The sequence below is a fragment of the Piliocolobus tephrosceles genome, chromosome 7 (assembly GCF_002776525.5).
Source record: "Piliocolobus tephrosceles isolate RC106 chromosome 7, ASM277652v3, whole genome shotgun sequence".
Lineage (NCBI taxonomy): Eukaryota > Metazoa > Chordata > Mammalia > Primates > Cercopithecidae > Piliocolobus > Piliocolobus tephrosceles.
The window spans coordinates 21708899-21779875 of NC_045440.1; the positions used below are offsets into that span (position 1 = coordinate 21708899).

At 47.2% G+C, this 70977-nt stretch overlaps 1 protein-coding gene across 4 annotated transcripts; it reads left to right on the top strand.

Moving 5' to 3' along the window:
• The first annotated feature begins 9038 nt into the window (after positions 1–9038).
• SLC25A37 (solute carrier family 25 member 37) lies at positions 9039–57838 on the top strand. Of its 4 annotated transcripts, none has more exons than XM_023216738.2 (4): positions 9039–9455; positions 48451–48679; positions 50664–50720; positions 53642–57838. In XM_023216738.2, the coding sequence occupies exons 1-4, from the start codon at positions 9243–9245 to the stop codon at positions 54160–54162; spliced, it is 1020 nt and encodes a 339-aa protein (XP_023072506.1). In that variant the 5' UTR covers positions 9039–9242; the 3' UTR covers positions 54163–57838. The 4 variants fall into 4 exon arrangements, with proteins under 4 accessions (XP_023072506.1, XP_023072508.1, XP_023072507.1 ...); XM_023216740.3 differs by having other exon boundaries at positions 9178–9455; positions 48451–49152; XM_023216739.2 differs by lacking the exon at positions 9039–9455 and adding an exon at positions 25970–26143.
• Positions 57839–70977: the final 13139 nt, after the last annotated feature.

Consider the following 70977-nt stretch of genomic DNA (forward strand, 5'->3'; position numbering starts at 1 on the left):
TATTCGAGGCAGGGAAATACAGCGACTTTGCTGCCTGGAGGATCGTGGTCAATGAACTCTCTTATTCATTGCGCATAGAGCTCAGCACAAAACTGTACAAATGTGACCATGTGCTAATGTGCTGTGTCAGGTGAAGCTAACCAGAGTGGAGAATTGATGACTATTGATTTTTACAGAGCAGGCATCTGAGATACGACAAATGATAGCAATAAAGGAGTTTTATCAGGCTCTGAGTTTATTTCAAAGGTGAGTAAATGTATTGAATGACACACCTGGGGTTTTATCTAAGCTCTGCTGCCAACCACTTTTGTGTCCTTGGACATGTTACTTTACCTTGGATCTCTTTTGTCCACCTGTAAGAAAGGACTTATAGACTATATCATACTCTAGTTCTCTTCCAGGTCCCCAGCTTTGTAACTCCATGTTGTCCTAAGAAAGGTAGCCCCCTGGCTGGGCACGGTGGCTCACACCTGTAATCCCAGTACTTTGGGAGGCTGAGGTGGGTGGATCATTTGAGGTCAGGAGTTTGAGACCAGCTTGGCCAACTTGGTGAAAACCAGCCTCTACTAAAAATACAAAAATTAGCCGGACGTGGTGGCACATGCCTGTAATCCCAGCTACTCGGGAGGCTGGGGCGAGAGAATCACTCGAACCTGGGAGGTGAAGGTTGCAGTAAGCCGGAATCACACCATTGCACTCCAGCCTGAGCAGCAGAGCAAGACTCCATCTCAAAAAAATAAAAAGAAAAAAGAAAAAAGAAAAGAAAGGTAGCTCCCTAATTTAGTGTTTGTGAGATATGCTTTGGAAGAAAAAAAAAGTCACCTTTTTCTCTCTACTCCACAAACTGCTCAGAAGCTCCAGTTCTGAGGTGCAGCGTGTTCTTAACTCCCTGGGAATCATGGACGTCTGCAATATTTTCATGCTGTTATTTATATAGGAAGATGAAGCTCTATTTCCAAAGAAACTCTGACTCATTTATTTTTTTTTTATTTTTATTTTTTTTTTGAGGCGGAGTCTTGCTCTGTTGCCTGGACTGGAGTGCAGTGGCCGGATCTCAGCTCACTGCAAGCTCCGCCTCCCGGGTTTACGCCATTCTCCTGCCTCAGCCTCCCGAGTAGCTGAGACTACAGGTGCCTGCCACCTCGCCCAGCTAGTTTTTTTTTTTTGTATTTTTAGTAGAGACGGGGTTTCACCGTGTTAGCCAGGATGGTCTCGATCTCCTGACCTCGTGATCCGCCCGTCTCGGCCTCCCAAAGTGCTGGGATTACAGGCTTGAGCCACCGTGCCCGGCCCTGACTCATTTAATAATATGTACTGTTTATTCATTGTGTGTATTCAAGGAACTTAGAGTGTAATGGGAGTGCCAAGGCATGGCTTCCAGAGTTGCAACGTAAAGTGCAAGGTTCTAAGAGCTGTGGAAGAGGCAAGGAAGAGCTCCAGGGTTCCTCTTACATTTCAGGGGTCAGAGAAGACTTCATGGAAGATGAGGTGTCTGAGTTGAGAAACGAATGTTGGGCATCATTTCAACAGTGGAGATGTGGAGAGTCTTCCCTTTCAACAGGATATAAGAAGAGACAAGGGCCATAGGTTGAGGGACATGGTTTTGGGGACGACAAGCAAGGTCTGGCTCTAATTAGGTGACCCTATGTCGGGGTTTTCCCAGGATAGTCTCAGTTTATACCCTCTGTCCTGGTGGAATTGTTAACAGTGACCCTTTTCATTCTCAAAAAGTGTCCCAGTTTGGATGATAAATTACAGAGTCACCATAGCTATAGATGATGCTATCTCAGAGGCTGGATCCAGATGTGGCTAATAGGATCTAAGAATCAAAAAAAGAGAGAGATGAATCTATGCTTGGCTACAGGTTGCTAAAAAGGAGGTAAATGCAAGGGGAAAACATGGCATTAGAGTTGGTGGCCAGGCACACTGGTTCATGCCTGTAATCCAGCACTTTGGGAGGCTGGGGTGGGCGGATCACTTGAGGTCAGGAGTTTGAGACCAGCCTGGCCAATATGGTGAAACTCCATCTCTACTAAAAATACAAAAACTAGGCCAGACACAGTGGCTCATGCCTGTAATCCCAGCACTTTGGGAGGCTGAGGCGGGTGGATCACCTGAGGTCAGGAGTTTGAGACCAGCCTGGCCAACATAGTGAAACCCTGTCTCTACCAAAATACAAAAATTAGCCGGGCGTGGTGGCAGGTGCCTGTAATCCTAGCTCCTCGGGAGGCTGAGGCATGAGAATCGCTTGAACCCAGGAGGCAGAGGTTGCAGTGAACTGAGATCGCACCACCGCACTCAAGCCTGAGCGACACAGTGAGACTTTGTGTCAAACCCACCCCCCCAAAACAAACAAACAAACAAACAAAAAAAACAAAATTAGCCGAGAGTGGTGGCGGGTGCCTGTAAATCCCAGCTACTCGGGAGGCTGAGGCAGGAGAATTGCTGGAACCTGGGAGGCAGAGGTTACAGTGAGCTGAGATCATGCCACTGTGCTGAGTAACAGAGACTCCGTCTTAATAAGAAAGAAAGAAAAAAAAAGAGAAGTTGGTGATTGTTAAAAAAGATTGGAAAGACAGAGCTGGAGGGGTCTGCACACCAGTGAGTCCAATCCAGATAATCATTTCACAGATGAAGGAAGGAGAAAAAGGGATGTTAGGACAGGAACGCAGGCCTCTTGGTGCTCTTGCCTCACTGGACTGAGTTGAATAGTGTCTGTCCCCCTGCCCCAATTCATGTCCACCCAGAACCTGTGAATGTGACCTTACTAGATGTAATCAAGTTAAGACAAGGTAATACTGGATTAGGATAGGCCCTGAATCCAATATGACAGTTATCTTTATAAGAAAAGAGGAGTTGGACAGGCACAGAGACACACAGGGAGGGTGCCACATGGCAACAGAGGCAGGGGTCGGAGTGATGCGTTTACAAGCCAGACCAGAAGCTGGCAACTGGCAGGGGAGGGTCCTCCAGGATAGCCTTCAGAGAGAGCATAGCCCTGCTGACAACTCCATCTTAGACTGCTGGCCTCCAGAAATGCGAGACAATACATTTCTTTTTTTTTTTCTTTTCTTTTTTTTTTTTTTTTTTGAGACAGAGTATTGCTCTGTCGCCCAGGCTGAAGTGAAATGGCCTGATCTTGGCTCAGTGCAACCTCCGCCTCCTGGGTTCAAGCGATTCTCCTGCCTCAGCCTCCCATGTAGTTGGGATTACAGGCATGTGCCACCACGCCCGGCTAATTTCTGTATTTTCAGTACAGACTGGGCTTCCCCATGTTAGTTTCAGGCTGGTCCCGAACTCCTGACCTCGTGATCCGCCTGCCTCGGCTTCCCAAAGTGCTGGGATTACAGGAGTTAGCCACCGCGCCCGACCACATTTCTGTTGTTTTAAGCCACCCAGTTTGTGGCATTTTGTTAGAGCCCTCCTAGGACACAAATATTGTACGCTTTCTGAGCTTTAGGTGCGCCAGAATATTCAGGTACAGCTGCCGGAAGGCACATGAACACGTGCGACTGGAATGAGGAGGAGTTGGGGTTGGTAACTGGGGTGTGGGAATAGGAGAGATGACCAACGGGAGGACAGAACAGCAGCTGCCAGGACGGGAGTTGCAGGGAGGGAGGAAGGAGAGGGAGAGAAGGCAGAGGGCCCCAAGAAAGCGAGCGGAAGTGAGGAAGGGATTCCAGAGGAGGCGGAGGCTGAGAGGTTCACGCTGGGAGGAGCAACCGATGTGGCTGGCACGCGAAAATTCCTGTGGAAAACTGCAACGGTTAGAAACTGCCACGCAATGGTGGCAGGCGCCTGTAATCCCAGCTGCTCGGGAGGCTGAGGCAGGATAATCACCTGAACCCGCCAGGCGGAGGTTGCTGTGAGCCGAGATTGCGCCACTGCACTCGAGCCAGGCAACAGAGTGAGATTCCGTCTGAAAAAAAAAAAAAAGGAACAGAAAAGAAACGTCACGCAAAGCGTTAAGTAAAGGGTTAAGGACTGAGTGCATTTTTAGCAGAGCAGGGAGATTCCTCTCCCCTCTCCGGAGGACTTCAGGATGGAGGAGAGACATAGGGTACTAGCTTCAGGTAAGGATCAGGGAAGAGAGGTTCTATTAGGTGATGGGGCACCAAGTATATTTGTGGAAATAGGCCAGGGGATGGAAAAATGCAGATGTCAGCTCTTGTGATGGCCCACCCACGTCACGTGGCATGACGATTAGTAGAGTGAAGCAGCAGAGTCGGAGGACGCCAGGGCACAGGCAGGCTCCTGGGAAGCAGATCAACGCTTCTCTCTCAAGTTACTGATTACACCCCAGCTCTGACTCTTGCCAGTCACCACTGGTTGTACAAGGATGCCTGGTAAAGTGAGGCAGCCCTGTGTTCTCCCATCTGATGGCTCCTTCCCATCTCTTCTTTATTTGACTTGGGGTTTGAGAGGGAGGCTAGCTTTTGCCTCCATTTATTTGTCCATCTCATGGGGAGACTCATTTCTGTATGAATCTCAGATAGATTTAGAAACACAGCACTGTCCTAGGGAAAGCAAGGAATCTGAGGCTACCGGACAGGACCTGTATGAGGGAGGGACGGACTGTGTGCCCAGAGTCCTCTGAGGCCCTCCCAACATATGCACTCTACTTAAAATTACCCAGGATGTGGATGAGAGTGTATTATAATAAACAGGCCAGGTGCAGTAGCTCACACCTGTAATCCAAGGACTTTGGGAAGCTGAGGCAAGAGGATTGCTTGAGTCTAGAAGGGTGAGATCAGCCAGGACAATATATAGTGAGACCTCGTGTCTACAGAAAAATTAAAAAATTAGCTAGGTGTGATGACAAATGCCTGTAGTTCCAGCTACTTGGGAGGCTGAGGCAGGAGGATCGCTTAAACCCAGGAGTTCAAGGCTGCATGAGCGGTGATCGTACCACTGCACTCCAGCCAGGGTCACAGAGCGAGACTCTGTCTCCAAAACAAACAAACAAACACAAACCAGAAAAACCCACAAACCACCAAAGATCAACAAAGCCTGAAAGCACACCACACCTACCAGGTGCCCTAGTTGACATAATGCTAGCTGCAGTTGCTCCATGGCCAGGAGTCTGCTCTCTGCACAAAGCAGAGGAGTGCTGGGACCCAGGGAGAGACCCAGCACTGGCTAAATTACAACTAGAGTAGTAATGTTCCTGTGTGTTGCATGGAGCAGATGGATGTCAGGGCTAGAGTAATTCTTATGAAAAAAACCAGGATTTGGGAGAAAGCCTGAACCTCTTCCTTCTGCACCCCTCATTTTCTGTCCTCTTTTTTCCCAACTCTCCACAATTATATCTAAACCTCACCATGAGCTTCCATGGTGAAGTATATATAATTCAGCTATATCCTCTTCCAAATACTGAGTCTATTTTCTCTATATTTGGTTCACCATGTGGTAGGAATGACCAAAATCTACAGAGGAGGAAGCTTGCCAGAAACAGGCCAGAGCCACTCAGCTAGTGAACACTGGAAGCAGGGCTTGCACAGGTCTACACCTCCAAGTCAGGTGCTTCTTACCCTGCACATTCTACAGCTTCCTCTTTCTAAATGGAGCTTGGCTTCCAGTTAGACCAGGGCTGCATGAGGACATCTTCAGAACTACAACGTTCAGGAACTTTACGAAAGACTCTGATAGAAGTGATGAGTCATTCTGAGCTTCCTGGCCTGCCCCATGGGAGAGGACCAAATGAGCTGCCACTCCTCTGCTCCTGGTCACCATGTTCTTGCCTTTCAAAGACAGAGCTGCTCCCTTCCTGATGGCAAAGTGGCCCAAGCACTGGGTTATTCTGTCTGGGATGCTACCCTCTCCCAGCATGCCTTCCCTAGAGGTCTGGGAGCTGGACCGGCTGCTGCCTTCTGACATCCGGGATGGCTCCTTCATCACTATGCCCTTTCGCTGCTATACACAATACTGTGAGGAGGGGTTTAGGCACAGATCCACACTGCCAAACTGGCTTCCCAAGGGACTGGCTACCTCTGCCGTGGCCTCAGAGGCAAGGAATCAGAAGGCCACCTACAAAGTCATGGCGCAGGGATCAGGAGGCTGCCACTATCACTGCTGCACCCCCTACTTCCATAAATACCTCTCAGCATCCATGAATCTGGTGACCAAACACTGCCATGCTGTTGCAGTAGGGAACCCACTGCCCACCCCAACTGTTCCTGCCTCAAGTGTCTCTGACCTTGCTAGGCAGTAGAAAACATCAAAGAGCAGGAAGGGAGCTTTATCTCACGTTCACTTTCCAGATCTTTCTAATTCATCTATTGGCAGAATGTAATTCATGGCTAGACCCTTGGCTGAAAGAAAGTCTGAGAAATGTGGCTTTACATGTTCTGGCCACTGCAGTCCAAGGAGGAGTCTAAGATGCTAAGTGCCAAACCACCATATATGGGGAGAAAAAAATATTGAATTCTTTTAAATAACCAATATTCCAAAGATTTTCAACTATTTCTAACATTTATTTAATGAAATTAAACAAAAATCACGTCTGTGAAGATTATGGGCATGTTCACATTTGCTAAGAATTCTCTTAACCATCAAAAGGCAACTTCTTTCCACTGGTTTTGTTATTGCAAAGTTCGGAGGGTTTCTCATCCATTAGGAGGCGTGTGTGTGTGTGTGTATATATATATAAAATATATCTTATACATATGTATTATATATAATATAGGTGTACATATAATATACATACATATATAATATAGGTGTATATATGTAGATAGATGTATACATAAGTGTATATATCACATATACATAGGTATATATTAAATATGTATAAATGTATAGATATGTGTATATATCTTACATATAAAATATAAAACATATATTTTATGTATAAAATGTACACATTTATACATAAAATGTACATATATACACACATGGATACGAATGCTGAGAGGCTAAGTAAAAAATACGTTTTATATATACATATATCTATATATTTTATATATACACATCAACATATTTGATATATGTACATATCTATATATTATATATCCTATTTGTCTTACATATGTAAATATCTATATATAGATGTGTATATGTATGTGTATATATGGTATATATATCCTAAAAATGATTTTTTATTTTTAAATTACAAAAATAATATAAGTATCATTTAAAGTCTGAAAAATAAAGTCAAAGCAGTTGCCTATAATCCTCCATCACTAGCACAGTAACCATGCGACTCTTTTCCTGCACACATTTACGTTACATTGTGAATGTAATGGTTATAGAATTTTGTTTTGTTTTTTCACTTAACATTACATTATAATCATCATCCATGTTGTGTAACGTAAATTCCACTTTTAAAGGCTGCATAATATTTCACTAATATTATGCATGCATCATAATTTCCTTAGTCATTCCCTTCTGGTTGAACATTTAGGTTGTTTCCAATGATTTACTGCTATAAGGAATGCTTTGAAGAAGAGCTTCATGTGTATTTGGGTTTTTGTCACATTCCCAGAAGTGGGGCAATGGGTTCTCAGAGACTTAATGCTTAAAGGGCATCCACTTAAAAATAAGGATCGGCCAGGCGCGGTGGCTCAAGCCTGTAATCCCAGCACTTTGGGAGGCCGAGACGGGCGGATCACGAGGTCAGGACATCGAGACCATCCTGGCTAACACGGTGAAACCCTGTCTCTACTAAAAAAAATACAAAAACTAGCCGGGCGAGGTGGCGGGCGCCTGTAGTCCCAGCTACTCCGAAGGCTGAGGCAGGAGAATGGCGTAAACCCGGGAGGCGGAGCTTGCAGTGAGCTGAGATCCGGCCACTGCACTCCAGTCCGGCGACAGAGGGAGATTCCGCCTTAAAAAAAAAAAAAAAAAAAAAAAAAAAAAATAAGGATCAACAGCTTCTGATCAGTATTTCTTAAAAATGACCTTTGACAAAAGTAGAGTTTTCTCTAGCCATTACAGAGATGGCTAAGTAAAAACACAGAGCCTGTTTTTAGTTATCACATCCTTAGCACTCATCTTGCCAGCTACTATCTGCAGCTACCAAAACTGGGGAAACAGTGCCCTTGGCCCTGACGCCTCTATTGACCTCTACCTATGCTCACATTACTGTATCTCAAATCCCTAAGAGCTGCTTGGGATGCTGATCACGGTGAGGGCAGAGAGCAGGCTCAGCATCTTCAGGGTCTTCCCCACCCTTTCATATCTCAGGGTCCAGCCTTCCTGGCGAGAACCCTTGTCTAGATAAGGCAGGGCCCTGGGGCCTAGAAGTTGATCAGCCCAAGTCATCTTAAGCCCTGGTAGATGCAGTTTAGACGGACACTTCCGGAGGCAGACAGGTCTCTCCCCTACTTTCTGATTTCTCCCTTTTCCCCTAAACTGGAGCAAAACAATATTAAAACAGCCTGGGTTACACTTTACTGAAGAGGCCAGCTTAGGACGACTTGAAGAACTAGGTGACTACAGTCTTAAGACAGGCAGGGGCAAGGCTGTAAGATTTCACTCTCAGCCAGTTTGCACTCCTACTGTGAGATCAGGCCTCTACAGACTTTACGGGCATATCAGATCCAAAGAAAATTTCCTGGAGGTGCCAACTCAGAGGGCCTCCCTCCTGGTCACTCCTTATAGTCTTGCCTGGTCCTGGGCAGGGTGGGTTAGGCCTCTCGGTGAGAACAAGAGGAACAAATTTAGTTCTGCATTATGTATTTAGGTTGAGCGACACAATTTCGAAGGAGCGGCGGTCTCTCCAACAAAGCAATCTAGAAAGGGACCCTGAGTTTTAACTTCAGGCCTGAGGAATGCCAAAGCTCGCTCAGCGATTCTGTTTGCAAACCCACCCGCCCCGGGGGCGGATATTCCCCGAGACACTGTCACCCATGCCTCTATCTCTGGGCATACTTCACTGCGGCCCCTCCCCAGTGACCTCCCCTGCCCCTCACGGACCAGCCCCATCCTCAAGATAGTACAACTTTCCGGGACACCCCACGTCTCCTCTCGCCCTCGTCCGGTTGCTTGGAAATTTGCACGGGACGGTGACGTCACACTGGGAGGCGGGTCCCCACTGTCCCGCACACCAATGGCGCGGCGGCCGCCGGCCTCTTGGTTCCCGGCGATTGGTGTCTCGGGCCGCCGCGCTCCACCCCATCCCGCCATGGCGTCAGGCGCCGCGGCCCCGGGGAGGTGGCTCTCACTTTAAGAAGTGAAGTTTTGCGCCCCCTCCCCCTCCCTGCCCACCTCCTGCAGCCTCCTGCGCCTCGCGGAGCTGGCGGATGGAGCTGCGCAGCGGGAGCGTGGGCAGCCAGGCGGTGGCGCGGAGGATGGATGGGGACAGCCGAGATGGCGGCGGCGGCGGCAAGGACGCCACCGGGTCGGAGGACTACGAGAACCTGCCGACCAGCGCCTCCGTGTCCACCCACATGACAGCCGGAGCGATGGCCGGGATCCTGGAGCACTCGGTCATGTACCCGGTGGACTCGGTGAAGGTGAGGCGCGGGGGGACTTCAGAGACGCAACGAGCGGAGGAGGAGCGCGCGCGCGTTTGCATCCCGCGCGCCGACAGCCTGGGGGCAGAGTCCCGAAACCGCGCTCTCCCCAGGATCGCGCGGGCCAGGGTATCCCCGAGAGCAGCTGCGCGCAGCCTGGGCGCCGCGCCTTCCGCCGACTCAGTGAGGGTGCCCGGTCCTTGCCCCACACCGCCTGCTGCTCCCGCTGCGTGCCCGGCCCCGGCTGCTGGCGGGGGAGGCGGAGTGGCGAGCACCGCTGGCTTCGGCGGCGGCTGGGCTCCCGGGGAACGCGATCGCTGCAGCTCTGCACAGTCTTACCACGCTGGCCGTTCGGGCTGGCTGGGGCCGCCCACACGTGCGCAGTTTCCGAGGGAGCTCCCCGCAGGGGAAGCCCTCACCACGCTGGCGGTGAGAAACGTGTGGCCCTGGCCGGGCCGCGCGCCCTCAGGACTTGATGTGTGGCTGCTCCTCCCGGGTTATTTCGGGGACTTGGGGCCGGCAAGACCTCTCTCGACTCGTGGCAGCTCTTTACCGGTTCGGCTTCGGCCCGTGGGATCCTCTGAGGGTTCTTGCACTTCTTCCCCCTACTTTGGGTCGCCGAGCCGCCGGGAGGCAATGACGTTTGCCTTCTTTTGCTTGCCAGGAGGTGGATGGGCTTGTGCCTTACAACCCTTGCTGTGGATTGTGTCATAGGCACTCAGTTTCCTTTAAACCCTGTCTGTCACTTGCCCCGGTAGTTTTAACTGCATTTCTGTGAACAGGCAGCGTTAGTAGGTGGGTTTTGCCTGGTAGACTGAGAGTTGCCCTCTGTCAGCCTGCCTAGAACACCCTAGGACCAGGATAGAGTGGTGCAGGAACTAATGCCAGTATTGACTGTTACACATTGCACTTTTATAGGCATAACTCATCTAATTCATGCAACAGCCCTGGGGGTTAACAGATGAAGAAACTGAGGTGCAGAGAGGCGAACCGATTACCTTGCCCAGGCTCCTACACCACCTCCAGTCCTCTGGCTGCAGCTGCAGTGTGCTTTGGGGGATTCGGAGGCCTCTCTAGGTGGCAATTATTTTGCAAGGCAGGTCCCACAGAGGCATCCCCAGCAGCTGTGTCTTGTTGTTGATGCTGGTTCTGCATGAGCAGGTATGAAGGCCAGAAAGTATAACTCAGAGGGTTTTCCAGGCTCCGGGAGCCGGCAGTCAGTGTCTGGACAGGCACAAGTCCAGTGAGGAAAGACATGGGCTTCCAAGGTGCTGCTGGACTTAAACCTGAGCCATCACCCATCTGTCCCTCCAGTGTTCTAGTGGGGAGTTAGAGGAATGGTTCTCATCTCCAGGAAAGACGCCGGACTGATACCAGGAGGCATTTGTGTAGGAAAGAATTCCTCAAATCTAATAAAATTCTCCATGATTGGAACTGTTGTTTCAAGTGCCCTGGGCAGAGCCTGGGGAAAGTTAGGAACAGGGAGGTGTTATTTGAGCAGGCCTTAGTCCTGCTGGTGTCTTGAGATGAATGTTCTGTTCGGGAACCCCACTGTGAATTCACTTCAGAGCATCATTTTAGCTTATTTTTAGGATTAGAAATAATTAGTTGTGCCTTCTGAGCACCCTTTGACACTCTCAAGAGGCGTTTCTCACATGTTTAAGTGGTGTAATCTGTGTTTAGTTTCTCCCTGCCCCATAGATGTTGATATATTTTGGATTAGATGTCACCTGTGTACTTAGTATTACTTTCCATAGCAGTTTTCACCTGTAGACAGGTTAACATGGTGTGAGTGGTAGAAGGAGCCGGTCTGGTTTTCCTAGATAAGTCTGTAAAACAAGGCGTGGGTTAGCTAATCAGTAAAGTCTTTTAGGTTCTGGGATTCTAACTGACCCCAAAACATGACCCTTAGGGGCCCTTCCATGCAGGGTTGGTTTTGAGGCTGCCACTGAGTGCCAGGATCTGCCAACATCAGCACAGCTGTCTGCCCAGCTTGAGGAGTCAGGGATGTATGCTCCCTCATAGAAAGGCTTGGGGAGATCACCCTGTGTTGCTCTTAAGTATTTTGGATGATGGCAGAGACCGGGAGTAACTGAGTCAGGAGACCCGGGTTGGGCTTCAAGCCATGCTCCTCAGTTGCTTCACGCCTCGGGCACTGTTCTGTACTTTAGTTTTGTCGCCATAAAGTGGGGACAGTGGACCTCTTCAGTCCCTCTCCACATTTTTAACCCATGCCCCTTTTCTCTGAACACACAACATCCATCGCCCTCTTTTATGTTACTTGAAATATCAAAAGAATTATTACAGCTGAAAACAAATCTATGTAAATAGGACCTTGAAAGAGAGAAAGCTTTCTCCAATTTTGAAAGGCACCATTTTTAACTTCGATCTTGTAATGACAAATAAGAATGTTGAATCAGCTGGTTTTTTTTCTATCCTAGGTAGTATGGACTGTGGAACTCTGTGCTGGTCACTTCCAACCCTGAACCTGATGCTACTTATTTTGCAGTTCTAAGTGCAAAGTCGGCCTGGTGGATACTTCCCATTATAATATTAAATTTGCTTGTTCATGAAGTCACACCTCACCTCCCCAGTGTCACTTTAATAACTGGTGTATTTTACCTGGTGGGCCATGACCCATTAGTGGGCTCTGCATTAAAAAAAAAAAAAAAGAAGTTATTAGTGAGAGTATAAAATACGAGTATGCCTGGCATGCAGTAGGAGAAATGTTGAAATTCTGTTTGGGTTGTGTGTGTGTGTGTGTCCCTGAGTGCATTTTACAGAAGTGTAAAATGTACTTCTGGCTAGGAGTTCTGGTCAAAAAAATACGAAAACCACTGAACCTGAGGAAATATCTCTGGAGCCCCAGCAGGCGACACTGAGATTATGAAGTGGGTATTTGGAAGACCTTTGGCAGTTTTCCTGCTGCTTCCTGTGTCTTCCTCTTTCACTTGGTCCTCCCATGGTGGGATGTGAGTGCTCATTCATCCACAAAGGGCCAGTCTACTGGGACCTTTGGCTGCCCCTGCGATGATAGTGAGCAGCGAAGTGATACCCAGGGAGGGAGTATAGGGTCTCTGCAGGGCTCTCGCCAAATGGTGACAATGACTTACTTCTCTCCGGCGGGGCCTGGTGGCAGGTTTTCCATGAGCCTCTTTCTGGTGTTCCAGAGTGGCAAGGGGCACTTGGGGTGGATACAGGAACCCCTGGTCTGGTCAGGAGAGCTCAAGACTTGAGGAGCATGCCAGGTGGGTGGAGGAGGAAATTCCAACCAGATTAGGCACACCACTCGGAGACCATGCCGAGTCCCGCCTGGGGAAAGCAGGGGCAGAAGGAAACAGGAAAGATTTGAAGCCGGGTACTTCCGCTGACCCTTTCACAGCCCTTCTTTTGCTTTGCTTGTCGGGGGAAACCCTGCCTGTGACTCTTCTAGGATGAGCCCTCCTTCCCAGGTGGGTGCACCACTGAGCGTTCACTCTAGGAGCCTCCTGGCTGACCTTATGGCGTGCACAGCCAGCCTGCCCAGCTCAGCACAGCATTACCTCAACTTCTGACTTCTCTTCTGAGTCTTCTCCTGGCTGCAGGAGGACTGGTAGGAAGGGTGGTGGGGGACAGTGCAGCAGCTGCCAGAGTCCCCTCCCACCCACTTTAGCGCTTTCCAAACAAAGTACACTTAGGTCCCTGCCATTCAGCTTCTGAAGGGCGTGAAATCCCAAATTGCTCTAGTTCCTGGGACAAAATTATAATGATTTTTTCTCTCTCCCTTCTTGTCTCCTCTCCTTCACATCCCCCTGCTCCCTTCTTTTCTGTCCTTTGATGAGAGGTGATTTTCTTAAAAGGTGAATTTGGAGTGAGGAATCTAAAAAGGGGGATTTGTGAACTGCAGTCCTGTTCCTTGTTTCATGAACCCCCAGGCTGCGTGCTGATACCCACAGCCATGGCCTGCACCCCTCAGGCCTACCCCGAGGAGGGTGAAAACCTCATCCACTTTTCTCTGACCTCAACTGGGGAGGGGCAGGCTGGAGCGTGGTTTGAGGGCCAGGCTGGGGTGTGGTTTGGAGGCGGGTGCCCAGGAGTACTGTGAACAGCAAAGCGGGCCTCAGCTTTTTAGTAGGGAGAGGTATTTGGGGTTGAATGGGAGGATTTAATCAGCTGCTTTGCTTAAAGTATACAAGGGTGTGCACCTGGGGTGGGGGATGTGTGTGTCACCTGGAAGGGAGGAATGTGCTTCCCAAACATTTTTCCTGGCTTCCATTTGGGCACATTTCAGCTGCATGTGGCCATCTCATTAAAGATGACTTTTGTCCCATCTTAGAGCAGTGACTAGTCTTGGGGAATCAGTCCCACTTTCTCCGTTTTTCAGTCTTGGGCTCCTGACCCCCTCTGACTTCGGGCGTTTCCTTCCTCTGACTCATAGGATGAACTCACCTGCTGGTGTGAAAGCCTTCAGCACCTTTCTTGAACTCCAGAACTTTGTGGCTCTTTTCCTGTCTCCACTAATACTGAACCTTTTCTTGTCAAATAATTTGTGTTTTTGTTTTTAATCCGAAATACCAGCTGTCATGTTCCATCCATGCTGGCCACAGACATACCCCTGTGATCATGGTGTTGGCTGGCCCATGCCAGGAGGCATGGCTTTGCCACTCCCATGCCCACCTTGAATGTTTGTGTCTGACGTTTGTCATAGGAGGGGTATATCCAATCTCTTTCTCTTTTTTTCTTTCTCTCTCTCTCTCTCTTTTTTTGAGACAGGGTCTCGTTCTGTCACCCAGGTTGGAGTGCAATGATATGATCGCAGCTCACTGTAGCCTTGACCTCCCAGGGCTTGAGTGATCCTCCCAGCTCAGCCTCCTGAGTAGCTGGGACTACAGGCACATGCCACCATACCTGGCTAATTTTTTGTATTTTTTATAGAGCTGGGGGTCTCAATTTGTTGCCAAGACTGGTCTTGAACTCCTGGGCTCAAGCAATCCTCCCACCTTGGCCTCCCAAAGTGCTGGGATTACAGGCATGAACCACCATGCCCAACCTCTTTCTTTTTGTTGAACTGGAAATCTTCCCCCAAATTCCCTCAACCTTCCCTCAAGTTCCCACTGAGATGGATTTCCCACCCTTAGAGAACTATCTTGGCGTTCAAATTCCAGTCTTTGACTTACTGGTTGGGCAGGACACTTTGCTTCTTCGTGTCCTTACCTGTAAAATGGGGATCCTGATTTTCTTCCTGCTTTCTCTTTCCTGACCCAGCTTTCCATTGCTTCTTTCCCTCTTCCCTCATTTTTCCAGTGGGCCTTGTGGAAGTTCCTTGTTAACAAGGTCCCTTACATCTTCCCCTTTTACCGAATGTTTCTTCTACTTCCCCCTTCTGATGGAAATCCAGCTCTTCTTGCTAAGGGTTGGGAGCCTGGACCCTTGAGTCCAAATCCCTGGGACCAGGTCCCATTTCCCAGTTAGGTGTGACCTTGGGCAAGTTTCTTAACCTCTCTGTGCTATTTCCCTATCTGTAAAAAAGAGAAGAGATGGTACTGATCTCCCAGGGTGGTTGTGAGGGTTAAGCCCTCACTGCACTTCACATACCTGGTACACGCACAGAACAGTGGATACTCTCTGATGTCTGCTCTCATCTGTATCTTCATCATTATCAGCATGCTTGCTGTCACTTTCCCCCATTCCCTGAGGACTTTGGCATCTGATGCACAGACTTCACCTCCACAGATCCTGTCCTCACCCTGAGGATGGCCCCTCTTCATTCCCACCCGACTCAAGTCCAAATCACTCTATTCCTTACACCTCTGAGTCAGTGGCCTTCACCTCCATGGTGTCTTGACCTAACTCAGAACCATCCGCCTCTGAGATCTTAAATTCAGATGTCTGATAGCCTGGACCCCAAGATTGACTGCTGCAGCTGCTGGGGCCTTCAGTTTCTCTGCCTATGGTTTTTCCAACCCTGGCTTGCCCCACCTGGGTCCTGGACAGCCCATCTGTCCCTTGGGCAGCCAAGCCCTTCAGGAACATTCACGTTGCCTCCGATGCGCATGCCCCCTGGCCTCAGTTCCACGTGTCTGGGTAGCTGCTTGCATCCTTCACAGGGGTCCTGTTGCTCCTCAGCCCCCACCCTATTGTTGTCAGCCTCAGCCTGGCCTCTTGCTTCGATGTCATAGGGAAACCAGTACCTCGATCAAACCCATCTTCCTGTCACCGTCCTTCCAAACTCTCTTGCCTTCCACCCCCACTGTAAGGGAACAGGTGTCTTCATTCCTTTAAGGTACATCAATGTGGCAGAGAAGGGAGATGTATACAAACCACTCTGACACTTGGATTTGAATCCTGACTGCACACCTGGGCACATTACCTAACCTCTCTAAGCTCAGGTTCCTTCTCTGCAAAGTGGGGATATGAATACTGTATTAGTCTGTTTTCATGCTGCTGATAAAGATATACCCGAGACTGGGTAATTTATACAGAAAAAGAGGTTTAACGGACTCACAGTTCCATGTGGCTGAGGAGGCGTCACAATCATGGTGGAAGGCAAAAGGCACATCTTATGTGGTAACAGACGAGAGCCAATGAGAGAACCCAGTGAAAGGGGTTTTCCCCTTATAAAATCTTCAGATCTCGTGAGACTTACTCACTACTGTGAGAACAGCGTGGGGGTAACCACCCCCATGATTCAATTACCTCCCGCTGGGTCTCTCCCACAACACGTGGGGATTATGGGAGCTACAATTCAAGATGAGATTTAGGTGAGGACACAGCCAAACCATATCAAATACCAAGAGCTATTTTACAGGGTTGTTTTAAGAATTAAGAAGGAATGCCCTGGAGAGGGACACTGATTTCCTCAACTGAATTTAAAATTATTACATGTAGACGTTTTTAAAGGACATCCTTAAACTTCCACCATAAGAGGAATATAAAGAGGTCCCTCCTGCACCAGAAAGAGCTGCAGATCTTTTTCAGTGTTCTTGGAGGTATAGGGTGAGAACTTGATCAGTTTGTGTCAGCCACCTTGTTCTCTAAAGGGAAAGCCCCTCAAACCATTTTGTATTCTGTATTACACTTCAGAAAGTGTGGAAGCAAAGGCCATCTAATCTTTAAAAGCTCTTAATGTGATCCTGAAGACTTTAGTTCTACAAAATGTGAACTTCTTATGGACCACTAAATTGGGGGAGCAATCTCCTGATTTTTGTCTAGCAACCCTACCTGTGATGCAGGATAATTTTTTTGTCTTTTCAAAACTGTTGTTCTTCCTATATCTCTATAATAAAAGATATTAAAGAGGAAAAATAAAAATAATTAAATGATGCAACATATGTAAAGTTCTTGCCGCAGTACGTGGTGCGTACATTGTCAATAAATGGTGATGGTGATGTCATTTTTGTCCCCTCACTCTTGAGTGACTCAGTTCCGGGATCTTTAGCCTTCCTGCTCCATTGAGTTTTTCTCAAAAGTGTTTCTACAGCTCCAAGCCCATCCGAGACTTCTCACCTTGACCTCACATGCCCCCCCAAATTTCTTCCCATAAACAAACTGTTGCCCCTTTTTTTGCTCCTTAAAACAACAAATGTTGTGAAAGAACTATTGACACTGGTCTCTGCTTCCTCACCTGCCACCCCTGCTTCCTGGCTTTTGCACTGGCCAGCTGCAGCCTCACCGAGGCTCCTGGCTACCCATCATCTTCCTTGCCCACCCTGCTGCCTCTGTCCCTGCCAACGGCACCTCTGAGAGGGGGTTGGCCCTGTGATACTTAGTTATCCTCTTTGGGCATGGCTTTTCCTCAGGAATGTGCCCTTCCACCTCATTTCTCCCCAGCACACATGCCTCAGTTTCCTCCTGGGACCTGATGGCCCCCAGATCACTATCTTGGGCCCAGACTTTCTGGAGCTGAATCTCCAGCTGCCTCAGAGCCTCCTCAGACTCAGTGTGGCCAGAATGGTGGTCCTGGCTTCCCCTCGGGCCCTCCTTCTGCATCCTGGAGTGATCCTCAGCTTTTCTCCCACTGCTACCCTCTATGCAGGGAAGGCCTGCCCGTGGCTGTATCTGTAATACTTCTTGAATGTGTTTCCTTCTCTCCCTCCCCACAGCTACTTACTGCCTTGGTTCAGGGACCTGGATGTCTCCTCTTCTTTGAGATCCCAGGCTGCCCAAGTTAAAAGTGAGTTTAGGCCGAGCTCAGTGGCTCACGCCTGTGAATCCCAATACCTTGAGAGGCCGAGGTGGGAGGATCACTTGAGGCCAGGAGTTGGAGACCAGCCTGGGCAACGTAGCGAGACCCCATATGTACAAAAAATAAAAACATTAGCTTGGCATAGTGGCATGTGCCAGTGGTCTCAGCTTCTTGGGAGACTGAGGTGGGGGAATCGCTTGAGCCTGGGAGGTCGAGGCTGTAGTGAGCTATGATTGGACCACTGCACTCCAGCCTGGGCAACACAGCAAGACCCTGTTCTCAAAAAGAAAAAATAAAAAAAAGTGAGTTTACTCTCCCCTGCCTCACATTGCCCTTTTGCCCATCTCTGCTTTGTTTTTCTCCCCAGCAGTTGTTACTTCCTAACACACACCATCATTTATTTATATTGTTTACATATTTTACTTATATTTATAGTATTGTTTTATTGTTTATGGTCTCTCTTCCCTCATCAGAATGTAGGCTCCAAGTGGGCAGGGATGTATGGTCCTCTATTCACTACTGTATTCCCATTGCCAGGAACACAGGAGGTGCTCAGTATTGGATGGAGGAGCTTCTGCAGTTCATTCTGCACGTCAGTCATGGCTGGTCCTGCTCTTCAGTCTCCAAGCCCAGCAGCTTCTTGGTGGGCTGCAGTTTTCTCATTGGAAATAGAGAAGAGTAGCAGTACCGATTGTGCCTCCCTTGTAGGTCTTTTTAGTGTGTCTAGTTGGAAAATACAGGCAGGTTTGCAGGGACCACAGTTTTCAAAGTATAAAGCTCAGTGCAGGTGCCAGGTCATGGTGTTTATTGTCACACTGGGATCCTGCGGGAGAGGTAAGGTTAGCTGATTGGAGTGGAAGATCCAGCCCATTCTTCATGGTGCCGCAGAGCCTGCAAGCTGCAGAAAGATGGGGAGTAGCCACGTCTTTCTGCAGTTCACGCCTGTGTCTCTTCCCACCTGATAATCCCTTAGCACTTCTGTTTGCCTTGCATGTAAAGCCCGACCTTTGCATGGCGGGCACACAGACTGAAACTCTTTCCTCCTCCAGCCTTTCTCGGACTCATCCACAGAATGACACAGAAGTATTCCATGAATATTGGTTGAATGAAGGAAGGCACAGCTTTTTAAAAGAGATGCAAAAAAAAAAAAAAAATGAAAATCTTTAAAACTTGTTAATGGCTGGGTGTGGTGGCTCACTCCTGTAATCTCAGCACTTTGGGAGGCCGAGGCGGGCAGATCACCTGAGGTCAGGAGATTGAGACCAGCCTGGCCAACATGGTGAAACCCCATCTCTATTAAAAATACAAAAATTAGCTGGGCACAGTGGCAGGCGCCTGTAATCCCAGCTGCTTGGGAGGCTGAGGCAGGAGAATCACTTGAACCTGGGAGGCGGAGGTTGCAGTGAGCCGAGATCGCGTCACTGTACTCCACCCTGGGTGACAGAGTGAGACTTTGTCTCAAAGAAAAAAAAAAGAGAGAGAGAAAAAACTTGCTGTTAAACAAATTCCAGTTTTGATTTTTTGTTTTGCATTGGTTTTGAATCCATGCATATTATGACCACAAAGAAGACTTTCTTGGCTCCGTCGTTTGTGTTTTGTGTGTGTGTGTGTGTGTGTGTGTGTGTGTGTGTGTGTGTAACCCAGCAAGCAGCAGCTGTACCCCGATGAGGCAGTGTCTTCATTTGGCTACTCATGTCATTCCACGTTTCCTGAGTGCCCTCTTGGCTAGGCACTGTGCTAGACACTGGGCCACAGAAATAAGAATGCCTGGTCCCCCATTCTCAAAGTAAGCATGCTTCCTATAATTAGACCCTGAGCTAAGGCGACAGAAACAGCTCCCTTTCAAGAGAAGAGTTGCCTGTCTTGACGGACTTTCAAATGGGCTGGGAGAACAAGGTCTGGGGTATTTGGACTCTGGACTGCTCAGGCTGCTGTCTTGCAGGTCTAGAGCCTACAGGGTAGCATCGTTCTAGTTTATTTGCTGGGCGCTTCTGGAATTGGTTCCTTCTCCTGTGAGAGACAGTGGTCCTCAGTTGTGTTCCCTCCCCACCATCCTCGCCCTCCCTCCCTCCCACGGTGGTTAGTCATTCTGGAGGCTCAAGCTGGCTCACAGGAGGTACTCTTGAAAACATCCCCCACCCTCCTCGTAACCCCAGACAGTCAGGAAGGGCCGTTGTCGGGTACTAAGAGGTGTTATGGTTTCACATTCGTGCTTTCTCTCTGAAGAGAAAACAAAACATGTTGAAATAGGGAGAAATCCCAGCAGTAGCTTGCTTGAAGCAAAGGTTGCATAACAGGTCTAGGAAACGTCTGGCCATGTGGGTCAAGTTGAGGGACTCCAGCCTTGTGTCACTGAGGGAACCCCTCCGGGTCCACCGAGCCTCTGGATCCATCAGGTCCATCCGGAGAGCCACTTGGAAGGCTCTGGGACCCTGAGGTCTGGCCACGTGGTCTGTGATGGCTGTCACTGGTGAAAGAGAGCCCCTGGTTGTTTTTTTTTTTTTTTTTGAGACGGAGTCTTGCTCTGTGGTCCGGGCTGGAGTGCAGTGGCCGGATCTCAGCTCACTGCAAGCTCCGCCTCCCGGGTTTACGCCATTCTCCTGCCTCAGCCTCCGGAGTAGCTGGGACTACAGGCACCCGCCACCTCGCCCGGCTAGTTTTTTGTATTTTTAGTAGAGACGGGGTTTCACCGTGTTAGCCAGGATGGTCTCAATCTCCTGACCTCGTGATCCGCCCGTCTCAGCCTCCCAAAGGACCCTGGTTGTTATTTAGCCAACAGTGTTTATTCTCTGGCGTGACCAGAAAGGGTGCATTTGAGACACTGCTGTGGGTGGGGGACCCGGAGGAGCGTTTGCGTGTCAGACTTATGCTGGTGTTGAGGCCTAGAAAGGTCACCAAACTGGGGCGGGGTGTAGGCCCCATGAATTTAAGTCCTGATCCTGCCATTAACCAGCTTGGAAACCTTGGGCTAAGCATTTCTCTGGGCTGGTTTTCTCCTTGTGAACCTAGACTAGTGTCATCCATTTTACCTTTTGACAGGGCTGTTGGGAAGCTTAGGTGAGGTAGATTTGTGAATGGCTCTTGCAAACCTTAACGTGCAAAGCTAATGACAGATTGTATCAGAGGCAATGTGCTTGATAATTAGAGCTGTTTAGGTTAACAGCACAACCTCAGGGGCCAGACTGCCTGGAGTGGCACCTAGTCAAGTTCCTGATATCTCTCTCTGCCTTATTTTTCTCATCTATAAAATGGGGCTAATAACAGTACCCATTTCAGTGTTGCTTTGAGAATTAATTGAGATGATACACCTAGAATGTTAAGAATAGTGCCAGGCACAGGGCAAACACTCCATTAATATCAGCTCCTCTTGTTATTTCTAAAAGCATTACTTGAATGCCTGGATATGTTTGTATATTGCTGTTGCAATTGTTAATTATATTATTTTTGCATTGTTTTAGCTTTTATTTGGTCATTTGGTCCTCTTAGCTCTCCTTTGAAGGTGAGAAAAGGCAGGTGTTCTTTCTCATTTCATATTGGAGAAAACTGAACTTCAGAAAAATTACATGCCCTAGGACTCGGGCTTTTTTCTGCTCCAGAGCTAAGAGCGAGAGGAGAGAGGAAGGGAATCAGGCTGGAGCAAGCCAGTAGGGTATTGGATGCAGACTCAGCCGTTAATGGCAGCAGAGCCCTCGAGCTGGGTTCTGGAATATGAGAAAGGGCTGGGATTGATGATGGGACCCAGCTGCATTGTTGCGACGGAGGAACCAGAGTTGAGTCGAGAGACTAACTCCAGGAAATCATGGCACCCAGAAAGTGTGGCACAGAAAGCAGGGCTCTAATGTATAGTTAGGAGTTTTTTGGCCAAATACTCCAGCAAGCAAGGAAAAAGGATGATGATATATGGTTATTGCCACAGGATATTTTTAGCTGTGTCTGGCTTCTCTCTCCGGAACAAATTGCAGCTGCTGTGACACCTTCTCATTTCAGCAGTGAGTCGAAGTTGCGCTCACTATAGTGCTTTGAATTCGGACTAGTCTTGAGGATTCCTTGCCAGATCACAGTATATGTATATAAGTGACTTACTGGGAAGAGCACTACATCATAGTTCCGTGGTCCATAAGGGCTGCAGTTTTCTTATCTGAAGTAAGGAACCCTAACAGTGCCCATCCTGCCTCCCCTGGCCGATCTACCTATTCATGTAGTGAGAAAATAGAGGCAGGCTTGCAGGGAACACCCCTTTAAAAGTATAAAACTCTGTGCAGGTGCTAGGTCATGGTATTTATTATCACACTGGGATCCTGTGGGAGGGGTGAGGTTAGCTCATTGGAATGGAAAATCCAGGCTCTCATTCCAGCACTAGGACTCAGTGCAGCTGCCTGGCCTTGGGCACTTCACCTCTCTCCTTACAGTGTCTCCCATCTGTTGAGCCAAGACAGGGTGGCTGTCTGCTGCTGACCCTTTGGCTGGCTAATGAGGAAGAGCCAGTGCTGCTCAGAGCATGCTCATTTCGCGGTAATGTAGACAGGGAACAGTAGTGGCTGCGTGTAGCAGAAACCGGCAGGGTAGGACAGGATGAGCCCACCTTCAGGGAGGTGTACTCAGGGCTGTTAGGGTGAGGACGTCTGTGGTATTCTCATTTTATATCCTTCCTCTTATTTTCCAAGAAAGTCTGTCCCTTTGAGCAGCAGGCAGATGAGTCTGGGGACACTGTGGGGAGGGGTCCCCCAGGAGCAGGAAGGTGACTAATGATCCCGGAAGAATGACTATGTGTGTTTGCAGATACCTCGGTTCTTCCCCACTTTGGCCTTTCCCGCCACTGTTTTCCTCACTTGCTTAAGAGGAGAAGGAGGTAACACACAAGTGCCTTTGTCTCAGGGTCCCCGTGGTGCCCATGTTGAGGGTTTTGCGGACGCCTTGCATTGCCCAAGGCCTGGCTTTAGAAGCAGAACATGGAGAGAGAGGTTGCAGCCTGCAGGAAGCTGGCCAGCCAGACCTGCCGGGCAGCGGGACCCGCGGGCACTGCCTCTGACTCACAGCGTGTCCTTGATGCGCAGTGCTCCTCTCCATACTTTCTCTGCCCTCCTGTGGATCACGGGTGTCCTAGCGCTGTTGGGAGCCTGGATTAAAGTTGGCTGAGTGGCCAGCTGATAATCAGATCCAGGGAGTCAGACCAGAGAGAGGGGGACATCTTTTCAAAGGCAAGAAGATGCTGCCAGTGCGTGTATATACATATGAGGGTGAAAGGGGTAAACCCAGGGTGTGTCTTTAACTGAAGAATCAAGAAAGCTGCTTTCCTTAGTCACCCATCTCTGTGGTTCGTTTGCTGAACATTGGCTTGCGTTAGCCTGATTCACAGTAATGTGGTTCCCTAGGAAGATTCAAATGGCATTTGTGAAAATGTAGCTTCATCCACGGCCCTTCGTTGAATGACTGCATTACAGTCAGCACCACATAATGATGTTTCGGTCAACTATGGACTCCATATGTGATGACAGTGATCCCATAGATTATAATGGAGCTGAAAAATTCCTATTACCTAGGGGCATCACAACGCACTGCATTTCGCCCACGTTTGGGCTGATGCTGGTGTAAACCTACTATGCTGCCAGTCATGTAAAAGCATAGCACACACAATTAGTAGGTAATGCTTGCAAATAATAATGAGAGACTCTACTACTGGTTTATGTATTTACTATACTATACTTTTTGTCATTACTTTAGAGTGTACTCCTACTTTTTCTGTTTTTTGAGATGGAGTTTTGCTCTTGTCGCGTAGGCTGGAGTGCAGTGGCGCGATCTCGGCTCACTGCAGCCTCCACCTCCTGGGTTCAAGCGATTCTCCTGCCTCAGCCTCCCGAGTAGCTGAGATTACAGGCGCCCACCACCATGCCCGGCTAATTTTGTATTTTTGGTAGAGACAGGGTTTCACCATGTTGGCCAGGCTGGTCACCAACTCCCGACCTCAGGTGACCCACACTCCTCAGCCTCCCAGAGTGCTGGGATTACAGGTGTGAGCCACTGCCCCTGGCCTTTTTTTTTTTTTTTTAAAGTTAACTGTAAAACAGCCTCAGGCAAGTTCTTTAGGAGGGGATTCCAGAAGAAGGCATTGTGATCACAGGAGGTGCCAGCTGTTTTGGGACAAGATATAGAGGTGGAAGACAGTGATACTGATGATCCTGACCCTCTGTAAGCCTAGGCTAATGTGTGTGTTTAAGAAAAAATGTTTGAAAAGAAAAAAAAAAAAAAAAAAAATGTTAACAGGGAAAGCTTATAGAATAAGGATATAGAGAAAAAATATTTTTGTACAGCTGTACAATGTGTTTTGTGTTTTAAGCCAAATGTTATTATAAGAGTCAAAAAGTCAAAAAATTGAAATTTATAAAATAAAACCATTACAGTAAACTAAATTTAATTAATTAATTTTATTTATGTATTTATTTTTGGTTTTAGAGACAGGGTCTTGCTTTGTCGCCTAGGCTGGAGTGCAGTGTTGAGATCATAGCTTACTGCAGCCTCGAACTCCTGGGTACAAGGAATCCTCCCTCCCCAGTCTGCTGAGTAGCTGGGATTACAGGTGCGCATGACCACACAGCTAATTTTTAAATTGTTGTAGAGATGGAGTTTCACAATGTTGGTCAGGTGGTCTCAAGCTCTTGGCCTCAAGCAAGCCTCCTGCCTCGACCTCCCAAAGTGCGAGGATTACAGGTATGAATCACCATGCCCAACCTTGAAATTTAGTTTATTATTGAAGAAAGCAAAAGTTTAAAATATAAATTTAATGTGGCCTAAGTGAACAGTGTTTATAAAGCCTATAGTAGTGCACAGTAATGTCCTAAGCCTTCATATTCACTCACCACCACTCACTCAAACTCACCAAGAGCAACTTCCAGTTCTGTAAGCTCCATTCATGGTAAATGCCCTACACAGGTGTACCATTAAAAAAATCTTTTGGCTGGGTGCAGTGGCTCACGCCTGTAATCCCAGCACTTTGGGAGGCCAGGGCGGGCAGATCACCTGAGGTCAGGAGTTCAAGACCAGCCTGGCCAATACGGAGAAACCCCATCTCTACTAAAAATACAAAATTAGCTGGGCATGGTGGCACACGCCTCTAATCCCAGCTACTCAGGAGGCTGAGGCAGGAGAATCGCTTGAACCTGGGAGGTGGAGGTTGCGGTGAGCCGAGATCACACCACTGCACTCCAACCTGGTCAATAAGAGTGAGACTCCGTCTCAAAAAAAAAAAAAAAACCTGTCTCGGCTTCCCAAGGTGCTGGGATTACAGGCGTGAGCCACCGTGCCCGGCAAAGAACAAACTCTTATATGGTATTTTCACTGTACTTTTTTTTTTGAGACGGAGTTTCACTTTTGTTGCCCAGGTTGGAGTGCAGGGGTACAATCTTGGCTCCCTGCATCCTCTGCCTTCTGGGTTTAAGCAATTCTCCTGCCTCGGCCTCCCGAGTAGCTGGGATTACAGGTGTGCGCCACCACGCTCGGCTAGTTTTGTATTTTTAGTAGAGACTGGGTTTCACCATGTTGGCCAGGCTGGACTCAAACTCCCAACCTCAGGTGATCCACCCACTCTGGCCTCCCAAAGTGCTGGGATTACAGGCATGAGCCACCATGCCCAACCTTCACTGTACTTTTGCTATATTTAGATTCATTTAGATAATACATACCCATGGTATTCCAGTTGCCTGCAGTATTCAGTACAGTAGCATACTGTACAGGTTTGTCACCTAGAAACAACACGCTATAGCATACAGCCTAGGTATGCAGTAGCTATCCCCTCTCAGTTTGTGTAAGTACACCCTGTGATGTTCACACAAGGATGAAGTCACCTAACAATGCATATCTCAGAACATATCCCCATCATTTGCGATGCGTGACTGTAATTAAGGAATGGGGCCTTATGGGGTATGACCGTGGGTGCTGGGCACTAGGGAGGCGGAGGCTTGATACAACCCAGGCATTCCCCATGGGAGCCCCGATGTGGCAGGAAGGACAGATGTCCAATGAATCATTCCTTTCAGGAGTGATGAACTGTCTTCAGGGATCCTGAACCTCATGGGGAGGAGTTGGGAAAGTCCCCCCGAGGAAGGAATATCTCAGTATCTCTATCTAGACCTGAAGGAGATGTGGATGTTACAACTAAACTGTATGATTCTCTCTGTCCCTAAGAATGTCACGGCCTGTTCCCAAGGTGCCTGGCCATCCCCAGGATGCCTCCATCCCGCTGACACTCTAATCTGGGGTTCTGCTCTGAGCTAAGAAAGTGTCTGTGGTTTGGGGTCATCAGGGGGCAGCTCATCTCCTCTCTGTTCTGAAATCTTACTTCCCTGTTTGACTGCCTGGTGGCTTTCACAGAAGCCCAGCCTCCTCCCGGGTGGGAACTTTCACTGCTGAACTAAGGACCCGAGGAGGATGGAAACGGGAGAAAGGAAGGCTAAGCGGTCACATTAAAGGCATTTCTGCTCATCATTGGCTCATAATGGGTGGCAGAAGTGGCTGGTGGAGCAGTGGCCAGGTAAGTTGCTAAAAATAAAACATGCTCATGTGATGTGTGCAGGTTTAGGGTTAGCCCGAGTGACCTTCCTGGTCCAGGTCACAACTTGTAGGGCAAAGAGAGACTTGAGGATGGTGTGGGCGACTGCTGTGCCTTCCAAAGGTCAGAGATGGACCTGGGATCTTGTAGTGCCAGGGCCTGCTCTGGAGGCTCAGATTCGTGTGTCACTTCTTGTCTCTTTTGGAAGGTAACTGGAGAGCTGGACACCTTCCTGTCCTCTCTCTTTCCTTGTGGCCTTCCTCTGTCAGAGGTGGCCTGCTATCAAATGCCAAGGGCACAGTCAGCTGGGCTTGGTAAAGGGCCTGAGATGAGAGCTTGGGGACTTTCCCCCTGGAGTCCATGATAGTCCAGGGTGTAGACAGAAGCTCTTGGATCTTGCAGCTTTGGAAACCGAGTCCTGTTTCTCCAACAGGCCGGTGCGGTGACAGGGGCACAGACCTGCTGTCCTCTCTATTTTTTTGTCCACAGATTCCCCGGCACAGGGGTCTTTGTTACAGAATCTCTTTGCTGGGTGCTTTGAAGGAGCACGTGTGTGGGCCATTTTCAGAGTCGTTAGACAATGCCAAGCTGTCACTCAGAAGAAATGGTCAGGATGGAAGCATAGAAAATGCCCTGTGGAAATGTAGATGAGTGTACTGGCTCACACCTGTAATCCCAGCTACTCAGGAGGCTGAGGCAGGGGCATTGCTGGCAGACAGCAGTTCAAGACCAGCCTGAGCAACAGAGCAAGACCCTGCCTCTAAAAATAAAAATAAAGAAATGGGCCAGGCGCGGTGGCTCACGCCTGTAATTCCAGCACTTTGTGAGGCCAAGACGGGCGGATCATGAGGTCAGGAGTTTGAGACCAGCCTGGCCAACATGATGAAACCCCGTCTCTACTATAAATACAAAAAATTAGCCAGGTGTGGTGGTGGATGCCTGTAATCTCAGCTACTCGGGAGGTTGAGGCAGGAGAATCGCTTGAACCCGGGAGGCAGAGGTTGCATTGAGCTGAGATCGTGCCATTGCACTCCAGGCCAGGCAAGAAGAGCAAGACTCGGTCTCAAAAAAAAAAAAAAATTGGGTTTGTGTGGTGGTGCACACCTGTAGTCCCAGCTACTCAGGAGGCTGAGGTGGGAAGATAGCTTGAGCCTAGGAGTTTGAGGCTGCAGTGAGCCATGATCATGCCACTGCACTCTAGCCTGGGTGACAGAGCAAGACCCTGTCTCTAAAAAAAATTAAAATAAATAAATAAAAGAACAGAAAATGCCCTATGTGGGGAGAAGGGTTATCTATGGAAGGAGTTAGAAACCTCAAGTGTATGTAAGATTGGAGATCTCTCTGTTAATGAAGTTGTGCTTAAATTTTTTTTTTCTTGAACCTTGGCTTCTCAGGCAATAACTGAATTTTAATGTGTGTGTGTATATATATATATATGTGTGTGGATATATATGTTTGTGTGTATATATATGTATGTGTATATATATTTGTGTATGTTTATATATTTGGGCCAGGAAGGGTAAAGTGTTAAATTGCCTTACTTACAAAATTAAGGTAGATTTGTATTTAGCCCTTAGAGCTTCAAAAATACCAGCTCAGAAATGACTTTTAATTGTGCAGATGATAAAATCACAAGAAGAAAATTCATCTACAAGTTGGAATGACTCTTAACTACTTATTTGTTTTGAATTTTTTTTTTTCAAATTTCGGAAGGAAGTAGAGGAGTTAGAACTGCAGTTTGCAATTATGGGGTTGGGGTGCGGTGCGTATTAGTACAATGTTAGGTTGTGGCAGGTTCCATTTATCCTTGGAATTAGCACTGCTCCCCCAACAGGCTTCTAGGAGTTGGGAGCTGGCTGGTTGGTGACGCTTTGCCTGACCTTGGATAAGAATTCTTGTTTTCAAATTCCCTTGAGGTCTCTTCCAAGAATCTTTTGCTTTTTTTCTGATAAATCAATCATAAGGAAGTTTCTGAAATTCTCTTTCAGACCCTACAACCCAAAGTTACTGCAAAGCTGGGCCTCTACCAGAAGTGACTGACTTGAAATTGAAAACAGATTTCAGATCTCACCTGAGCAGCTCGAGTGTAAGGAAGGGACTGGGAGAGCCACGGAGAACATTTGTCAATCGAGAAGTGGCCATTCATGGTGTTGCTTGACTGGAGGGCAGGGAAGGAAAGAACTAGAAGCAAGGCAAAAGCAGATCTTTCTGTAGATACACATATAAGGCTTGGATTTGCATTTTAGGGTGAATTGTAATTAGTTTGAGATGACCAGGGGCCCACCAATCAAGCGACTCTGGGAAAAACACCTGTCTACGTCTTAATTTCTTTGTCTATAAAATGGCAAGATTGAACTAACACTACATGGTTCTCTTGGAAACTCACCAGTTCCAAAATTTTCACTCCTTATTTTCACCGGGCAGTATAACTTTAACTCCCTGTTTCAACTTTGGGTGTGAAATATAGGCTCACAAGCACTTTTGCTTTGCAGTGGAAGCTGGGAAGACCCTACCATGGAATTTTGCAGGGGGGCTGAGCAGTGGTGGGAAGGACCAGCGGCCCATGTACCGTGTTGGGCCCCTGCATTCCAAATTGCCTGCCTAGAAATAAATGATAGTTTATTTAACCTACTTGAAACTTCCAACGACAACACTTCAAGACTGTAGATCATCCATCCGGACAATTACAGAAATGCTGAATGGCTACAGCCCTGCCCTGGAATCAAGGGGAGAAGTGTGGCAGATGCTTCTGGAAGGCTCTGTTTACAGCTCTCTGACTCCTTCCTGCCAGAACCTTTCACAAGTTCACTACCAGGAAGCTGAGTCATGCAGGGGTCAGCCAGCATGGCCAAGGTCACCCCGCACTGCCAGCAGCACCAGCAGCACAGATGGGGTTAGCCCATCATTCCAGGGGAGCATCCGTGGGAATGATGGGTCTGAGGAGCTGGGGAGCCTCCCTGCGGCATCTCCCCACCATGGTGTTTTGCACTTCCTGTTGATTTTGCAGTGAGGAGCTGCCTCCTCTTATATTCACTTCATTTCTTCTCTCTCTCTTTTTTTTTTTTTTTGAGATGGAGTCTTTGTCACCAAGCTGGACTGCAGTGACGTGATCTCGGCTCACTGCAACCTCCCTGCCTCCCGGGTTCAAGCGATTCTTCTGCCTCAGCCTCCCAAGTAGCTGGGACTACAGGCACGCGCCATCATACCCAGTTAAGTTTTTGTATTCTTAGTAGAGATTGGGTTTCACCACGTTGGTCAGGATGGGTCTCGATCTCCTGACCTCGTGATCCACCTGCCACGGCCTCCCAAAGTGCTGGGATTATAGGCGTGAGCCACCGTGCCTGGCCTTTTCTTTTTAGATGGAGGTTTGCTCTTGTTGCCCCTCCAGGCTGGAGTTGAATGGCGCAATCTTGACTCACTGCAGCCTCCACCTCCTGGGTTCAAGCCGTTCTCCTGCCTCGGCCTCCCAAGTAGCTGCGATTCCAGGCATGCACCACCACACCTGGCTGATTTTGTATTTTTAGTAGAGATGGGGTTTCTCCATGTTGGTCAGGCTGGTCTCAAACTCCCGACCTCAGGTGATCTGCCCGCGCTGGCCTCCCAAAGTGCTGGGATTACAGGCGTGAGCCACCGCACCTGGCCAAAGGCAAGAGATGAGGACCACATAGACGGAAACACAGCATTAAGGGTAAAATACCCTCCCCCTGCTCTGTCTGGTGTTCAGGGCCCAGCATGGGCTATATATCCTACACTTCATTCCAGGCTCATCTCCTGGTACTCAGCAGGCTTCAGGTGACACCAGCCTTCTCGGAGCCTCTGTTCACATTCCACCTGTTGCTCCTTCTGTCCTAGCTTCACCTTCAATGGTCACTGCTAGGACCTCTCCCCAAATCTAAATGAAGTCCCCCTGCATTTGCCCTCATTGCACCTTCTACTGTTGCTTCATGGCATTTAGAGTTTGAAATTTTTTATCGATAAGATTTTTAGTACTTTTTCTCTCCTCTACTAGACTATAAACTCCTTTAAGGCAAAGATGACACCTGCTCCCTCAGATCCGGCAGCCCGTAGCACTGCGCTGACATTTAGGTAGTGGCATCGTTTTCTTGCAGAACGATCCTGTAGTTTTACCAGCTGAGACTTCTGTGGTCCGAGGAGTCATTCATCTCTGGTCCCCGCCTCCTCCTCTCACTTTTGGAAACCCTTCTGGTCAGATGGCTTTGGTTTAAATTATATGCCGGAGCTCTTGGTTTCCAGGGAGAGGGTTTTAGCGTAAAAATCTCACCCATGAAGGTTCCTGCTCTTACCTTTTGCATCCAATACAACTCGAAGTAAGTCCTCCAAAAGCTTCAGAAGTAATTTGTTCATAATTGTCTGGCATAAATTCAGCAAGTGAGTCCCGGAGGCTGAAAGTCGAGTCTTGCGGTTGTTTCCTCTGGTGTTTCTCCCTGAGACCCTTCGAACAGCGAGCCTGGTACATCTGCTGTCCTGCCATCTTTCTCTGTGATTGTCATCAGTGTGAAAGGTGAAAGGTGAAAGGTGTGTGGAGAAAGAACATCCCTTCGAGCTGTGGCTTAGAGCTGTGACTTGCACCATGTGGTTAGTCGCTATCAAGTTAGTAGCCTTTGTGGGAAATCTGGCTTTGGTAGGATCTGGGAAATTTGGACCCCTCATTTGCCCCCTCGCACCCCTAAATTCTGGAGCCCAGCTTTGATGGGGCTTATATCCCCAGCTGTTAACCTGTGGGGTGGGCCCCAGACTGTGGCCAAGTGCATTGCGCTAGGGGAGACAGATCCACAGCAGGCAGAATTTGAGGAGGACTTAAAATACCTGCTTTGGGAGGCCGAGGCGGGCAGATCACCTGAAGTGGGGAGTTCGAGACCAGCCTGACCAAAATGGAGAAACCCTGTCTCTACTAAACATACAAAATTAGTTGGGCGTGGTGGTGCACGCCTGTAATCCCAGCTACTTGGGAGGGTGAGGCAGGAGAATCGCTTGAACCTGGGAGGCGGAGGTTGCGGTGAGCTGAGATCGAGCCATTGCCCTCTAGCCTGGGCAAAAAAAGGAAAACCCCGCCCCAAAAAAAAAAAAAAAAAAACAAACCACAAAAAGCAAAAAAACCAAAACCTGCTGTGTTACCTGCCTGTGAGTGGAATTGAGTTCATCTCTGCATCCTTGGTCATCATTTATTGAGCACGTGTTTTAGCGAACATGGTGCTGGTTCAGAGATGACAGTGCTGCCGCCCTCACGTTTCTCTGCACCTTTCCTGGGAGTCACACGCAGAGGCATCACTTGGCATAATTATACATGAGGGAATGAGCAAGAGGAGACTGGCGACAGGGCTGCTTTAAAAATCCTTTTTTTCTGTGGATAATAGGCTAATAGCAGGGTGTGCTTTAGAAGGTGTGGCCTCCGCCAAGGGTGTGGGAACTGGATTTGTAGAAGCTAGAAGCTGGCAGGACCACACCTGGCTTGGAAGATAGCATGGGCTTCTAGAGGTGCCTGGCTCCCTGGCCTGTGCACTGTGGACAGCTGACGCCCAGCTAGGTGAAATGATTGCGTAGTTGCTCAGGGATTGGGTGGCAGAGCAGGACAGAATTTAGATCTTCTAACTTGAAACAGGACTCTGTCCATCTTACCTAGGTGTACAGTTTGGGGAGCACTGCTGTTCGGTCTAGTGAGACACACTTGGTGTAAATATCTGTGCCCTGTAGCACCCAGATTCCAAGGGACCAGAGAGCGTGCCGGCACCCACGGGCTGGGGGGAGCCCAGGTCCTCCAGGGCTACTGTGGAGCATGGGCTTCTTGGTGCCCAGTCCTGTAGCTGAACTTGGGCGGCCTCTGGCTGTTGCCCCCAGGGCTGGTCTCCCTATAGTTCAGAGGCTAGCAAGCGCTCAGCAGCAGGGAGAGCCTTTTCCATGGTATGAACTTGGCCACACCAGACCAGTCGGCAGTGTTGGGAATCTTGGCCCTCAAGGTCCCTGCCTAGCCCTGGCCCTGGACTTCAGCACTGGTCAAAGGTCCCCAGAGCTGCCCTTGGCTCTGAGCAGGTAAGTGAGCTTCCCAGAGCACTTTTGTCTGGGCCTCTGTGCCAGTGTAAACAGATACTAGTGATTTCCCTCCCCCACCTCTCTGCCAGCTATCTAAGTTTTCTTTGTTATGTAATCAGGATTAATTTAAGCAGGCTAGTCCATCCGTTTAGAAATGATTAATGAAGAAAGGTGAATGGGGAGGGATCAGAGTCCCTTAGGTGGCCACCATGTGCGAGTCCCCTCGCTCTTTGAGGTCTTGGTTTCCCTTCTGTGAGTTGGGGCAGCCGAAGGGAAGGGCTGCTCAGGTGGTCCTGCCACATCCTAGTGTCGTGTGTAGTGAGTACAGGTGAGAGTGCTCCCAACCAGGGCAGATCCTGCTCCTAGGCAGTGTGTCTTAGGAAGGAATTGGTAAAAATGATGTCATTGCTAAGAATGACGTCTTTTTTGCTGTTTATCCAAAGGAAAAAAAAAGCAGAAATAAAAGCAGCAGGCAGCTGTACACCAGACCCCATTCAAAGGGCTTTTCCTCGAATCCTCATGGAGACTTTAGGCAGTAGGTGCCATTAGGAGCCTCACTTACAGATAAAAAAAGGGGGTAGAGAACTGAAGTGAGTTGCCCAAGGACACACATGGAAGAGGAAGCCGCAGAGCTAGGATTTAGATACAGAGGGGTCTCCAAGCCTGTCCGTCCAGGTTTGAGGTCCTGGGGCTGTATATTCCATCGGAAACGGAAAGGTGTGTGGGGGGCACCTAGGGTCAGGATAGGGTTTTATTTCTGTCCCTTCCTCGTGATGCTGCAGGGACTGTGACCTGGATTTCCCAACACCAGTGCCCTATGGCTGGTAGCCTCCACCTGGGACTCCAGGATCTATTGTTTGATTTAGTCATTTTCTTCTGTAGTCTGATAGGAGAGATTCAGTTCAAACCTGCAGTGCTGTTCTTTGGGCCAAATGGACATTTATCAGCAAGCAGAGAAAAACACCCACGCCTTCTAGCAAGATTAAGCTAAGTGCTGTGGTTCTTAATGACATTTCAAGCCATTTTGATTAACCTAGGTGGTGGTTTTCTCCTTACCAGGTAGGGAATATACTGGAGTCTTTCTAAAAATAGTTCCGGTGAAGATAAACATTTATTCAGTACCTACTGTACTCCACTAGGTGAATAAATGGATTTCTCGTTCATCTCAGGAAGCATGGTTAGGGGATTTTACAGACGAGGGAACTGAAGTTCAGAGAAGCAAGTTACTTATCCAAGTTCATATAGCTGAAAAATAGAATAGGATTTCGACCTTGTGGTAGGTGGGGATGGAGTCGTCTCTGTGCTCTCAGGAATGTGGCTGGAGTGGAGTAGAAGCTCTATATAATGGTTGAGTGACTGGATGAACTTCAAAGCTGGTCCTTCTGGCTTTTCCTGCTGCCCAGGCCACGTGCCCAGAAGGAACGCTGTCTTACCTGGGAGGTCTTTATTGACTGTTTGACACCCTTCCCATCCTATCCCAACCCTGTCCCCATGGCACCTAGTGTCCCCAACCAGAACATATGTTTCTTATGGGCAGAGACGGTCTTTGAGTATTGGGTGGGTGGTTGAACTTGGTTTCTTTGAGATTTTGTGATTGGGATTTTCAGCAAAATATGGTAGCAGGCTGGTCAGAGGAGCGAGTCCAGCAGTGGGAGCCTGGGCAAGTCTAACTGCTAACTGGCAGAACGAAGCTGGGGAGGTTGGAGGGGTAGGGGAACTCGGAAAGCAAAAGAAAGCTCACAGGGAGCCCCATGGTGTAAAACCGATGACGGCAGAGCTGCCGGGCTGTAGCGGGGAGCCGGGCGGGAGCCTTGCGTGGAGTCTGTGAACATACCCTAGGTGCCTGGATACTCCTCTTATCTCCCCGCACATGGGTTGATGTGCATCTATGGTGTTTTGATGTGGACTATTGTGTTAAATGTGTTTTTCTGTGCAGCCTTGTGACGCTTCAGTGAGTGTGTCTATATACAAAAGGATAACAATTTTGGCTGGGTGCGGTGGCTCACGCCTGTAATTCCAGCACTTTGGGAGGCCAAGTTGGGTGGATCATCTGAGGTCAGGAGTTTGAGACCAACCTGGGCAACATGGTAAAACCCAGTCTCTACCAAAAAACACAAAAATTAGCCACGTGTGGTGGCATGCACCTGTAATCCCAGCTACTCAGGAGGCTGAGGCAGGAGATCGCTTGAACCCGGGAGGTGGAGGTTGCAGTGAGCCGAGATCAGGCCATTGCACTCCAGCCTGGGCAACAGAGTGAGACTCCATCTCACAAAAGAAAAAAACCCAAAAAACAAAAAAACTAAACAATTTTGAGGATCAGGCATTTCTTCTTTACTTATGAGTGGGATGTTTATGGACCAGTGACATTGACAAGGCTGGCAGCGTCAAGGAGAGGCCCTGGTTAGTCCAGCTTACTAGCAGTGAATTCAATTCTCTCTTGAAAGCAACCTGACTGTTGAAATATTTCAACCTTAGCCTTTGAATACTGACAGAGTGCCAGGCTTTCATCTGTCAAGATGCCCCTCTGTGACCTCAGCTGGTTAATGTCTCAAGCGCTTCTTTAGGAGACAGAATGTGTTTGTATTGAACCAACCACTATTGCCCAGTCTCGTGATGCCCAGGGATGTGGAACAGATAAGTTGTGTGACCTCCACGGATCAGAGCTGTTGACTTTGCCTGTAAGTTACACTCTTGCAGCTGGGCATAGACAGAGCCCCCAGGGGCTTCGTGGACATGAACAGGTGAGGATTTAGGTGACTCTGACACGGGGTCTTCCCCAAGGTCAGGCACATAGGAGGTTTCCCCAAGGTCAGGCACATAGGAGGTGACATCCGTGGGACTTAGCATGTTGTAGAAACAGAACATATTGGGACAGGGGGGACGTTGAAGATCACCTGGGATCCTTTAGCGTCCATCCCTTTGTGAGAGGTAGGATAGCCTAGTGGTTAACAGCATGACTCTGGCCGACCGCCTGGCTTCTTTCTAACCTTGCTTCTGTACTTTGTGACCTTGAGGCAAGTCCTTTGGTCTCTCTGTGCCTCAGTTTCCCCATTTGTAGAATGGGGATAACTGGTTGCTAATGTTGCTGTTTTTATTGTTATAATTGTTTTGTAAATAGAAGGGGTGGAGGCTCAGAGAAGCAAGCTGAGTGACCTGAGGCCATACGGTGTATCAGTGCCAGATGCAGGATGAGAAAGAACCGTGACTCAGGCCCTGTCCCTCTTACCAGGGCAGGGCAGGGCAGCTGGGCAGGAGAGGCTGGCAGCTCTGTTCCTCCTCCAATCCAAGGTTGTCCCTTCCCTTTCCGTCTCCCAAGGAGGTCACCAGTTGCACCCATGAAATCTTAGTCCTGTTATCTGGCATCTTTGGAATTTGTCCCACCTGTAGGGCAGAGATAACTTAATCCTTTCGGGTGGGCCACATATGGGATATTCTGAGTGTGTTCTGGGCACACTGCGCATGGGCCAGGCACAGACCTTTCCATCCCACCCTCCTTCCATTGGAGGCTTTCCTAGAGAAGGGGTGGAGATCAGATTGGGCTCCTAGGGTCAGGGGATGTGGGAATGGCACCCTCGGAACCACAGGCGAGGCCAGGAGCTGCTGCCCGTGGGCGGATAGGGAAATCTAACTGGCATGTGATGTTAATGGTGACCTGGCAAGCAGCTGCAGCTTTGGAGAGAGCGGCCAGCCCATCCAGGGCCCCAGTAGGGAGGGCTGCTGCTGCATGGCTTGTTGCTGTCTCTCAGATATTGAAGAGCCCATCTGTCTTGCTTCCTGCATGACTTTTCATGGCTCCCATCATATTGCTGTTGGGTGCGATGCGTAGCCATGGAAGACACCTAATCATAAAGTACATTCCACACACTCCAGCAAGATACTCAGGGCCTTGCATGGTCTAGCCCCATCCTGCCTTTCTTCCAGCAAACATTAATTGATCATCTAAGGTTGCAGCAGCTCTCCTAAGTCTGAGGCTGCCTCTCAACCCTTACCTGACTGCTGTCTTCTCTGCACACCAGACCCTCCAGCCACAGGTCCTGTCCTCATTGCCCAGATGTACCAGCATGTTCACATCCTCCTGCAGCGAGAATTGTTTTCTTCCTCTCCATGCCAAATCTGCCTTTTTCTTTTCCAGTCAAAGTAACATATGCACATAGTCACAAAATGAAATAGCGTAGGAGAGATTGTAGTGACAGCTCTAATTCTTACAGCTTGACATACTCTTCCTTTTTTCTAGGTGGCTGTTCAAATGGCTTCCCTCTGGCCACCTTCTCCAGGTTGGATGTGATCTGGAGTCTGGATCTCTACCCTATAGCACGCCCTGCTGTGACCTATTCCAAGGAGAAGGGGGGTTTGGTGCTGTGGCTTCTCTCCTGGGAGGCTGAGGAACTTGGTTATTGCTATCTTAGCAGACTTGTTATTTTCTACCAAATGTGCAATGAAAACTCTTCACTGAATCTTTTGTCCCTAGCGATAGCAGTGCCTCCTGAAGCCCCAGGACACCCTGAGTGTTTCAGGACTGTGCCTGGAGAGCATCAGTGACAGGTGGCGTGAATCCTCTGTGGTCCGCTTCAGAGGCGGCGGATGTCCAGGAGGTCAGACCGCGGGTGGTCTTTTCAGAAGGACAAATGTGACCCTTCTGAAAACTGGGATCATTCGGGGACATAGGTGAAAGGACAGAGGAGCCTTTATGGTTTGTTCTCACACATATGAACCCACTTTCTCCCCTCTCCAACATCAGGGTGACCTGAACGCTGAAGGAAGTCTAGGCCTTCCTGTAGGTGAGGGAGGGAAAGCCACGTAGACCTGTTGTAGTTGGACAAGTGTTTTCCACCAGGTCTCAACTCTTCATTTTGTCTTGGTATAGCTTTTCTGGCTGACTTTCTAGCAAGCTGGTTGGGCTCTTTGCTTGTTCCAAAATGGTAGTTTTCACCAGAGACTTTTCAGATGAGCAGGAAGCGTTTTTTGGAATGTATGTTCCTCTAGCTTTGCTTGAGTCCCCCGCCATGTGATTCTGATAGGTAATTGTTTTCCCACCCCACGCCCCCTTTTTTGAGGTGGGGGCAATGACTACTTTGAGGGGAATCATTTTTCTCTTGCTGGTTTCAAAACATTAAGAGCACCATTTTTTTTTTTTTTGTTTTGCCACAGAGTCTTTCTCTCTCACTCAGGCTGAAGTGTGGTGACATGATCATAGCTCACTGCAGCCTCAGTCTCCTGCGCTCAAGTGATCCTCCCACTTTAGCCTCCCAAGTAGCTAAAGCGGCATCCACCAGGCCTGGCTAATTTTTTAAAAAAAATATTTTTTGAAGAGATAGGGTCTTGCTATGTTGTCCAGACTGGCCTTGAATTCCTGGCAGCAAGTGATCCATCTGCCTCCACCTTCCAAAGTGAAAGTGCTGGGATTACAGGTGTGAGCCCCTGCACCCAGCTCAAATTTTCCTTTTCATTAAAAACATACATATGCGTATATGTATGTATGTATTATGTATATATTCATGTATATATATATGTGTGTCTATGTATATATGTGTATATATGTGTGTTTATTTGTGTGTGTATATGTATATGCATTATATGTATATTCTGTTTGTGTATTTATTTTTGCCAGTTTGGGAGATGTTAGAAAAAGACATGATTTGGAATCTTGAGATTAGGCATAAACTTAGTTGTGCTCTGAGAGCTGCAGTTAAAGGATTGTTTGTGCTGCTCTGCTCTTGCCTGCAGTGTGTGGGAATGATGCTGAGTGATGTCCTCCTGCTTTATTTTGCATGATTTTTTGTTTTTTTTTTTGAGACAGAGTGTCGCTCTGTCACTCAGGCTGGAGTACAGTGGTGAGATCTTGGCTCACTGCAACCTCTGCCTCCCGAGTTCAAGCGATTCTCCTGCCTCAGCCTCCTGAGTAGCTGGGATTACAGGAGTGTGCCACTACACCCGGCTAATTTTTATGTTTTTAGTAGAGGTGGGGTTTTGCTATGTTGGCTAGGCTGGTCTCGAACTCCTGACCTCAGGTAATCCGCCTGCCTTGGCCTCCCGAAGTGCTGGAATTACAGGTGTGAGCCACCACACCTGGCCATTTTTGCATGATTTTTACATGACTTTTCAAAGGGCCAGGGGGTGACCATCCAAAGCCCTGTTAAGAGTCCCTCTTCTGTAAAGGAGCCTAGGAAGGGAGGAGGTTCGAGTGAGGAAGGCTGGTGGTTTTGGACGAGGAGCAGGTGGCTTTGGACGGGGAGTGCCGACGGTTTTAATGTGCGTGGTGCTCTTTGATGTGGTGTGGGTTTCTGCATTTGTAGTGTGTGCCTCCTAAGGATGCTGGAAGGTGAGACAGGGCATTCCAAGGCATAGATGGGGTTTGTGGCTTTACTTAGGAAGACAATCCTTTCCATAAAGCACAATGCCAAAAAAACCTTTTCCTCCTGGGCCTCGCATTGTGATTGATTTGTGGCGTGGAGTTTCAGTGAGGGAGGACTCTGCAGGAACCAGCTCCTTGGTCTGATCCTTTCTGGACAGTTGTGGATGGGAGTTGGCTTCTTGGTGTCTTGAGAGTGTCCTCAGCAGACCTCAGTGAAGCAGGAGCATAGAGCTCTGGATGGGCTCATGGTGGACATGGGAGAGCTGCTGGCCAGGGGACTGCAGGGTGAGGCTTGGAAAACAGGGAGGGGGCTGGGCTTGGCCCCACATTTTACTGTGGTTCATTTAGTGAATGTCAGTGCTAGCTGGGAACAGTTGACAGACGAGAGAAAAAACTTACCGGTTTGATTTTGAATTCTGAAGCAGACATTGGGCAGCAGAGGCTAACATTTGGCATTTATCCTAACACTTTCGAGGTGCCTGAGTCTTATTTCCTTTCTCTGGGAGAAAGTCTGGAATAGAGATGGTGCAGAGCAGCCTCTAGGGCTCAGCCCTAGCCCCCCCCTCCCCGCGGAGTTGTGCTGCTCATGGTATCACAGTGCTTGTTTGTTTCCTGTCTGTATCCCCATTGCACCTGGCTCAAGGGAGGTGTGAAGCAAATGCTTTAGAACGGGCTAGTGAGTAGATATCACATGATCATTTCCTCAGTCCTAGAAATGCTACATGAACTTCAAACATGGAAAGTTTTTTATTTTTGAGAAATTGGAGAGCTGGGAGTCACAGGCTGTCACCAGGTCAGGCAGAGAGTCAGTGGCTGCGTTTCTGATGCTACAGGGGACTGGCTTGGGTGGCATGACCTCTGCAGGACCCACAGAAGGGCCTGAGGCCCCCTACGAGGCTCAACTTGCCCCCTTCTCTTTTCTCTTTCGTCTTTTGGTCCTCGGCCTGGATCAGAGGCTCCTTACCCACAGGATCTTGGACAAGTCATTTTCCTTCTTGGGCCCCAGTTTCCCATCTGAAAAGTTGGGGGCTGGGCTGGATGCGGTCTCCCAAGGGCATTGTAGCTCCTGTTACATGATTCCGCCAGCTCACCTGGGACAGAATGTGCATTTTCCACTCTCCCTCCTCCCCGCAGTGAGAGAACAGGCCAGTGAGACAGGCCTTTCCTGTTTTGTCATCTTAGGGGAGAATTGGTGTCAGGGGCTGACCCTTCACTTCGTTCTAGCCTTTCTAGGAGTTTGTGAAGTCAGTGAATGCAGATAGAGTTCATATCACTGGGAGTTTCACTGTCCTGGAGCAGTTCTGGGGCTGGAGAGGACTTGCCCAGGTCACACTGGGAGTGGCAGAGTCAGGCCAGAGACCCTTGTCTCTTGATTCCCTGGGCAGGACACGTTTCTCCATCCTGCAGGCAGGCGCAGAGGAGGAATGCATGTTCACAGGCAGCACGCGAGGGCTCCTCTCAGCTGCTTATTTGGCACTCCCTGTCCCTTCCAGGGGCCAGCCACACAACCGCCTGCCTTGGCCCGCTCCCCACACAGTTGCCAGAGGGCTCCTTCTGACTCTCTGACACCTGGATGTTCTCCGTACTTGCTGCTTCAAGGGCTTAGGTTCCCATTGGCTACAGTTGTGTTTTCACACGTGTGTTCTGTCAGATGTCTCTGATTAAATGAGATAAGGCTTGCCTTGCTAAAGACAGAGGTTTAGGAAGTGCCTCGGAAAACCAGGAGAAATGGGTTTCTTTCCCGAAGGATTTCCCAGAGGCTTTAGTATGCTAATGTGCTTATGAATTTCCAAGAGAAGAGAACTAAAATGCAAACATGGAAACTGATTTTACTGAACAGGAGGAGACTGGCAGCTAGGTCTTGGGCAGGAACTGAAACCTGGACAGGAAAAGAGATTTGTGAAATTCTCCGTCTCCGATTGTGTGTGTGTATGTGTGTGCGTGTGTGTGTGTGTTTATTTTTAATCTCTGCCCTGTCTCTGTGCATCCTGATTCATTCATTTCCTTTTTCCTCCTCTCCACCCTCACTTCCTTTTTTTGTATTTTTAAAAATTGTAGTAAAATATACATAACAAAATTTCTCATCTTACCCATTTTTAAGCATACAGTTAGTTCAGTGCCATTAAGTACATTCCAACCATCGTCATCATCCATCCACAGAACTCTCCTCATCTTGCAAAACTCAAACTCCTGTGCCCATGAAACAAGCACTCTCTGTCCTGTTCCCTCCTCACCCCAGCCCCTGGCTACCCCCATTCCACTTTTAGTCTACAAATTTGACTACTCTAGGCACCTCATATCAGTGGGATCCTACACTATTTGTCTTTTTGTGACTGGCTCATTTCACTTAGCATGTTGTTGTCAAGAACTATCTATGTTGTAGCCTGTGTCAGAATTTTCTTTCCTTTTTTAAGCCTGAATAATATTCCACTGTATGGATCTATTACAATCCTTTCATCTGGTGATGGACACTTGAGTTGCTTACACTCACTCCCAGACTTTTTTTCCCCCCCTCTCTGATCCTCAGGGAATAGAAAATGCCCAGCCTTCATTTTTACGTTTTACGGGTAGTGAAGCTTTAAAAAAGAGAGTACTTTGGGAGGCCCAGATAGGAGCATCACTTGAGCCCGAGAGTTTGAGACCAGCCTGGGCAACATAGTAAGACCCAGTCTCTACAAAAATCAGCTGGGCATGGTGGTGCACACCTGTAGTCTGAGCTACTCAGGAGGCTGAGGTGGGAAGATTGCTTGAGCCCAGGAGGCTGAGGCTGCAGTGAGCTGTGATCGCAGCACTGCACTCTAGCTTGGGTGACAGGGTGAGACCCTGTCTTAAAAAAATAAAAATAAAAAATAAAAAAGAGACTAAATTGATTATTGTCTCTCTGGCTGTGGCCACTTTGGCCTGCCTTCCTAGCCGCCTGTCTTCTGCCTCTCTTGCCTCTCCTGAGGCTGCTGCAGGGTTGATCCCTCCTGGCCTCTTGCCCTATGCTACTTCGAGGCATCCTGGTGGGTGGTTCGTTTCCTCCTCCTCTTATCACACACTTTCCTTGTTTTTCCCCATCGTTTTTTCTCCTCTGTATCCTGGTGTCAAGCTCAGTGGGTGCTCCCTGCAGGCAGGTGGAAGAAATGATGGTGTTGCAGGATGAATGAGGCTCTGGCCCTAAACTTGGCTGCTGTGGCTGCAGTGGTCCCAGCGGGGGCCTGACCAGGCCCATCTCTGCACTCGTGGACCACTTGCCTCTGTCTGGGGCTTGTGTCATTAGCTGTGGCCTGCCCTTGAGTAAACCACTCTGAGGGCAGAGAAGTCCACTGAGGTGTGGTGACTGAGGCAGATCTCAATCTTTTAGAGGTTTATTCTGTCAAAGTGGAGGATGCACCAGGGAAAAGAAACACAAGTTACAGTAGGATCTGTGTCCTGTGCTTTTTCCAAAGAGGGCTTTGGGAACATCAGTATTTAAAGGGGAAAAAGCAAGCAGGAGGGAGAGAAGAAAAATAAAAGGAGGAAGGGTAGGCATTGAGACAAGTGGTATCATTCTTGTGAGGCTCTGATGAGCACTCAGTGAATCTGCGTTTTACATGTGAAAAGAAGGGAGTTGGGGAAAGTCAATCATGGTCTTGCACTGAGTAAATCTACGTTTTACATAAGATAAAGCAAGCTTATGAAATTACAGCTGTCTGGGAACAAAAAGAAGGTCAGGTTTGCATGACTCACTTCCCAAGCTTAACTTTCTTTTCCTTTGATACAGTGAGTTTGGGGCCCTGAGGTTTTATTTTTCTTTCACAGCACAAAGATACCCAGTTGACCTTTTTGTGTCATAAGAGAATGATGCATTTTGGTTCAGTAGTGTTTACTCCAACTGCCCTACCCCTAATTTTAAAAGGGGAGGGGGTGAGAAATCAGTTCCAAATGTCCCTGTAAGTCTTGGTGTGATGCCAGCCTCTAACTGGCTGACATGAGCAGTGTTTTATTTATTTATTTATTTATTTATTTATATTATTATTATTATACTTTAAGTTCTAGGGTACATGTGCATAACGTGCAGGTTTGTTACGTATGTATACTTGTGCCATGTTGGTGTGCTGCACCCATCAACTCGTCAGCACCCATCAACTCATCATTTACATCAGGTATAACTCCCAATGCAATCCCTCCCCCCACCCCCATGATAGGCCCCGGAGTGTGATGTTCCCCTTCCCGAGTCCAAGTGATCTCATTGTTCAGTTCCCACCTATGAGTGAGAACATGCGGTGTTTGGTTTTCTGTTCTTGCGATAGTTTGCTGAGAATGATGGTTTCCAGCTGCATCCATGTCCCTACAAAGGACACAAACTCATCCGTTTTTATGGCTGCATAGTATTCCATGGTGTATATGTGCCACATTTTCTTAATCTAGTCTGTCACTGATGGACATGTGGGTTGATTCCAAGTCTTTGCTATTGTGAATAGTGCCGCAGTAAACATACGTGTGCATGTGTCTTTATAGCAGCATGATTTATGATGCTTTGGGTATATACCCAGTAGTGGGATGGCTGGGTCAAATGGTACTTCTAGTTCTAGATCCTTGAGGAATTGCCATACTGTTTTCCATAATGGTTGAACTAGTTTACAATCCCACCAACAGTGTAAAAGTGTTCCTATTTCTCCACATCCTCTCCAGCACCTGTTGTTTCCTGACTGATTTAATGATCGCTGTTCTAACTGGTGTGAGATGGTATCTCATTGTGGTTTTGATTTGCATTTCTCTGATGGCCAGTGATGACGAGCATTTTTTCATGTGACATGAGCAGTGTTTTAAAGGAGAGACCCTCTTGATGGCTTCACGTTATCACGGGGTGGGATGGGGACAGTCATTGTTGACAGCCAGCCTGTGCCAGGTGTTTCCCAGAAGCTCTATGGGAGATTATTCCAGCCAAGGATGGCCGTGCCCTAAGGTTAAGGAACCTGCTTGAGGTCCCAGAGCTGGAATTGAGATTGACAGCCTCGGACTGGGTGGCTGTAAAGCCCAGGCACCCTCTGTGTCCCTGCCTTCACTCAGCCACTCCCTCCAGAGGTAACCAGAGGTAATTCCCTACTGCCCAGGCAGAGGGCTAGGGCTGGAAGGGGTCTAGATGGTCACTTAGTGGTTCCCCAAGCTGAGTGCTGATCGAAATCGTCTGGGAGAACTTTAAAAAGAAAAAGAGGACTTGAATCAGTGTGTGCTGGGGTGGTGTCTACGGATGAGTATTTTCAAACATTTCCCGGGTGATTCTGATCATCAGCCTCTGCTCTGATCGTCAGCCCCTGCTTCCATCCAAGGACACTGGGGACCAGAGAGATGAGATGCCATGGCCAAGGCCATTGGGCTGTAGCCAGAGCCAGCATCAGGTCCAAAGTGCAATCTCAGTAGCCAGTTCTCCATGCTCTGTGTTTGCTCAGACTGCCACCCCTGCTCAGCGGGGCTCTGGAACCCAAGGAAGGCCTTTGACCATAGGCTGGGCTTGCAAAACCTTGGTAGGACCTTGCCCTAGGCTGGAAACCTCAGGACTCCAGTCAGGGCTCATCCCCAAGAAGATGCACTGCCATTCCCAAGGTATGGGGGCCTCTCCCCTGCAGGGCACTGCCAGGAGCCACCTCTTGTTCACAGGCCCACGTTAGGCCCCCCCGCCCCGGGACAGGTTGCCTCTGCTCCACATGTGGTTCTGCAGATCACACCCAGGCTTGAGAAATGCGGTGACATGTGAGGTCCAAATTAAAGGTGATGGCAAGGACAGCTAAGTCCAAGAAATTGTGGCTCCTATTCAGGAGTGATGGGCTAAGAGACAAGACACAGTACCCTTTCACCCCGGTGGGAATGAGAGACAAGACAAGACACAGTACCCTTTCACCCCAGTGGGTATTCTAAGTTGGATTTGTTTGTTCATCAATTCATTCATTCAACAAATATTTATTGGGCTCCCAATAAATCATCTTACTGGTCCTTGGAGATCTGCTGTGAACAAGAAAAACACAACCCACCTCTGTGGCCTGCCTGCACAACCCTGGAAGGTCACACTAGAACCCTATCACTTGACCTCTCCATGAATCCCATCATGTAGCCCCTCGACAGGGGACTCTTGTGTTATTACTGACAATAATGATGGTTTTAGACACGTATTATCCCATTTAATTTTCCCAACCATTCTCTCAAGTGGGGAAACTCAAACTTAGAGAGTTTTATCACCTTGCCCAGGGTCACACCATGAGTGATGGAATCTGAATTCAGCCCCAGTTCTCTCTGATTCAAAGCTGGGGTTCTTGACAGCCACATTGTACCACCTGGTACCCTCGCTTTTTGTCACCAAGTATAAGAAGAAGCCAGGTGACATGCGAAGAGTTATTTGCTCTAAAACTTGAGCGATTTCATGTGTCCTAAAGGAGGAATTTTGTCTCTTCCTTCCCAGCCTGAGCACTTGGCATGGTGTGTACTTCATTTGGTCTGGCCAACAGGCCACTCGGGAGCTGAATGAGGGGTTGTGACCGTGACCTGGGTATTCTTTTGGTTCAGATACCTTCTTGGTTGGCACATTCACTTGCTTGTCCTTCCCTTGGTCTTTCTTGCTTATAATGTATCCCTTTTTTAATTCTTAATTTTTTTTTTTAAGACAGGATCTCGTCTGTCACTCAGGCTGGAATGCAGTGGCACAAACATAGCTTACTGCAGCCTCAAACTCCTGGGCTCAAGCAATTCTCCCACCTTAGCCTCCCAAATAGCCAAGACTACAGAGGTGTGCCACCATGCCTGGCTAATTCCTCTTTTTCTGTTGAAATGAGGTCTCATTATATTGCCCAGGTTGGTCTCAAACTCCTGGCCTCAAGCGATCCTCCTGCCTTGGCCTCCCAAAGTGCCAGGATTACAGGTGTGAGCCATCACACCTAGCCTAATGTATCATCTTATTAAATCAGATCAAATCCTTTTTGAAACAACTTAAAATTGAAATCACTTTAAAAAACCAAAGGGTGCAGGGCCACCTTCCCCAGGACCCTGGGGCCCAAGTGTCTTGGCAGCTGCCTTGGACTGGGCCAGAAGTTGTTTTCACCACTCTGTGGTAGGAAAAAGGGAGCAGAGTAGCGAGTTTTTAATAAAGCTAAATCTGGCCGGGTGCAGAGGCTCACGCCTGTAATCCCAGCACTTTGGGAGGCCGAGGCAAGTGGATCTCGAGGTCACGAGTTTGAGACCAGCCTGGCCAACATAGTGAAACCCCATCTCTAGTAAAAATATAAAAAATTAACTGGGCATGGTGGAGGGTGTCTGTAATCCTAGCTACTCAGGAGGCTGAGGCAGGAGAATCGCTTGAACCTGGGAGGTGGAGGTTGCAGTGAGCTGAGATTGCGCCACTGCACTCCAGCCCGGGTGACAGTGTGAGACTCTGTATCAAAGAAAAAAATAAAAAATAAAGCTAAATCTAATTTAAGGTACCATTTTATAATCAGAGGTAGTCTTCCTTTTTTTTTTTTTTTTTTGAGACGGAGTTTCACTCTGTCGCCCAGGTTGAAGTACAGTGGCGCAATCTCGGCTCACTGCAAGCTCTGCCTCCCGGGTTCACGCCATTTTCCTGCCTCAGTCTCCCAAGTAGCTGGGACTACAGGTGCCCACCACCATGCCCAGCTAATTTTAATTTTTTTTTTTTTGTATTTTTAGTAGAGATGGGGTTTCACCGTGTTAGCCAGGATGGTCTCGATCTCCTGACCTTGTGATCCACCCGCCTCGGCCTCCCAAAGTGCTGGGATTACAGGCGTGAGCCACCGCGCCCGGCCCCTTTTTTTCAAGCATTAAAAATGCCCTTTTAGGAAATGATGTTTGCGGTAGAGGGCGGTGGTGATTGTTGCTTATATTGTTACTGTTTTTGTGTCCTTTCTGGGCAAAATAAAAAGTTGGCCTTGGTGTGTCCATTTCCTTTGTGGTTTTAATAGCTGGTGAAATCTGAACTCTGAAAATGACCACTAATTCAGGTGATTGATGTTCGCTGTTCCTCCGAGCCCTGGGGTACCTGGGGCTGTCTGTCCTGGGAAGTGAGAGGGAGCCCCAGAGAGTCCTTTGCCCGTCTTCCATCAGAGACGCCCTCCTTTTTTATATATAGGATTAGATTTTTTGTGTGATTTTGTTTGGAGATAAAAGGATACCCCTGCCAAAAGTTGAAAAGCTGTTCCTCTAGGGTGTGTGTGTGGGGGAGTGGGGGAGGGACGGAGTGGGGGAGGGAGGGAGGAAGGGAAGGGTGGGAGGAAGGGAAGGAGGGAGGCAGGAAAGAAGGGAGGAAGGAAGGGAGGGAGGGTGGAAGAAGGAAGGAAGGAATGTGGTTACTTTGGTGGGACTGAGCCATGATGGATCTTCCACTTGGCGAGTATTTCTTACCTACTGTACTAGTCAGAGTTCTCCAGAGAAACAGATAATAGGATGTGTAAAGTCTACTTGGGTTTATAAGACCAGCCTTTGGTTGAAGACCTTCCCTGGGTCCTAGCAGACAGAAACCAGGAGAGACAGAGACATCTATATCCGGCTACATAGAGAGGTTATCTAACTCTCTGCCTGTTCTCTATCTCTATCTCTATCTGTCTGTCTGTCTGTCTATCTATCTATCTGTCTACCTACCTACCTACCTATCTAATCTACCTACCTACCTACCTATCTAATCTACCTACCTACCTACCTATCTAATCTACCTACCTACCTACCTACCTACCTGCCTGCCTAGAAATCAAGAGATTTACTTTGAGAATTGGCTCACATGATTTTGGGGACTAGCAAGTCCAAAATCTGCAGGCTGTAGATTTAGGGAGAGCTGATGTTACAGTTTGAGTCTGAAGGCAGTCTGGAGGCAGAATTTCTTCCTTGAGAGAGACCCAGTTTTTTTCTCATGAGGACTTCAGCTGATTAAATGAGGTGTATGTACCCACGGTATACAGGTTAATCTAATTTATTCAGAATCTACTGATTTAAATGTTAATCTCATTTAGAAAATCCCTTCATACATACATCTAAACTAGTGTTAGATCAAATATCTGGGTACTGTGGCTCATCCAGGCTGACCCATAAAATTAACCATCACACCTGTGCAAGCGCCTTTCCCTCCTGTGCAAGTGCCTTTCCCTCCTGGGTGGTGTCCTAGGGATGACAGAGGAGGGGAAAGCCAGGTCTCTGCTTCAAGGACACAAAATTATGCATGCAAAAAAATTAAGAATGCTGCTCTGTCTGGAGTAGCCATTCTTGTATTCCTTTACTTTCTTGACAAACTTGCTTTCACTTAAAAAAAAGAAATTAAGAACAAGACCATTTATATTTAAGTGCCAACTTATAAAAATGAAATGTAAAAAGGTATTTAGAGGTGACAAGGTAAGTGAGGGCTGGAAGATTCGGAGAGATTTCATGGTGCAGGGACTGAATAGAAGCTTCCAGAACACGGAGCTTTCAGATAAGTGAGGACACAGAAGTCTTCACAATCAGAGTGGGCACCACAGGACAATTCTACATCTATCTAGGAACTCTGAGTTTTTGAAGGGTTTCCATATGCATTGTTTGGTTTGCTGCTTGCAACAACTCTGTTATTTTAATTGAAGGTCTTAAAGCCCAGAGAAGTTAAGGGATTCCCCAGAGGCCACACAACTTGCCAGTGGCAGGGGAAGGTCTTCCTCTTCCACAGCCTTCTCTCTCTTTCTCCCTTTGTGGGGCATAATGAAATCTACATGCACACATTCGTGTAGATTTCATTATGTCCATGTAGAATTCATTTTAATTTCAAACGTTTCCTTCCCAGAGAAATCCTGTGAAACTATGAACATTGTTCTCTCCCTCTCTCCTTCTCCAGGTCTTATTTTCCTTCTTTACCATCCTGATTAACTCTATTTTTTGTTTGTTTTCTCTTCTTGCCCACTCCCAGACACGAATGCAGAGTTTGAGTCCAGATCCCAAAGCCCGGTACACAAGTATCTACGGAGCCCTCCAGAAAATCATGCGGACTGAAGGCTTCTGGAGGCCCTTGCGGGGCATCAACGTCATGGTCATGGGTGCAGGGCCGGCTCACGCCATGTATTTTGCCTGCTATGAAAACACGAAAAGGACTTTAAATGACGTTTTCCACCACCAAGGAAACAGCCACCTAGCCAACGGTATTTTGAAAGCGTTTGTCTGGAGTTAGAAAGTTCTCTTCTTCAACACATCCCTCCCCAGGGTGTTCCTCCCTGTGACCCAGCCGCCTCGACTTCGGCCCGCTTGCTCATGAATAAAGAACTCAGAGTTGTGTGTGCAACGCACACCCAGACACACGCACACACGCGCACGCGCACACACATGCTTTTTTCTGTTCCCCTCCGCTTTCTGAAGCCTGGGGAGACATCAGTGACAGTGGGGGTTTTGGTTTTATTGTTATATGGGTTTTCTTTTTTGTTATGGTTTTTTTGTTTTGTTTTTAAACATTCAAAAGCAATTAATGATCAGACATAGGAGAAACCCTGAATAGAAACAAAACTTTTGAATGCTGGATTCAAAAAAAAAAAAAAGTTATCTGGACAGCTTCTTTGAGACTATTTAAAAACTGGTACAACAGGTCTCTACAACGCCAAGACTAACTAAGCTTTAAAAGGTCAAGAAGTTTTATGGCTGACAAAGGACTCGCGCAACGCAGAAGGCCTTTCCCACCTTAAGCTTCCGGGGATTTGCGAATTTTACCCCCATTCTCTTCTGTTTGTCTGAGCCTCATCTCTCTGCAAGCAAGGGCTGAAATCATTTTGTTTGGTTGTTTTGAGGGAGAGAGGCGGGGTGGGGGGTGCAAATCTATCAGCAGCTCTTACATAAGGCACGTTTTATTGGGGAGGGCTGAGCTTTTATTTTCCTCTCTCTGGTGGGGTTGGCTTTTGTTGTTTTTTGTTTGGGTTTGGAATGGAAATATGGATAGCAGCATAAAGTACCTTTATTTTGACAAAATTCATTTTTTTTCAGCAATGGAGACATAGATATGACCAGCAATAACTTCTCCCCCTCTCTTTTTACTCTGCTCAAAAAGCATCTCTCCTCCCATTAGCCAACCTTGGTCATAAGCGTGCCTGGCTGGTTTGCAGAGACTTGTTTTGCTTTGTAAAAATTGGCCATTAGTGCATTTATTGAGACGGTCACTAAAGAGCCATGCCCTGACCTACCCTTGATTCTATGACATTGGGGCCCTTTTGCTGAAACTGCCTTCTGTAAGGGTTTCTCTCCTTGAAAGAGATTTGACGGAATCCATTTGATGCCAAGTGCTGCCCTGCGCTGTTTCTGCAGTGTGTGGTTTATGCTGTGGTGATCTTGCTAGGAATGATTATAAGTGTGTGTGTGGTGGGGGAGTGGGTATTACATGCATTGCTGAAGAGTCATCCTGGTGTTCCTCATTCCTCCCACCTTCCCGTGGTCATTCTAATTACGGGGCAGCGTCACCGCTAAGGGAGGAAACTCAAAGCCAAAAGCAAAATTCCAGGCCTGATTCTGGCTTTTGAGGTTCCTGGTTCTTGAAGCCAGGCCTGACCTGACTCTCAGATGGGGTCAGTCCTGTCGCTTTGCAGACTGACCCTGGAAATCTATCAAATGCAGATTCTCCTGATTTCCTCTTCTCTTGCCCAGTTTTTTTCTTTTCTTTTTTTTTTTTTTTAAAGCCTGGATTTTAACCAGATTTGCTTTTTTCCCCCTTCTCAGCTGTATATATGATATTATCTCCTTTCAGGGCCCCAGCTTAAGAGCAAAGTGAGTTAATGTGTAGACACAGGCAAGGGACAAGAGAAAGTTAACACCTAGACAGTGGAAAAAGCCATGATGTGTGGTTTCTAGGAACCACCAACACTTGCAGGTTTCGCTTTTTCCCAAGGGTTGACTATAAGAAAGAAAACGAGGTTTTTGCAAGATTAAAATGTGGGTGAATGTGCCTAAATTAACCACCCCCATTTTTATCATATTTCCACCATCACTTTAGGGTTTTAAGAGTCAATGCTTACCTGGGTGGAGCTGGTTCTTAGACCATTTTGCTTCTTAGAAAGCTTAGTCCTGGGTTCCGTCTGATTTTAGGTTCCAGGAACTTCCTGAGAACACCCGATCGCAGAGGGTAATTTTCTGGAGTTTGTTTTGCAGGGATAGCTGGGAGTATGGCCACCCTGCTCCACGATGCGGTAATGAATCCAGCAGAAGGTAATGTCATGGTCCCAGGGAGGGGCAGTAGGGGATGCGCAAAGGGGCACAAAAAATGGTGGGGGAGTGGAGAGGACTGAAGGTGGGCAGGGAGGCTCCTAGTCTCCAGTGAGAGCAGACAGGAGAATTGAATTTTTTACTACGTTATCAAAGGCCTCAAGAAGGGACATGAACATTTGAGTTTTATGGTATTCCTGTGCTCAGAGCTATTCAAAGTCTGTTCTACAGACCAGCAGCATCAGACCTCTTGAGGGTGTTGGAAATGCTAATTCTGAGGCTAGGCGCAGTGGCTCATGCCTGTAATCCCAGCACTTTGGGAGGCCAAGGTGGGCAGATCACTTGAGGTCAGGAGTTCGAGACCAGCCTGGCCAACATGGAGAAACCCCATCTCTACTAAAAATACAAAACTTAGCCAAGTGTGGTGTATGCACCTATAATCTCAGCTACTGGGGTGGCCGAGGCAGGAGAATCGCTTGAACCCAGCAGGCAGAGGTTGCAGTGCACCGAGAGCATGCCACTGTACTCCAGCCTGGGTGACAGAGCCAGACTGTATCTCAAAAGGAAAAAAGAAAGAAAAGAAATGCTAATTCTGGCTGGCATGGTGGTTTAAAACTGTAATCCCAGCATTTTGAGAGGTCAAGGCAGGCAGATCTCTTGAACCCAGGAGTTCAAGACCAGCGTGGACAGCATAATGAGACCCTGTCTCTACGAAAAATACAAAAATTACCAGGTGTGGTGGTGCGTGCCTGTAGTCCCAGCTGTTTGGGAGGCTGAGGCGGAAGAATGGCTTGAGTCTGGGAGGTTGAGGCTGCAGTGAGTCCATGATTGCACCACTGCACTCAGTCAAGATGACAGAGCAAGACTGTGCCTCAAAACAAAAAAGAAAACAAATGCTAATTCTCAGGCTCTACACAGAGCCTACTGGATCAGAATCCCTGGAGCTAGGGACCAGAATCTGTTTCCTGGTGACTCTGTTGCGTGCTTTTGCACTATTCTAAAATCTATGTGTGCATACATACACACACACACACTCTCTTAGCCCTTTTTTAACACTGATCCTAGACAAATGTATGGGGAACCTATCAGAGGCTATTAGGGCTAGTGTTCAATTTGACTGTTTTTAATATGAAAGATTATGGATTACATTTCAAACAGATGCGAACGTGGAGAGTATGATGAACCCCAATGTGTCCATCACTGTGCTTCAGAAATTAACATTGGGTCATTTTGTTTTAGCCATCTCTTTCCACATTATCTTCTTTTTGTTCTTTTAAATTTCGGGCGTATTATGAAGCGAGCCTCAGCTGGGCAGACCAGAGTCTGTTCCCTTTTAATATATCCTGCTGTCTTAGCCAGCTCGGGTCTGAATAGTGACTACGTTTTGGGCCTGGCACCAGACAGGCCTTCAGCTGGGTCATTCTCTACCAGGTGATGGCTTTGGGTGAGCTGTGGAGCTCTTTTCACCTTTCTGCCTCATCTGAAAATAGTTCCTGGCCAGAAGGGAGAATTGGAGAGAAAAGTTTCAACATTTTAAGTCTTATGCTATAAGTTTGCCTACCTTTTGTCTTTTAAGGTGAAGCTATTAAATTTGCTCTCAGCTACCCCCCATGTCCTAGCAGATAGAGGACTTGGTCTGCCCTTCAGGGTTGTGATGGGGCAGGTTGGGAGGTGGGCGGGGAGTCTCTGTGGTCTGGGTACTGAGGTTGAGCCCGTGGGCAGGTGAAGAAAATCACCTCCATTCCCGTTGATTTTTTTTGTCGTGTGCTGCACAAGGCATGCTGGAAGGACACAGACGTTTCCCCCTTCTTATTTACAAAGTAGAGAGCTGAGAAAGACAGCTCGTGTTCTGTGTTGTTTTGTACACATTATCTTTCTCAAGAGATGTGATGCCCTTAAGTAAACTGACCTGCCTTCATGGCTTCTCCTGTAATGAATGAATGTGTTCAAGACAGTGTTTTAGGGGCAGGAAAGAGGCATTCTTAGGTAAGCGGCGGTGCGGGGAGGAAACCCTTCTAGGAAGTAGTTCAATGAAAAACCTAAAAAGGCCCAAATCAATATTCACTTACATATTGTATATCTTGGGCTGCTTTTTAGGGCAGTTCATTCAGGGACCCGGTCAGTAAACAGGTAGTTAACTTCGTGTAACCAAGCAAGGGTTTTGTTTATCTTTTTTAAAGGAGAAAAAAGTGAGGTTCAAACTGTCTCTTTCTCCTTGTCCTAACTATTGATTGACAGTCTTTATTTCTTTAAAAGTAAAAAAAAGCACATTGTGTGTATTTATTTGGCAATACATGAGGCCATTAAAACCCTGAGCCTAAGGTACCACAGTTAGTCTCATTTGCCTCTTGTCCAGTGAACTCCAGTTAGAATGTCATTGAACTTGGGCAGACATAATTCTAGTGTCTGTTTCAAACGCACTGTGTCACAGAAGCTAGAATTACTGCTAGAGGCACAAACCCCTGTGAATACACGAGGGGACACGCTTCCAGTAGATGTGTTGGGGAAGGAGGAGGGCAGGGGGACAGGGGACAGGATTCAGTTTGGTGGTGGGTCCTGAGGGTTCCTACAGGAATCCTGGCAGCCAGGATCTGGGAAATAGATCAGCGACTCTAGTCTGAAGTGGCTGCCTGGTTTGGGGGCTGCCTTCAGCAAGATTCAGGCAGGAGAAACTTAAGGAAATAGCCACCTTCCAGGCGCGAGTCCTGGAAACAGAAATGGATTGTAACCCAGGACTGCCAGGAGCTGGCCCTCCGCGGCTGCTCAGACTAGGGCTGTGTGTGCTGGCTCTCGCCTGCTTCCGGTGTCTAACTGGCTTGTTTCTCTTTATGGCTTGGCTTCATTCCGACCTGGGGTGGGGCCACCTCCAATCCACTGCCCACTGGCTGTCCGTCTGGCCTGCCCCGCGGTTCCAACAACCACAGTGGTGAAGCAGCGCTTGCAGATGTACAACTCGCAGCACCGGTCAGCTCTCAGCTGCATCCGGACGGTGTGGAGGACCGAGGGGTTGGGGGCCTTCTACCGGAGCTACACCACGCAGCTGACCATGAACATCCCCTTCCAGTCCATCCACTTCATCACCTACGAGTTCCTGCAGGAGCAGGTCAACCCCCACCGGACCTACAACCCGCAGTCCCACATCATCTCAGGCGGGCTGGCCGGGGCCCTCGCCGCGGCCGCCACGACCCCCCTGGACGTCTGTAAGACCCTTCTCAACACTCAGGAGAACGTGGCCCTCTCGCTGGCCAACATCAGCGGCCGGCTGTCGGGCATGGCCAATGCCTTCCGGACGGTGTACCAGCTCAACGGCCTGGCCGGCTACTTCAAAGGCATCCAGGCGCGTGTCGTCTACCAGATGCCCTCCACCGCCATTTCTTGGTCTGTCTATGAGTTCTTCAAGTACTTCCTCACCAAGCGCCAGCTGGAAAATCGAGCTCCATACTAAAGGAACAGGCTGTGGGAAGGGATCATAGAATCTTTTCTTCTTAAAGTCATTCTCTGCCTGCATCCAGCCCCTTGCCCTCTCTTCACAGCTAGATCATTTTTTTTTTTTTTTTTTTTTGCAGGGTGCTGCCTATGGGCCCTCTGCTCCCCAATGCCTTAGAGAGAGGAGGGGACGGGACGGCCGCTCACCGGAAGGCTGTCTGCAGGGACATCCGAGGCGGTGGTGGACAGGAAAGACTTTGGAAGGGGAGCGAGAAATTGCTTTTTCTCTTCCTCCCCGGGCAGAATGTAGCTTTTCTGCTTCACTGTGGCAGCCTTCTCCCTGGATCCTTAAATCCCAGAGGAGGGAAGAAAATTTGCAGTGACTGAAAACAGTAAACAAAAAAAATTTTTTATGTATATAAAAGTTCCATTACACAGTACAAAATAGATGGATAATGTTTATCCTTTATTTTTCTATGTAGTTTTTGAATTTGTGTGTGTGCTTGTGCGTGTCTACACCTAGTATTGCAGCTGGGACTCTCCAGCTGTTTTTGTTGTTCTTGTTTTGTTTTTAAATGAGAGGGTTGAATTCTTCCATCAGGTGAACGAAAAAGGCACCAAAGTAATAAATCACTGAATGTGACCTGCAGCTGTGTTTAGCCCCTCCAGATGGAAGTTTCACTTGAATGTAAAATAATAAAGTTTATATTTTGAATTTCTCTTTTGATGGGGGAAAAAAAGGTACGTTAAAAAAAAAATTCAAAATAATGATATGTCACTTACAGCTACCTTTTTTTTTTCTTTTAAATTCAATCAGCCACCTTCATGTGCCTTTTTCCTTTGTCTTTCCCCCAAATTCCAGGACCAGAGATCTGGCCCTGGCCCATTTTCTCTTGCTGTGTATACACCTGCCTACATGCCGGGTGGCAGGATCTCGCCCGCTGGAGGGTGGTGGAGCCCAGCAGAATTAGGGTGATGGACATAAACCTGCTGAGACCGCTTCCTCCCCTTGTGAGTGATGTGAATGCCTGCCTTCCCGGGCCAGCACTTAGAAGCCCTTGATAGGCAGCATTTGGCGGCTTGTGGCGCAGGTGTTTGGGGTAAATCCTGCCTTCATCCTAGGACTTACTTCTGCATCAGCCTTTTAACTCAGTCACTTCAGGTAACGTGATCTATGTGTGTTTTGACTGAATCTCATCTCCTGTGTTTCCCTGTGCAGTCTAGGGAAACATGTCTCCGGTCTTTGTCTGTCCCCCTGTCTTGTCCCAACCATTAATTCCAATGTCACAGCTTCTCATCGCATGTGACAAGAGCCAGGCCTATCTGCTAGGGCCCTGTGGCTGAGGTCTCACCTGGACCCTCATGCCTGAGTCAGAAGACCTCTCTCCAGAAGTCATTCTGCATCCTCGTCTGCTCTGTGTCACCCGAGAACACAGGCCTCGCAGCCTCGCTTTCTGAAATGGTATGTGCTGAGTCAGATTGCCGCCCAGAGAAAATACAAGCCCGTTTTCCCTACCTGTGCCATTTGTTGCTCTGCCAGTCTGCCGTGCAAGGGGATACTGATGAGACGAGCTGCACTGTCTCCGATTTGGAGCCCTCACCAGAGCTTGTCTTTGAAAATGAGCAGGAAGCTCATGTGTGTTTGCATTTCACTGAGCCGGGTCCTGACCTGCCGCCACCCACCATGGTCAGTGTGGTGCATCTCACCGAGGAGGTGCAGGCCTGGATTCTTTTGAGTGGTGCTACTGCCTAGGAAGTAACTGCCTAGGAAGTAACACGTGGAGAATTTCCATCCTGGGACCATGCACACAGTGCCTTGGGGCGTAGATTTTGCCCTAAAAGCGATGAGGAATTTTATCAGTCAGTTGACTTTTTCAGATCAGGGATGGGAAAGAGTCAAACTGGGTACCTCCCACGTGTACCCTGTCAACAGCCCCTTGAAGCTGGGTTGTGGGGCTTGGCTGCTGTCCGGTCCCATCTGGGGGTTAATACCTCCTCTCTGCTCTGCCCCCTACACCCCAAAACCAGTTGCAGCCTCAGTCCACATGAGGATGCAGAAAGCCGTAGAGTCCACGATGCTGCTGAAAATGTTTACATCTGCGCTTTCAACCTGCCTTGGGTTTGTGTTAAATGGTGGTAAATTCTGCAAATGGAGGGGAAAAAATCAAATTCTAAATTTCAAAGTAGAATTTAAAGCAAATTGTAAAAAGTTTATCCTAACACCTCTTTTGGTCCACTTAAGATATGCCACACTGAAGCAAGGTATTTCCTACTGGATTTTGGTTTCACTGGTGTTTAGAAAAGAAACTTGATTTCTCTAGGAGCACTCCTTTGGTTAGGGGGATGCAAGAAGGAGAGGTGAAGGCTGAGTGCGGTGGCTCACGCCTGTAATCCCAGCACTTTGGGGAGGCCGAGGCAGGCGGATCACTTGAGGCTAGCAGTTTGAGACCAGCCTGGCCAACATGGTGAAACCCTATCTCTACTAAAAATACAAAAAATTAGCTGGGCGTGGTGGCAGGCATCTGTAATCCCAGTTACTTGGGAGACTGAGGCAAGAGAATTGCTTGAACCCAGGAGGTGGAGGTTGCAGGGAGCTGAGATTGTGCCACTGCACTTCAGCCTGGGCGACAAAGTGAGACTCTGTCTCAAAAAATAAATGAATAAATTAAAAAAAAAAAAAAAACAAAACAGAAGAAAAGGCAAAAACCGGAACCTGGAGTTCTGTGGGCCCGGATTGCAGGCCCCTCCCTGTGTGATGAGGGATGGGTCAGCTGGGGAAACCACATGGCCAGCCTGCATGCCTGGTCATCAGGAGGTCATCAGGAGGTTGAAGAAATCCTTGAAAGTTGTGAAGCACTAAGCAGATACAAGTGTTCATTAATTTTGTAGAAATGAACTTTCCTCTCTGGCCTTTATCTCCAACGTTGGTATTGTTGCCCCATGCAGACTGCAGTTTGGTTTTTGATTGTGACTTTGACGTTGCAAAGTGCGAAATAGTAAGTGGCCTCCCCACCCCGCCATCCCACCCTGGTGACCAACTCAGTATAATCATGGCACGTACTGAGTCATTGGTGTCTTTGGAGTGACCTCGGCAGCCAGTCAGTGTCACCTGGGTACAGGACCCGTACTTTTATGTGGTGTGTGTGTGAGTAGCTCTTCTGCCCAAACCATGATCTGAGGTTCAACTACCTGTAGATTAAAGCTTTATACAATAAACTGATATTTTCCAAATGGGTGAAATCTTTCCCTCATGATATGTTTTCTTAACTTTGCATTGAATCTATTTACTGGGTTACATTCTATGTGTAGTTTGTTTTTTTCATTTTTTTTCTTTTAAAATGCTTATGTCTTATTCCAAGCATCTTCCTCCAAAGTCCCCATAAAGCTGCATCTCCAACACATTGTTATGCCAATAAGGTTTTATTTAACTTTATTTAAGGATGATTGTGTCTTCGAATGACAAATGTATGTACTGCTGCTTCCTCCCTGCAAGACGCACAATGTATGTTTTAAGGGTGAGCAAGTGTTATTTCTTACATTTCTCAAATGCCTGTAGTAACTGTTGTTTCTGCCTCTCAATTGTTGCCAGCTCTTTGAAGAAGGGGAGAATTGTGTGTTTTTGTGTGGGGATGTTTCTGATATGCTGCTACAGTTACAACACTGGAGCTAGAGAAAATAAAGTACTGATCTTCGAAGTGTTGTGGGCTCTGTGGTGGGAATCCTGAAATGAGAGGGGAGTGGATGGCAAGAGGGGATGTCCTTCACGGGGTCTATGCCTGTTCCTCTTGAGCACTAAGGACCAAGGTCTGCAGCTTTGGTAGGAACTGCCCCTGCAACCCCATTTCCCCAGGGCAAGCAGATTGACGGTGGTGTTTGCGTTGTCTTGCTGGGCAGGAGCGGGAGCCCTCCCACTGGCGTGGCTCACCATGCTGGGGAGGGTGGCACTTTTCTTTCTCATTGTGAGAGCCTGGATGTGGCAGGCTGCAAGTGCTTCTTTGGAACATGCTGTGTTCATGCCTATTTTCTCTGTCTTAAACCTCAGCTTAAGCTAGAGAACGTGACCTCTTTTGGAGGTGGGAGGAGGGAAGGTTTGGACCCCCTTGAGAAGCCAGGGATGACTCTGACTCTTCCCACACTTTTGAAAGTCTGAGCACCCACCTTCAGTATGACCACTGGAGCCCTTGGCCTGCCAGGATGCAGGGTCAGAATTGAGGTCAGGCCTGAGCTGGCCAATGCAGGGGTGCCCAGAGGTGGGAACGGGTGATGGTTAGTGGATGGTGAACGCAGGGATAAACTCCCTGTTTTGTGATTTACCTATGGCCAATGCTGTGCTACTCCAACTTGTGGTTGCTTCCTCTCCTCTAGGGTGGGCGGCACAGATGGTCTGCTTCCAGTAGATACGGATTCATTCAACAGATATCCTCCCTTTCCCTCCACCACAGAATCAATCAGCCAACAAATTGGCTGTGCCTCCCGTGAGCAGAGCCTCATGCAGGTGCTGGGGACAGAGTGAAGTGTAAGATGTGGTCCCTGTCCTCGAAAGCCTTACAGCCTAGTAGAAGAGTACAAGGGGAGATGCATACTCCTTAAGACAACCAGATCTTGACCTATCAGGATGGTAGCAAAGTCAGCCATGGAAGCAAAACAGTAGCTTTGTGCCCATTAGACCAAGCTCCATGAGACAGTGGCCTTGTCTGTTTTATTTGCTTCTTTATCCCCAGCCAGTGGTGTGCTGGTGCTGGCACTGCACCAGCTCTCTAGGTTGTACAGCACACATTCCTTCCCAGCTTCACATTCTGTATTACCACGTTGGTAGCTTGAAATCGGCAACAGTGGGAATATTTACACCACAGAAATTGTCAAGCGCTACTTATCAAGGCCTTTGCTTTTCAAAGGGCTAGTTTACCAGCATACCACTGCTGGTACATAGCACAGTGCTTGGTATGTGCTAGGTGTCTGGTGAAGATTTGCTGAGAGGAAGATATGAAAAGTAGAACCCAGCATCAACCTGGGGGGCCCTTCTGTGGTACCCCTCTTAGTTTGCCACCTGCCTCATCATGGGGGCATCTTTCTATCTTTCTATCACTCAGGAGCCCTCTCCAGCATGACCACATTCAAATTCCAGCCCTAAAAAGACCATGAAAGGAAGGTATACCCTTTCCTCTGGGAACAAGGTCTCCTTACTGAGTCCCGTGTTTTCTAGTTTTCAGCTACCTCCTCCAGGAGAGACCTCTGCTCCTATCCAAGGAGGGGCCTTAGTGTGACAAACATCTCAGAGAAGAAGTAATGAGCCTAGTCTTGTACAAGAGAGACACACAGCCAACTGGGCAGATGTGGAGGTGGGTTATGATTACTTGCAAGGGAACGAAGCATTGCGTCTGGTCTAAGTCTGAACGCAGTGAGTGGCCTAAGAGAAATAAGAGCAATTAGGGAGAAAAGAGCTTGGTTTGCATCCATAAGGGCTTTGTAGGAGACACCCTCATGGTAAGTAAGCTGCACATAAGAGCTTTGACTGCCATTGTAAGAAGTTAGACCTTTAAGCAGTAGGTAATGGGGAGTCACCAAGAGTCTCTGAGCAGGGGACCCTATGATTGGAGCTTGGTTCTAGGGAAACTCATCTGGCTAAAGGGTACAGGACTGAGTTATGAACAAATATGGAGGGGACCAGGAGATAGTCAGTTCTGTGTCACAGTGAAATTGTCCAGAAGGATGACTAAGAGAAAGGTGAGGGAGACTGGAATAGAATGAGTGGGACTGGATCGATGAGAGTGTAGAGGTGAAGTCAACAGAGGCCTGGGGGTGCAGGACTCTAGGTCATGCTGAGAACAGGCTGGGCTGTCTGAGAGGAGTAGGAAGACCTGGTGGAGAGGACTAATACATGGTGGCAGAGAAGATCCCTCATCTCAAGTCCATGGGTCTCTCCTTAGTTCTCCTCCTCTTTGGGCATGTAAAACTCAACTCAAGTCCATGGGTTTTCTCCTTAGTCCTGCTCCTTCTTGGTGTAGATGCCTGGTCTCCAAGTCCATGAGTTTGTCTTTAGTCCTCCTCCTCCTTGGGCATAGACGCCACATCTCTAAGTCCATGGGTCCCTCCCTAGTCTTTCTCCTTGAGCATGCACAACACTTGAGGGCTCTCTCTTTAGCTCCCCTACTTGACTTCCGTTTCCCTGCTTCCTCCTGGTCTCCCACCTCTGTGAGTACCTTCTCTGGCCCCTCACCAACTTCAGCTCCTTTCTGGGCCACCTAAGTGTGGCTGCTTGGAAAGGTTCTGCTGCTGGGGATCCTGTCTCTGCACACCCCCTTGGTGTTGATCTGCCCTCCTCTGGGAAGATAATTCTTAGATGTGGGGCTGTAGCACCCGGATTCTTCTCCTGAACTCCAGATTTAAATGTCCAGTGGCCTGCTGGAGATCTCTTGGATCTCAACTTGTCCCCCAATCTCAAGAGACTGTCCCCCCTTGCTGCCAGAGGCTCACCATGTTACTCAGTTGCTCAAGACCTTCAAGGGCTCCTCATTGCTGATTGAATTTAATAGGCTTTCCTGCATATGGCAGTTCCCAGTTTAGCTTCGTGTTTAAGGTAATGACCAGAGAGAAACAGAATAGGTCAGCAGGATGGTTGTGTAAGACCCTGAGGTCTTAATCTCCTTAACAGGCTGGTGCTGTGCTCTTTCCGGAACTTTCTTCCCATTGGAATGTCTTCCTCCCTCTCCTGCCACCTCTTCTCTGCTCATTCAAGTCCCATTTTTCAGGCTGCCTTGAAGATAGCATTTACTACCTCATTGTGGAGCTCCTACTAATTTGCCTATCTATGTGATCTCTCTCTCCTCTTTGTCAGTATCTACAGCCTCTTTGATAAGCCTCCAACCTTCCATGGCTGATCTCACTTTGCATTTTTGCTGCCTTCTGCCCAGAATTATGTGCCCAGTGAGGGCAGAGACTGATTTATTCACTCCTGTTTTCTCAGTAGCCCTCCAGCCCACTGTTTCCCACATTCTGTATAAGAGTGACAGTCATTGTTCATTACGTGTAACAAACTTTTGATGTCCTGTTGAGTTTGAAACTCCTGTGGACATCCAGATGGAGACCCCAGAGGGAAATGCAATATTGGTGGTCAGGAGAAAGGCTGGAACTGGAACAAAGGACCTGGTAGATAGGCCAAGGGATGTGAGTGATAGCCAAAGCCATGGGCAGAGGAGAGTCCCTAGGGAGAAAAAGAATATCGTGGAAGGCTTACATGTAATACTGAAGAGAGAAATGGGAACCAGGAGAGGCTGGAGTGGTCAGAGAGTTATGAAGTAGCCAAGAGCTCTGTGAGGCTTTTACAAAGGAGGGGTAGTCATCAGTTCTACAAGCTTAGGTGTGAAATATAAGCAACTAAAGCCATTTAGAAAACAACAACAACAACAACAACAACAACCCTACTTTGTCTCTCCTTGCTCTTGTCTTCTTTGTTCCTGGTTTGTTTTTCCCTACCCTTACTCTCTTGCCTTTTTGGATTCCCCTTTAAACGTCACCTTCACCAAGTTCAGCTGCTTCCACCCCTGCCCTTCCCCTGACCCCCTGCACCTAGCACCATTCCTACTGTATCTAGCAAAACATTTCAGAGGCTACCTAAAGGCAATAATTAGACACTCAAAACTGCACATCCCAGGCTTGTTCATGAACGTGAAAAGTTGGAAAACAAACTAGATATCTATCAAGAAGTAAAATGATTTATAGACCATCCTGGCTGTCCTGCTATTTTTGTAGAAAAGAAATTTCATTAAGGGTTCCCAGCAATCTTGGAATCTGTATTCCCAATACATTTATCAAATTTAGGATGCTTCTGAACTTCCGCATTTCTCTGGCCTTGTCTCCTCAAGGTAATGTTACTTCGGTAAACACGTGACCTCTCTTTTGTGAAGCCACGCATATTACACAATTCGAGACTTCCAGGTTCCTGTTGCCATATCTTCTCTAAGAAGCTCTTCTTTGCTTATGCTCATATTTACCTATGGTAGCTTTGATGTTTCATTTTCCATAGTAAGTGAGACTCTGGGCAGAGCCCCCAGCACTGCTGCTAAGAGGACACGAGGGCCACTTTAGCAGAGACAGACAGCCCAACCCCTGTCCACTGTCATCAGAAACTCGTCTATGACAAGAAAAAGTATAAATCAAAATCATACCAGCGATGTTTTAGTCTTCAACCTGAGGCAGTTGAAGCTTGGGTATCGCCTTGGAGTCGTTGTGTATTTCTATTGTTGTCGAGTACTCTCAGTGTTAAAAGAGCACCCGACTGCAACCTCATGAAGCCCAGAGCTACAGAAAGAGGGATTGTGGACATCTGACTTCTTCATTATTGTCATGCTGGCCCTTGGGGTGGCTGCCTTTAAGGGAAGAGGGGGTTTAAAAAGAACAAAGGGAGATATGTACCAGGGGTGTTTGTCCTCATCAGTATGTGAGTTCGTGGAAGGAGTTCTTGCTGCTTGCTGAACAGTGAAAATATTCTCTTGATGGACACCTTTAGCTTGGTTGACAGGTGTCTTGATGGACACCTTTAGCTTGGGTTGGGATGGACACCCAAGATTTCTATGTTGAGCCTAATGCAACGAGCTAGTGAAATATACCAGCACATCCTCAATCTTTCCCCAATTGTGTCTGCATAAAGTTTAGAATAAATAATGTGTGTATTAGTTCACTCTTGCACTGCTATAAAGAAATACCTGAGACTGGTAACTTATAAAGAAAAGAGGTTTAATTGGCTCACAGTTCCACGGGCTGTACAGGAAGCATAGCCAGGGAGGCCTCAGGAAAGCTATAATCATAGCAAAAGGTGAAGGGGAAACAGGCTTGTCTTACATGACCAGAGCAGGTGGAATAAAGAACGAGGTGGGAGGCACTACACACTTTTAATCAACCAGATCTCGTGATAACTCACTATCATGAGAACAGCACCAAAAGGGAAATCTTCCCCTATGATCCAGTCATCTACCACCAAGCCCCACTTCCAACATTGAGGATTACAATTTGACATGATATTTGGATGGGAACACAAATCCAAACCAAGTCTTTTTTCTCTCTCTCTCTTTTTTTTTTTTTTTTTTTTGAGATGGAGTCTCACTCTGTTGCCTAGGCGGGAGTACAGTGGCATGATCTCGGCTCACTGCAACCTCTGCCTCCCGGGTTCAAGTGATTCTCCTGCCTCAGCCTCCCAAGTAGCTGGGACTACAGGCATGTGCCACCATGCCCGGCTAATTTTTGTATTTTTAGTAGAGACGGGGTTTCACCATGTTGATCAGGTTGGTCTGGAACTCCTGACCTCAAATGATCCTCCCGCCTCAGCCTCCCAAAGTGCTGGGATTACAGATGTGAGCCACCCCGCCTAGTCCCAAATCATATCAATGAGCAAATTTTAATGTTAATAATTATGGATATTCATAATGTCTTCTGTCTGTAGCTCTGGGCTTCATGAGACTTCAATGGGTGCTGCTTTCTATTAGCACTGTCAACATTAAGAGTCCTTGACTGCAGCAGAAAAACCTGAGGACCCAAGGCCAATGCCCAAGCTTCAGCGGCTTTGGTCTAAGACTACAAAATGTCACCAGCCTGGAAACTGGTAATAGCTACGTGCTAGGAGCTTCCTTGGGATTTTGCATAGTCTCTAGCACATCCAGTGATCCATTCAGGGTTTCATGTATATCCATAACAATGGAACTCCATGGTCATTTCACAATTTTTAGGTAGGGTCCAAGGTCTGAGGGCAAATTGTCCTGCATGAATCCCTCTCACATTTCCCCTCAAGCTCACGAATGAGTAAAATCTGGATAAATTACACATGAAGGGGGTCATGGTTAATGAGACTGAGAGGCAGTCACAGTGGGAACAGCAGCCAGGAGAAAAGAATGTTCTGGATGGAAAGAATGAACCAAACCCTGGGCCTATTATTCATCATGGTAGAAAAACTTCCTTTACATAGAATGGAGCATGAAGTTCTAAGCCTCCTGGTGTTCCAATGAGCTTGGGTTGCCAAGAGCAGTCATTTAACAAATGTCCTTAGACTCCTACTGTCACACTTAATCTGATTCAGCTTCCTATTTTGAAGAGATGATTTTGGCTGATTTTGACTTCCATCAAAATCTTTGTTTCCTGATGCTCTCTTGAATGTCCACCTTGGCTTCTATGAGTCTTTTGTTTTTAAGATCAGCAAGTTCCTCAAAGGCACATTTGAAAAGCATACAGTTACCTTTGAGAGGATTCCAATGCAAGGATAATTTTCTTATTTGTTCATACAATGAAGTAATTTGTTTGCTCTGGTCCATTTTAATCATTGAGCATATAACAGATGGGTCAGTAGGTTCAGAGGCCTAGACGCTAGCCCTGCAGGTCACTAAACTGGTTGAGTGATCTTGGGTGATTTTGGATATATCACTTAATCTCTCTGGTCTGCAGTTTCCTCAGCTGCAAAATGAAAGGGTTGGGCCAGATGACATGTAATAATAGCTCCTCTGGCTTCACTAGCCTGTAATAATGTCCACAAAGTACAGGCTCTATCTAGCCTCTAAGTCTATGATTAAAATATGATTACATGCTTTTTAGATGAAATTAGAAGGAAAATCTCACAGGACTTTTAACTTACCTACCATAAAGAATCATTCGTTATCATTTTGCTTTACTTCTTCTCACTTACCACTTCCTAAACTACTCTACAAATAAAGACTAAAATCCAGGAACGTGATATAGGAGAATGATGGATGTGACTATTTCACATCCTTTTCTTTAATATGTTTTTTAATTGCTACATTTCTGTGCCCTTGAAAGTAAATAATTTTTTTGCCTATATATCCATCTGAACTCTGAGTGAGTACTGTTGGTCTCTGGTGCAGTCCAAGCCCTCCAGCCCAGTGCTTGAAACAAAATGGGTCTTATTGTGTGCCAGCAGCTCATGGAATGTGATGCCCTTATTTTCCCACAGTCCTTTACTATAGGAAGGAACACTGTATATTTTTCTTTCTTTCTTTTTTTTTTTTTGAGACAGAATCTCGTTCTGTTGCCAGGCTGGAGTGCAGTGGCACAATCTTGGTTCACTGCAAATCTCCTGCCTCAACCTCCTGAGTAGCTGGGACTACAGGTGCACGCCACCATGTCCAGCTAATTTTTGTATTTTTAGTAGAGATGGGGGTTTCACCATGTTGGCCAGGATGGTCTCGATCTCTTGACCTCGTGATCCGCCTGCCTTGGCCTCCCAAAGTGCTGGGATTACAGGCGTGAGCCACCGCGCCCGGCCTCCAAGGTGTTTTTTATTGTAGGGTCTATATGTCTCAAACTTCTTAAAAAAATAGACTTTATTGGCCTGCAGTCTTTCTTTCCTCCTTCCCAGTAGCCCCTGGCAACTACTGATCGTTTCATTGTTTCGATTGTTTGGCCTTTTCCAGACTGTCAGGTAGTTGGAAACATACAATATGTGTATAGCCTTTTCAGGTTGGCTTAACTTAGTAACATGCATTTAAAATTCCTCATGTCCTTTCATGGCTTGATAGCTTATTTATTTTTGGTGTTGAATAATGTTCCCTGGTCTGGATGTACTCCAGGTATTCATTCGCCTACTGAAGGACATCTTGGTTGCTTTCGAGTTTTGACAATTACAAATGAAGCTGCTATAAACATCCATGTGTAGCTCCTCTGTGGGCACAGATTCTCAACTCCTTTGGGAGATACTAAGGAGGGCAATTGCTGGATCATAGGTAAGAGTGTGCTTAGCTTTGTAAGAAACTGCCGGGCTGGGTACAGTGGCTCATGCATGTAATCTTAGCACTTTGGGAGGCCACGGCAGGCGAATTGCCTGAGCCCATGAGTTCGAGACCAGCCTGGGCAACATGGCCAAACCCTGTCTCTATTAAAAATATTAAAAATTAGCTGGGCATGGTGGTGCACGCCTGTAATCCCAGCTACTTGGGAGACTGAGGCATGAGAATTGCTTGAACCCAGGAGGCGGGGGTTGCAGTGAGCCGAGATTGCGCCACTGCACTCCAGCCTGGGTGATAGAGTAAGACTCTGTCTCAAACAAAAAAAAAGACCCAAACCTGCCAAAACTGTCTTCCAAAATGACATGGTCATTTTGTTTTCCCATCAACAGTGAATGGGAGTTCCTGTTGTTCCACATCCTCGCCAGCATTTGGTATCATCGGTATTCTGGATTGTGGCCATCTAATAGGTTTGTACTGGGATCTCATTATTCTATTTGTATTTCCCTGAGGACATATGATGTGCAGCGTCTGTTCATATGTGTATTTGCCATGTGTACGTCTTCATCATGAGGTGTCTGCTAAAGTCTTTGGCCCATTTTTTAATTGGGTTGTTTGTTTTCTTACTGTTGAGTTTTAAAGGTTCTTTGTATATTTTGGATAGTAGTCCTTTATCAAATATGTTTTTGCAAATATTTTCTCCCAGTCTATGGCTTGGTTTTCATTCTCTTAACAGTGTCTTTTTCAGAACAGAAATTTTTATTTTAATAAAGTCCAGCTTATCATTTCTTTCTTGGATCCTGCCTTTGATCTGCAGAATGGATGTTGTAGTAGCAGGCATAAAATATTAATTTTATCTAAAAAGGCATTGCCAACCCCAAGGTCATCTACATTTTCTTCTATGTCATCTTCTAGGAATGTTGTAGTTTTTCATATTACATTTAGGACTGTGATCTATTTTGAGTTAATTTTTGTAAAGGGCATAAGGTCTGTGACTAGATTGATTTTTTTTTCTTTTTTTTTAAGCTTGTGGATGTCCAGTTGTTCCAGCACCATTTGTTGAAAATGCTATATTTTTTTCTATTATATTGCCTTTGCTCCTTTGTCTGAGATCAGTTGGCTATAGAGTCATACCTCAAAGATATGGCAGGTTTGATTCCAGGCCACCATAATCAAGCAAATATTGCAATAAAGTGAGTGAAACAAATTTTTTGGTTTCCCAGTACATATAAAAGGTATATTTATACTATACTGCGGTCTATTAAGTGTACAATAATAGCATGATGTCTAAAAACAATGTACACCCCTTAATTAAAAATATTTTATTGCTAAAAGTGTTAGTAATCATCTGAGTCTTCAGGGAGTCATAATCTTTTTGGAGGTGGAAAGTCTTGCTTTCATACCGATGGCTGCTGATTAATCAGGGTGGTGGTTGCTGAGGATTGGGATGGCTGTGTCAATTTCTAAAAAAAAAAAAAAAAAAGACAACAATAGAGTTTGCTGCATCAATTGACTCTTCCTTTCATGAAAGATTTCTCTGTGGTAGGCAATGCTGTTTGATACCATTTACCCACAGGCAGAACTTCTTTCACAATTGGGGTCAGTTCTCTCAAATCCTGCTGCTGCCTTATCAACTAAGTTTGTGTAAGATATCTAAATTCTTTGTTTTTATTTCAACAATGTTCACAGTGTCTTTAACAGGAGTAGAATTCCATATCAAGAAACCACTTCCTTTGATCATACATAAGAAGCAACTTCTTGGCTGGGCATGGTGGCTATATGAAATAATTTTTAACCAATATTTTATAGGTATATATAAGTGACCAATTTTGACAGTACTGGGAAGTTTAGGATTTCTCCCAAACTAACAGCTACTGAATAGGAAAGATCAAAATAGGCCGGGCACAGTGGCTCCCGCCTGTAATCCCAGCACTTTGGGAGGCTGAGGTGGGTGGATCATGAGGTCAGGAGATGGAGACCCATCCTGGCCAACGTGGTGAAACCCCGTTTCTACTAAAAATACAAAAAATTAGCTGGATGTGGTGGCACATGCCTGTAGTCCCAGCTACTTGGGAGGCTGAGGCAGGAGAATCTCTCAAACCTGGGAGGCAGAGGTTGCAGTGAGCCGAGATCACAACATTGCACTCCAGCCTGGGCGACAGAGTGAGACTCCGTCTAAAAAAACAAAACAAAACAAAACAAAACAAAAAAAACAGAAGCAACTTCTCATCCAGTAAAGTTTTATCATGAGATTGCCGCAATTCAGTTACATCTTTAGGCTCCACTTCCAATTTTAGCTCTCTTGCTGTTTCCATTATATCTGCAGTGACTTCCTCCACTGAAGTCTTGAACCCCTGAAGGTCGTCCCTGGGAGTGGAATCAACTTCTTCCAAACTCCTGTTCATATTGACATTTCAAACTCTTTTCATGAATCCTAAATGTTCTCAATGGTATTTAGAATGGCGAATCCTTTCCAGAAGGCTTTCAATTTACTTTGCCCAGATCATCAGAGGAATTACTATCTATAGCAATTGTAGCCTTATGAAATGTATTTCTTAAATAATAAGTCTTGAAAAAATGAAATTACACCTTAACCCATGGACTGCAGAATGGATGCAGGCATAAAATAGTAGCAGGCATAAAATAGTAGTAGCAGGCATAAAATATTAATATCCTTGTACACCTCCATCAGAGCTTTTAGGTGACTAGGTGCATTGTCAATGAGCAGTAACAGTTTGAAATAAATCTTTTTTTTTCCTGAGCAGTAGATCTCAACAGTGGGCTTAAAACCTTCAGTAAACCATTCTGTAAACAGATGTGCTATCATTCAGGCTTTGTTGTCCCATTTATAGAGCACAGGCAGAGTAGATGTAGCATAATTCTTAAGGACCCTAGAATTTTTGGAATTATACATGAGCATTGACTTCAACTTAAAGACACCAGCTGCGTTAGCTCCTAACAAGAAGTCAGGCTGTCTTTTGAAGGCTTTGAAGGCAGGCATTGACTCTCCTCTCTAGCTTTGAAAGTCCTAGATGGCATCTTCTTCCACAAGAAGGCTGTTTCATCTACATTGAAAATCTGCTGTGTAGTGTAGCAGCCTTCATCAATTATCTTAGCTAGATCTTCTGGATAACTTGCTGCAGCTTCTACATCAACACTGGTTACTTTATCTTGCCCTTTTATGTTATGAAGATGGCTTCTTCTCTAAACCCCAGGAATCAACCTCTGCTAGCTTTAAGCTTTTCTTCTGCAGCTTCGCCACAATTTTAAGTCTTCATAAAATGGAAGAGGGGTACAGCCTTGCTCTGGATTAAGCTTTGATTTGCGGGAATGGTGTTGCTGGTTTGGTCTCCACTAAAACTTTCTTCGCATCAGCAATAAGGCTGTTTTGCTTTCTTATCATTTGTGTGTTCACTTGAATAGCACTTTAAATTTCTTTCAAGGACTTTTCCTTTGCGTTCACAACTTGGCTAACTGTTGGACACAAGAGGCCTAACTTTGGGCTTATCTTGGCGTTTGACATTGCTTTCTCACTAAGCTTAATCATTTCTATGTTTTGACTTAAAGTGGGAGATGTGCAACTCTTCTTTTCACTTCAACACTTACAGGCCTTTGTAGAGTTACTAACTGGTCTAATTTCAATATTGGTATATCTCAGGGAATAGGGAGGCCTAAGGAGAGGGAGAGAGATTGGGGAACGGCCGGTCAGTGAAGCAGTCAGAACACATGTAACATTTCTTAATTAAGTTTGCCGTCTTATATGGACATAGTTCAATAATTACAATAGTAATATCAAAGATCGCTGATCACACCTCACCATAACAGCTATAATAATAATGAAAAAGTTTGAAATATTGTGAGAATTACCAAAATGTGACACGGAGACATAACTGTTGGGAAAATGACACTGGTAGACTTGCTTCATGCAAGGTTGCCACAAACCTTCAGTTATAAAAAACACAACCTCTGCAAAGCACAGTAAAGTGAAGTGCAGTAAGACAGGGTCCGCCTGTATTTATGTGGATCTGTTTCTGGGCTCTATTCTGTTCCATTGATCTATTTGTTTATTCTTTCACCAATACCACTTGGTCAAAGAGTGCTTTTACTGCCTTTTTTTTTCTCTTTGAGACGGAGTCTCACTCTGTCACCCAGGCTGGAGTACAGTGGTGTGATCCCAGCTCACTGCAAGCTCCACCTCTTGGGTTCATGCCATTCTCCTGCCTCAGCCTCCCGAGTAGGTAGAACTACAGGCGGTCACCACCACGCCTGGCTAATTTTTTTTTTTGTATTTTCAGTAGAGACGGGGTTTCACCATGTGAGCCAGAATGGTCTCGATCTCCTGACCTTGTGACCCACCCGCCTCGGCCTCCCAAAGCGCTGGGATTACAGGCGTGAGCCACCGTGCCTGGCCTATTTTGATCTTTTCTATTCAGTAGCTGTTAGTTTGGGAGAAATCCTAAACTTCCCAGTACTGTCAAAATTGGTCACTTATATATGCCTATAAAATATTGGTTAAAAATGATTTCATATAGCCAACTTTTTTGCAAAATATTCATTCCCTCATCGCTGAGAGTTTATTTGCTCTTGAAAGAAAATTGTGTTTCACCCAATTTCCCTGAAAATATCTGTGATGTCATCTTTACTCTTTCAGAGATCAGCATTTCCCTGAGAGTTTGTTGGGATAAATCAACACTGCATTTTAGCTGAGGTGACAGCCCGTCCTATCAATTAGAGCAGGGGCTTTTGGAGGGTTTTGAGTGTAGTACGTGTTTGACTTAAGGATTATGGCTATAAGGAGGTCGTAGATTACAGCAAAGAAGTCTTTTGAGGTGGGTAAATGTGGGTATATACTTTCCTCACTGGGAAAATCTGTGTTCCTTGTGGAATGCAATTTTTTATTTGATAATCACAGCACTCAATTCTTTTCTCCAGCGAAATCCCTGAATTTTGATTTCTGGCCACAAGGTGGCATCTGATTTTCGTTAATACGGGAGCCACACCCCTTCCTCTCTCACCTCTCAAGCTGGAAACTTCCATCTGTCTGTTTCTGGACTCGTATGGTAACAGATTTTTTGCCCCCATGGCCAGCAAAGCATCTAATGGAAATTACATTA

Excerpts from the sequence above, each read along its gene's own strand:
- SLC25A37 (XM_023216738.2), top strand. The coding sequence starts at position 9,243 with ATGGAGCTGCGCAGCGGGAGCGTGGGCAGCCAGGCGGTGGCGCGGAGG. Across the intron at positions 9,456-48,450 it reads ACCCGGTGGACTCGGTGAAG|ACACGAATGCAGAGTTTGAG; the intron begins GTGAGGCGCGGG and ends GCCCACTCCCAG. Across the intron at positions 50,721-53,641 it reads GGTAATGAATCCAGCAGAAG|TGGTGAAGCAGCGCTTGCAG; the intron begins GTAATGTCATGG and ends CAACAACCACAG.